Here is a 71,591-nt window from a genome sequence, read left to right as displayed (position 1 = left end):
CGTGATTCCCTTTCCTCCTCTGGGACTCTCTTTCTGTCCATGTCATGTGTCTTCCTCATTAAAAACTTTTAAAATCCTGCTGTCATGAATAAAGTTATCTTTCCCCAACTGTCCGGAGTTCCTTCACCGTGAGAGAGTTTCCATGGCAACAAACAAACCCGGAAGTTTAAAAGGCAAAGGCCGGTGTTATGCCGAGAAAAGCAGCCCTGAGTTTGCAGGACGATGAAAGTATGCTACAATTTTGTATTGTTTTTTATGATTTTTTTATTTGTGTAAGAGCCACAAGATGAGAATTTAAGTTAATTAAAAATATGATGCATAATTTATAATTTCATGTTATTTCATGTGCATACCAGGGAAACAATGTTAAAAGATTTAAAACTCATGTTGGTTAATATCATTTATGCTCCCTCCCTGATTAAACTTGCATATTGGACCTTTAATTTGGTGAGTCATGTGCGCAGTTGATTGATGTTTTGAGCTGCGGCAGGCACGGGAGCATATCGTTTTTCTACCGTGTGACGGACTGTAATTTGAAGTTTATTTTTCTTTATTAAACGTTTTGAACCGGATTACATCTCCTGTCATTCGCGTCAGACTGAAGTTACTGTGCCTACAGCTCAGGAAGTGGCCTTTTTGACATCCAGAAGGAACGCCACTACAATTTGTGAGGGTTAAATTTTCAGGAGAGGTTAATTATGTGACCTTTAACCTTTGGCAGTGATATACCAAAACGTGTGAAATGTGCCTGAATGAATGAGGAATTCTAATCTGCTGTGAAAAACAAACACACTGTCCTGAGATTTGAACTTAATGTTTTGAGATTCGAGCAAAAGTCAAAAAGGAAAACGATGAGTTGGATTTCAAAGAATCTTTCTTTTTGGGCCGTTTTGCCTTTTATTAGACAGGAAAGCTGAAGAGAGAGAGAGACAGGAAATGTTGGGATGACATGCAGCAAAGGGCCGAGGTCAGATTCAAACCCACGGCCGCTGCGATGAGAACTCTGTACGTGGGGGGACGCGATATAACAGCTAAGCCATCGGCACCCTGTGAGTCTGATTTTAAATGCAGGACTTGAATTTATCTTATCCGTTATCTATACTGCTGTTTTCCATTCGGGGTCACGGGGGGGGGGGCTTGAGGCGACAGCGCTAACCACCGCACCGCCGTCTTCAACACTCACACAACAAAAATAAAGACATCTGAGATCATGAACACGCTGAAACCATCAAACTTCTTTTATTTCATACTGCATGTCCCCGCGTTAGAGCATAATATACATCAATCATCAACATCAGAATATATATGGCTCTGATTTCAAAGTATACACAAGTCACTCAACAAAAATACCCTGTTTGGACAAACGACGAATACAAAGTGCACAAAGAAAGTCGGTTTCCGGTTCGACTGCATCGCGGGAAATCAGAGTTCAAGCGTACATTCATAAAAAAAAACCCTCAAGGGAGAGTCTGTAACTCGAGGACAGCGTTTCACCTCCTCTGTGCTGTAGTGACAAATGCTTTGTCTTCAAATGACCACGCACACATTCACGCAGCACAAACGACAATTTTTTAAAACCCCATTTGGCACCATTTTGTTAGCATAGAACACAAACAACATCTCGCGGTACGACATAGTTAGCATCATAACAAAGGAGGTAATATTTGATTTGGCACGATACAAGAACACTCAAAGGTTTTTTTTTTTTAAAGTTCTACAACTACACGCTCGCTCTTCATTGAAAATGTGTTTAAGTAAAGGATAGAAACCCGCCGTCTGGATCGAGCTTTGATTTAGCGGGTTAGCTTCATGGTTAGCTTGTTTTTTGACTGATGTTAGCAGTGGAAAGTCCCGCGCGCTTAAAGACGAGGAAAGCACCGTCGTTTTTTATTCCTTGTGAAGTTAGAGATCGGTTGCAGTTCTTCAGAGCCGCGATGAGTAATGTAAACAAGTCGAGTAATGACCTCTAGTGACCCCTTAAAGCCGAGATGTCATCAAAATGGAAACAGACATAATCGTGTATTGCACTATCGAAGGGATCAGTAGTCCGTACTGCACAGAAGGGGGGGGGGGGGGGGGGGGGGGGGGGGCGTCCTGGCCTGTTGGAACCATCTTGACAAAGAAAAAAGCTGGTATATAGATATAGAATTAATAAGGTATTCAGTAATACTATGTTTATTATAACATCTCCTGTATATTAACATTGATATATAGATTATTTCAACATTATGATATGAACGATACATATTTATAAATTGCTATGAATATAGGCGACCACTTCTGTTGGAACAGACGCAGCGCCGGGTATAACATAATAACTATCCTATGGTTATTCATCCAAACAAAATACAAAATAAAACGCCTTTTCCGCACGCCGCCCCACGGTAGGAGGTCGACCGGCGTGGAGCTCCTAAGTGAATATGAATTGAAGCCTCCCATGCACAGAGAGGGTTCAATACAGGTCGAGACAGGCCAGCGTGAAGCTTTTTTTTTTAAAAAGAAGAAAAAAAAACCTCAGCATGCATGCTAAGTAAGTGCAACAGCAGCCTCTGGTGGACGTGTGGAGGATTACACGCCCCCCTGCTCATAATGAGGGTGACATTAGTGGTAGTGCCTCAAGGGGGGGGGGGGGGAGAGAAGAAGAGGTGAGAGCCCACTGAAAAGAGTTGCTGCAGTGAACATCAATGTCAAAAATGGCCGCCAACAAAGCATTTCAGCCACTCAGCCTCCACAAACATTTACCTCACCAACATATATATATATTTATATATTTTAGATTCACATTATTATTCTATGTTAGAGCAGCAGAAACACATATGCACTGTATATACTGAATGGACAGAAAACAAGGAACAATTCCTTCATTTTGTGGAATCTGTGTTGACCTCAATCTGTGGTGGTGCGCGGCACTATGTGTTGAGATGTGAGCGAGTGAGCACTTCCTGTGTGGGGGGGGGGGGGAAACTCCACCGCTATGTATGTGTTTTGTCGGAGAGTTTTTTAATGCCTCAGGCTCGTCCCGACTCCTTGGTAAACTCCAACTGTTATCTTCCACAGATGTACCAAAACCACCAATCAGAAGAACCCCTAATAGGAACAAAACACGCAACACACTTGACTTTTACATTGTAAGATAGCCTGGCTCCAAAAGACATGCAGGCAATGTCCACCATCACGGATGGCTAATTCACTAACGACAAACAAAGGAAACTCTCGTGAAGCTCAGTCGAAAATAAAGGACCGATTCTTTTTATACTTAAAAAACGCCAGCGGCATGCACTATGCGTCAAATCAAAAAAAAAAAAAAGGCAAAGAAATGCCTGTAATCTTATTCATAACATAACTCCACGTTTGTCTATGCAAATTCACTCGACACTGGAATTGAGAAGCTCACAATATCCACAATCTGCAAGAAAAAAAGCAAAAAGCCATGCTCTAAGTCTAAGTTTAAGTCTACCACTCAGGAATGATCACACCGACTATCTGTAAAACTACCATCACTCCAGGAAACAGGACGCGCTTCCTGTTTCAAAACCAAGTCGTCAAACGTAGGAGATTTTCAAAATAAAAGACTCTTTTTCAACTCCTGTTCAACTCTCGGCATTTCTCGCCTCTGCTCATTCCCCTGCGCTGACCACGCTGCACCGGTGCGTCCCCTTTTTCTTTCAACTGAAAACTCATGTGAGGTGACCTTTGATCACCGTGATGTCAAAAGAAAAAAGAAAAGGTTTTTGCACCTGAAATGTACAGCAGTGGACGGTGGTTCTCGCGTAGAAAACCCACCGGGTATGACAATGCCGGGCGCCGTCTGGACTGCAGCCACACGCAGTCCACAAGCATGTCTGCCTCCCTACAGCAGTGGGGGGAGGGTGAGGGGGGGGGGGGGGCATTAAGACAGAACCCCTAAAGGGACCACGATCGAGCCTTAAATGAAGCCGTAAATGGTCAAAGAGCTGCCCATGTTGCGCAAACTAGACCGACTCAGTGGAGCCCCCTAGAGGCCGGTGAGGTCCACGATGGCCTTGATGAAGATGGTGTCGTCGCGGATGTAAGAGTTCTTGGCGTCGAGCTTGGAGAGCGGGCAGAAGAGCGGGCAGCCGCTGGCGATGTTCATCTCGCTCACGGGTCGCTGGAAGGACGAGGAGGTGACGTCGGGTCTGAAGGCGTCGATGATGTGCTCCCGGTTGCTCTGGTCGAGCAGCATCAGGGTCACCTGGGGGGGGGAGGAGAATGTGTGATGATGTTTACCACCTCAGAACAACGCAAAATTACGATTTTTGCGTCACTGGAAGCTGTTGCGGTTAGCGGGGTGAAACTACAACGCTAGTTCCTCATATTTTCGACCACTGAAGCTACAGACCAATCACAGATCAGTGGGTGGGAACTCACTCCCAGAATCGAAACTTAACGTTCGCCATATTGCTTGGAAGCTATGCTAACAGGCTCTAAGGAGAAAGCTGATAATGGCGAAAAATTATAAATATAGCGGCGAGACGGCTGCTGCCGACAGGCCGGTCAGGCTGGTCACGTTAGCCGCCGCTACCCCTGCAGCCGCTAGCCACCGCTAGCCCGGTCGCCAGGGCCGCCGCGACACCCATTGGCCTGTTAAAGTTGCTAACCCCCCCAGATTAATAAAATATTTCTGATTCTGTTTGTAGACTGATCAGAGCTAGTTTGAGACAGCATTTCCAAGATGGTGACAGCCAGCCAATCGTGTTTCAAAACGACTCTCCTGAAACCGATAGGTGAGGTCACTGACACTACGTCCATATATATATATATATATATATATATATATAATAATCTGGACCAAGTTTCTTTTACATGATAGATTCTTGACTTTTATGCTGTCTTTTAGTAAGCGAGGACAAACAGTAACCTCGACTTTACAGCTCATAAAAGGCCTCACACTCCGCCTGTAGGTGTTTTACCTTCTGGTTAAAAGGCCATTTGAGCAGCGCGTCACTCAGTCCCCTCATCACCACAAAGAATAAGGACAGGTGGCTGCCACGCCCCGTCCCATCTCCGTTCAGGTAGATCCGCAGACACATCTTATAGCCGTACTTACTGGTGTAGAAGGCTGGAAGGAAACAGAAGTTATGAGTCATTAAGCGATGTGAAGGATTCTCTAAAAGGGTTGTAAACTTTTTATTGTTTCTATTCATCACGACCTGAGTCATCATCATTCAGGAATGACTTAATGAGGACTGTGTTGGATTGACTCTAGACATCTGAAGCCCTCTAATCAGTCAGAATGAGTCATCGTTGTTACCTGGTGAAAACATGGCCGGAGCTCGACCCGCGACGGCGTCCTGCCTCTTCTTGGCGAAATCAGAGATCCTCCAGACGAAGACGCCATCGAAGGTTGTGGCGGACATCTCCCTCAGCCGGCCCTCCATCTCAGCCACCGTGAGGTCCTTCAGCCCCACCGTCCTCTCCAGCTGTCGCACCTACAACACAAAAAACAACAACAACAACAGACTGTTAGAGGGTTTTATTTTCAATTTAAGGCGACTGGACTAAGAGTCTTGACGAGTCTCTTTTTTTTCTTCTTTTTTTTGTCTGTTTGTTTTCTATTTTTTTTAAATTATATATTATATTAATATATATATATATATATATTTTTTTTTTCCTCTCTTATTTCATTGTTTTGATGTGTATGTATGTCTGTGTATTCATTTCTAAAGATGTTGCTGCTTCTTTTCTTGGGGGTAGTTTATTTTTTTGATTCATTCAACATATTGAAAAAAAAAAAAAGTATACATTTTTTTTATTTTTTTTTAACAGGGGGGTAATTACACTCACAATTTTGGAACTACAATTCCCATAATGCTTTGGAAGATGTAAACAGGAAGTGATATGTCACTAGAGCTCTGTCCCATTTCAGGGGCTGCTTCCTTGGTAGGGAGCATTTGAAGACATAGATGTAAACATGTAGAAGCTGCAGCGAGTCCTACCTTGTTGGTCAGAGCCTCGATCTTGTCCTGGTCCAGTTTGTGCTGACGGTTGCTGGCCTCCATGGTGGTGGCGAACCTCTCCACCTCTCTGTTCAGGACACACACCACATTCTCAAACGTGCCTGATTTCACTTCGAGCTCCGTGCACCTCCGGCCCAGCTCCACCACTTTGGTCTTCTCGCTGTGGAGCTGGAGCTCCAGGGCCGCGCCCACCGAGCTGGGCAGGGGCGTGAAGGAGGTGGACACGGAGAGGGTGGGAGCCAGGGTGGGAGGTGGAGGAAGGGGAGCTGAAGCGGGAGGACCGGGGGGGCCGGAGCTGCTGGAGGATGAAGAGGAGGCGGCGGCGGCGGCTCCCTGCACGGGAGGCCCAGAGGAGGTGGTGCTGAGCTGGGAGACTCTGGCCTCCAGCTCCCTGAGGGACTGTTGGAGCTCCACCAGTTTGTGTCCGGCGACCTCCAGTCCCTGGGGCTGCAGGCCCTCCATGCTCACCTTCATGCCCATGATGTAGTGCAGCAGCAGGTTGAGGTGCTCGTAGGCGAAGGCGCGCTCGTGGTCATGAATCTTTTCTTTTTCCACCTACACAAAGTGAGAAGGGAAAGAAATGTAAAAAAAGATAATAACACGCGCTCTGATAATCTGTTTAGGGGTAGCGTGGGAACGTTTTTTTGGACGGGGATTAGGTAACATTAAGAAGACTTGGAGCGCTGGTGGTGCAGTGGTTAGTGTGCGCGCCCAATGTATGGAGGCTGTGGTCCTTCAAGCGGGCGGCCCAGGTTCAAATCCGGCCTGTGGCTCCTTTCCCGCATGTCTTTCCCAACTCTCTTTCTCCCTGATTTCCAGCTCTATCCACTGTCCTATCTCTCCAAAAAAGCCCCCAAAAAAATCTTTAAAAAATTAAGAAGACTCCCGAGTGTCACAAAGCTGGCATCGCATTGAGCTGTCTTCACATACAAACAGGAAGCAGCTACACCTGTAAGATTTTCAAATTAAAATCTTTTAAACTGAAGTGTAAAAGTTGTTTACTTTTTGATCATACAGACGGAGCTGTTCCATCTCGTCTGAACGTCGTCATGGAGACGATTTATGGACACTTCTCACAGTTCAGTCTGAACGTCTTTCTTGATCGCTGTCCCGATATTTAAATTAGTCAAAATCGGACCCGATGCTGATATAATTACTACATTTTTGTCAAAACTGCAGCTCTCAGCTGATCTATTTTTGTAAATCTATATCGTGGTGTCTATATATTTTTTTGTGCATTTTTTATTTTTCTTTCTTTTTTTTTACTGTGTTCACTGTTTGTTTGCAATCTTTGCTCTTTGCTGCTGTAACATTGTAAATGTCCCCGTTATGGAAAAAATAAAGGATTATCTTAAAAGATCGGATCTGTTGAATCTCTGCTTTATACTTCAAAATCGTATCTACAGGAAACATAAGCGATTTTTTCAGCCACACTTTAAAAAAAATTTTTTTCAGAAGTGGCAAAATGTAGAAAAAAAGTTATCCGGCTGCTTATGTTATTGAATTCATCTAATGCAAAGTTCTCCGTTTCCTCCTGGACGATCCCGAGGCCAGACGGGCGAGCTCTGGGTCTACCCTGGGGTCTTCTCCCAGGTGGGCGTGTCCGGGAAAACCTCCAAATCGAGGCGTCAGACGCCCGAACATCCCTTCAGCAAAAGATAAACTGAAAATCTCTCCCTCCTCCTCTTCCTCTTCCTCTCTCGATAACGTTCAAACAGACTGTGATAGAAATGTCTGTGTGACATCATCACAGTGTTTATTATAAAGGCCGTCGGGATACTTACAGACATGTCACATCCCACGACGTGAAATCGACACGGCGTCCTGAACTTGCTGCAGAACTTGATGTGGTCCACGTACTGGAACAAAAAACAATGAAACAACAATCGAGTCAGCAGAAGAGGCGTGGCCTGTTTGAACCAGCTCGCTGAACCCTCACGTTCAAATGAGTCAGTGTTTGTGACTTGTCTGGTTACCATGGAGACGTAGGGCTCATCTTTACCAGTAGAGCTTAACGTCCAAACTAACCAAGATGTTGTCAGAAAAATTAGATTTTCAGGCTGAGTGGTTTAGGGTGTGCGCCCCGTGTACAGAGGCTGCAGTCCTCGAAGCGGGCGGCCCAGGTTCAAATCCGATACGTTCAAACGAGTTAGTTTGTGATTGAAGTTGTGTCATTGTCTGGTTTCACCAGGTAGAAGTGAGGTTCATCTTAAATAGTAGAGGGTAACGTCAAAACTAACCAAAGTATTGACTTAGATATGATGATCTCACTTCCTGCAGCCAATCAGTGAGCAGCATTTCTCCCTGCAGAGTTTGTTCCAGTGCTTCCTCTCGTGTCTGAACGGCTCAACATCACTTCTGTCCACTGACGTTTATCCACAAACACAAACTCTAATGTTTGTACAATATGACAAAGCGTTATGATGAGGGGAGAACTGAAGCCTTCAGCCTTCATCCACAGCTGCTGTAGAGAAGCAACAGTGACACCTAGTGGTGAAACCTTCAACTACAACACTGACAGACCTCTATATGAGAGAAATGATGTGAGCTCAGGGAAAACTAACACAGATGACTATCTAACTAACTATTCAAAGATTTGTACAAAGAACAAAGTTGAGACCACAGACTCAGTGAAGTCACCCGTCTGTTCCTGCAGGGGGCGCTGGAGTCCCATCGATGGGTCTAACTCAGTCTAACTTTCAGTCAACCTAACGACAGGCTGGATAACATGTATCGTTTTCAAAATCAAACACAGTGATTAAAGGGGACATGTTATGAAAAATCCTCTTCTACAGTGTTTCTGAACATATATCTGGGTAACCTGAGAGTCTACTGACCCACAACATGTGAAATAAACCCATCCAGTCCTTTGTTTGTGGTCTGCATAAGTCTTACAACACAGAGAAAAATGCTCTGTTTCAAATCTGCTCTCCTTGTGATGTCACAGTGGGATTCTGGTATCTCCACCCATGGACTCCACCCCCAGCCTAGAACAAAACTTTTACACAGGTCGGCCATTTTTATTCTCTCTACAGAGGAGTGATGTCTACAGGGAAAACTCGGGGGGGGCGTCATTGCATTTAAAGAGACACACACACCAAAACGGAGCGTTCTGAGAGAGCTGGTTTATACAGGGTCACAAACCTCCTATGGTGCTTGATTCATGTTATATTTTGACCAAAGCACAGCACAGATGTTTCATTTAGACCACAGGGGGACTGTTTGAAAAGGTGGAGGAGGGGGATGATATGTCCCCTTTAATAAAAATTTCAGCCCCTGTACAGTGTGCATGCTGTTTACCTTTTCTCTGGGTATTTTCTTCTTGGCGCAGCCCTCACAGATCATCGGGTACTTGGGACAGATCTCATCATGTGCCTGCAAAAAACACACCAACGATGTTGTCTCATCCACTCAGAGCTGCGGTGATGTCATGCACATCTAAATAAATCATCTGGTACCTTGATGTTCTTGAAGTGAAACGGCTCCTTGCAATACTTGCAGTTGAGCGTTCTCTCCGGGCACTCTCGCTCGTTGTGGCGCTCCTGTTCATTGAAGCGGATCCGTTCTTTGCAGGACGGGCAGGGGATGATCATGAACTCACACTTTCCCTCGTGATTCATCTGGAAAACAGTGCAGCTTTAGTCAAAGTGATCGTTCTTTACTGCTTCTAACAAGCGGACACATCCAAGTCTGAAACAATGGTGTCAACGCTGAAGTGGGTTAAGGGTCCCTAAAACTGCAGTACCTCAAGTGTCCACTAAAGTATATCCTCCTCATCTTCACCTATCATGTTGTCAGTTTGTGAAACCTAAAGAGCAGCTTTGCTTGTTCTGATTTCTCTGATACTGACGTCAGTAAAATCCCTCATCTCAGCCTCTGCCTGAAACCCTTAATTTCAGCTGCTCTCTTCTGATTGGCCATCTCTCTGGAAGCCTTCTGGGGTGGGCAGAATGCTGCAGGGCTGCCAGGGGAGGGCTGCTCTCCAGAGCTGGGAGAAGAGAGTCTCTGTAAGAGGTTTTAACCGGCTTACGTCGAGGCTTGAAGCCGTCTCTTGGTTTCATATCGGGGAACTGTCATGTGATTGGCAGAATAGGCCGTTCAGCGCCCTCTGCAGACTCATCCTGGGATTACACCAACATACGTTTACCTCATGATCTGAAACTTTGCCCACGCTTAGTTTGGACATCCAGCATTGAAACACTATATGAGAGACACAGTGTTTAACTCTCTTATGGCTTATGAAAAAAGAAAAGGTGAAATCCAAAATGTGAGACAAAAGGCTTCAAACTAATGGGACAAATCAGCACGTACAGTATATGGAATTGTTTCTATGAATTATACTTGTTTATCTACATACAAATAAAGTCAGGCTAATCTAGAAAACATATTTAAATTCTGTGACTCACATCATGAAAAACAGTTTTTTTTTGTTTTTTTTGACAATTTCAAAACAACAGAAGCAAAAATATTGACCGGCTGTGAAGCTAAATGTGAGAGTATAAGAGCAAACATGAAAGTAGGTCGAGTCTCTCCGCTCACCTCGTAGTCCTTAATGCTGCCTTTCCAAGTGCAAGTCTCGTTGATACAAACGGCTGAAAGGTGTTCCACTTCCCTCCGCACGGCATTGTCAGGAAAAGCCTGAAAAACAGAAGAAGAAAAAAAAAATGTTTGCAGAAACACTCTGACGTGTTTGTTTGTTTTCTACATTATTTATGTCAAAGACAGCGCTGCATCTCCTCTTTATATACACGTTCACTTTGTTTCCTCTTGTTCTGTTTAATGACCACAAACTGAAACCTTTCCGTCTTCGTCCTCTGAGTGAATCCCGAGCAGCAGCGTTCGTCCTGCATGTCTGCTCACAAATAAAGTATGAGGCGGCTTTTTTCACATTCTGGTTTGAACAAGGCCTCGAAGACGAACGCGACGAGAGCGGGTCGCTGAGCCATGAATGTAAAAAAGTAGGACAGGCGAGATCATGCTCATCTATTATTACGAGGAGAGGAAGACGACTTGTGTCCAGTTTGAAGAGAAGAGGAGAGTGATGAACACACTGATGTTTCAAAACCGCCATGTTTATGTTCCTGTGATGTTTCTCCTTCAATCTGAATGTTGTGGAGGTGTAATGTGTCTGCGAGGAGCTCCTGGAATCTAAATGAAGGTTTGAGACACTAATATGTAAAAATATTGGAGATAAATCCCAAAACAAAGCAGCCAGTATGTCCTCCTTCTAACTTTAGATTCTGGTCCTGAATGCTCTGGATTTGTTTGGACCAGAGAAGGTAGGCGGTTTTAAAACACCCCCACCACACGCCCCTCGGCTTGCCAGATATGAGAGCAGTTATCAGGTCAACAGGTGTTGCAGCGATGGAAGTGGGCAAGAGAAGTGGTTCAGATAGAAGTGATTGTACCCGACCTAAAAAGCCTCTGCATGTTTCTAATAAGCTCCACGAGCAGAAACGTGCTCAAACTAGGATCAATATTGGAGATGCTTTTGAAAAATGGAGAGAGGTTAGAACACAGAAAGGTTTACAGACCCATGCAGAGCTGGATAAACACTGAAGCTTCAGAGTCCACCACATGGTGACCTGAGTGAGCATGGACTCTAGAGAGGGGGGGGGGGGGGGGGGGAGACAGCGCTCTGCAATGTTTCGAATTTATACTGCAGTACCTCATTTTAAACACTAGGGGTCAGAGTTACATACTGCTCCTTTAACTTTAGCAAGCGAGCTAACTTTTGCTTTTTTTCCATCCAGAGCTCTTAAATGTGTTTATGTCGTCACTACGTCTGCACAACTGGGAATTACGATGTTACTGAGGAGCATGTGAAGGCAGCATATGTTCCAGATATTTTATGTCGCTGGAGCTTTTTGACCTCTTCAAGCCTTTCACTCGTCATGCCAGAAATCTCGACTCTGCTTCTCCAGTATTTTCTTCATCGTCAGACATTCCCCTCGTTGTTCCTGAATTCATCGGTTGGTTTTCCTCATGGCTCCTGTTTGATGGAAATTTCCGTTTGGGTCTTTTTTGTTACTTTTGGACTTCAGTTCCCTGGACATGGAAAGTTTGTGTTTTTCTTTTTGCTTGACTTGTTTGTTGGACTCTCACTGCATGGACTTAGATTCTGTTTATTTCATCAGTAAGCCTTTAGTTTATTTTTCCTTTATTGCATTAAATAAATCTTTGCCTGCATCAACTTCTGACACGTCTGATTCCTGACAGCTGAATAAATCATGTGCTTGTTTTCTTAAGTGGATAAAAAACGTGTTCATACTCACACATCCTTGTTTCAAAATCGACGTCGGGTCCTCGAAAATATCCTCTTTAATGCAGGCGCTGCATTTCTGGGGTCCATTACTGCAGAAACCAGAACGTGCAAACATCAGACCCCCCCGACAGTGAAACATAAACATCTGTATTTAACACATTTAAATGACTTGACTAACTCCACTACAGTTCATCTTATGAGCTCATATGTCCTCTTTCATCCAACAACTAGAGTTCATTTTAAACTCATATTATCCATGAAGCTAACCAGCAGTGAAAATTAGCTCAACATTTTCCAGCTGCAGCATTGAACCTGAAATAATGACGATGAAATGATTCCTTCTGCAGAATGTGGACTAACACATGCATGGCTTTAACTTGCAGTTCATTATTTCCACACTATATTAAAGGTCCCATATTCTTATTTTTCTGGTTTTATATGCTCTTTAGTGTGTTTTCCAAGTGTCCTGTGCTTGTTTAGACACATCTATGTGCAAAAATTCAAAGTCTGCGGAAACGCGGCTTCTCCTACGTCCTCCTGTTAGCTGTAGCATTAGCTGCATGTAACGCTCGGTTCTAGCCCCCCTCGATAAAAATTTGCCAGTGTGACGTCTTGTCAGTGTGAGATCACTGATCTAAGCCCATTGGCTCGTTGTGGCCCTGCAGCTCATGTTGCACGCCCGTTAACTTCTGTAGCACGCCCACGATATGCCGTAGCCTGCGGTAGCACAGTAGTGCTAAGGTGCTAATGTTTTTGCTCCCCTCGGAGCCAAAGTGGCTGCATTCCCAATATGGTAAAAGGGGCGGGACATTTCCAAGAACCGTGCTGAGCGACTGGCCAATTACGGCAGAGCCGACAGGCCGACCAATCAGATCAGACTTGGCACACGTGGGGACTCTGAACGTGGGCACTTCAGAGCCTTAGAGAGAGAGTCAGAAGAGAGCCGGTGCATGGAGCGACAGTTCATGAAAACAGACACTTTTTTTATAACTTTATCTATTGTGAACATACTTTAGTAGATACATAGATTAAATATATGAACCCCAAAAAGGGCAGAATATGACCTCTTTAAAGGTTGCTTTACTTAGGATGGCTAAACATGAGATGATTTGAGGGCTCAAGTTCGGGCCTGATTTGTCCCATCGAGCGATCGAGGGGGCGTGGCCAGATTTGAGTCTTGTCACAGCTGATTATTTGTCCAAATAATCCTCAGTGTGTCGAGTCAGTGCGATTATTTTTCTGCTCCTGATCGAGTCTGAGCCTCCCAGATCTGGAATCAAAAATGTCAAACATGTTTGATATTTTTGATTCCAGATCGGGCTAGCCTCCGACAATAGCCAATGAGAGCGAGCGGACCGGGAAGCTTCACCAACCGGATGTTTACAGCTCACAAACACGGCAGCGAGCATAAACACACGACTGAGCGGCGAGCCAAGAGGAATACTCTTTTTCTTTTATGATTTTTGTCTTTTGCTGCACGCCAGGACAGTCAGCTGACGACGATGATCGTCCTCCATATATTTGATTTTCTTCTTAAGTCGCATGTTTCTGTGAGATCTCGAGTCTGTGTTACTACAACCAGCATGTGTGTGTTCTCGCGGTCCGGCTGAACAGTCTCGTGTGTGTGCGATCAGACGATTATAATCTGTTGAAACTGTCCTCATGTCTGTGGTCTCCTACCTTTTAAAACTTCAAAATCATCTAGTGTGTAGCCAGCATTAAATCTAAAACTTGAGTAGCTGCAGCTCGTGTTCAAACCTTCCCGTGGTCGAGTTTTAGGGTCTGACCTGACAGTCCTGTTGAAGCAGTAGGAGCAGAAGCGATGTCCACACTGGGCTTGAAACGGTCGCCTCAGGATGTTGTGGCAGCAGTTGCACAGGTGTTTGTCCTCCAGCTTGTTGCCCAGGATCTTCTTGGGGAAGCCGGGCTTGTTGCTCTCCATGGAGGACGGCGGGGACGGCTCCTGCGTGGCCATGGTGTCTGTTCACACACGTCACACCTTCAGGAGGAGAAGAGGGAGAAACACGCTCGAATCATTCTGATGCAACAGTTAGCACGCTAAAGCTAAAGCAGCCTGGTGGTGGTGACTAATTCTGTGTTATTCATGTGTGTTAAAATCTTAAAGCAGCAGCAGTGATGTGTCCCTCTCTCTCTCTCTCTCTCTCTCTGTGAGGCTGAGCATCACAGGCCAGCTGAAGGCCCACACCCTTTGTTTACATTTCCACTCTGCATCCACGGCTGCTTGTGGCTCACACTGATCTCCTTCCACTCCTACAATCCACGCTCTGCTCATCCTACCCAGTAACACAGCTGACAGATCGCACATCCATTGTCTCCCTCCATCCTTTTTTCCCCCTCCTTCCTTCCCTTGTCGCTGTTGCTAAGCTATCAGCATCCCTTTCAGTCAGAAGTGGTACCCAGCCACGCCCCTTTGAAATCCGAAGCCCCGCAAAGAAAACCGTTTACAGGCTTTCTTGCAAAAATGCTGTGTGCAATCAGCAGAGTTGACACTTACCTGCGTTTTGAAGTCTAAACTGTCATGGCGTGCACAGGGCTGTCAGATCCTCCTCCCCTGGTCGCAGGTCGAAAATGTAAATGTTACACGTGTTTCTGCAGCCGACTGGAGGTGTTTTCTTCAGCGTTAGCCACATAATACAGATGTGGTGCCCAAAAGCTGTGGCTGTTATTGTCCAATATCGCCATTGCACTTTCAGACTGGGTGTTACGTCATGCAAGGGGGGGGGGGGGGGGCGGGGGGGGGGCTGGGGGGGGCTGGACACGGGTTGATGGGCAGACGGGATGTGGAGGGGCGCTTGTGATTGGTTCAGAGTGAGAGGAGTGGGCGGGGCTTGAAGCGTGCAGAGTGAGAGCACAATAAACATCCAGAGAGCTGGTGTGTGTGTGGTTTCTGTTTTATGCATGTGTGTTTCTCCTCTCTTTCTCTCTTTCTCTCTCTCTCTCTCTTTCTCCTCTCTCTCTCTCTCTGTCTCTCTTTCTCCCCTCTCTCTCTCTCTTTCTCTCTCTCTTTCTCCTCTCTTTCTCTCTCTCCTCTCTTTCTCTCTATCTATCTCTCTCTCTTTCTCCTCTCTCTCACTCTCTCTCTTTCTCCCTCTCCCTCTTTCTCCTCTCTCTCTCTCTCTCTTTTGCTCTCTCTTTCTCTCTCTTTCTCTTTCTCCCTCTTTCTCTTCTCGCTCGCTCTCTCTCTCTTTCTCTCTCAATTTCTCCCTCTCTCTATTTCTCCTCTCTCTCTCTCCCTCTCTCGCTTTCTCCCTCTCTCTATTTCTCCTCTCTCTTTCTCCCTCTCTTTCTCCTCTCTCTCTCTGTCTCTCTCTCTCTCCCTCACTCTTTCTCCCTCTCTCTCTCTATATCTATCTATCTGTCTCTCTCTCTCTCTTTCTCCTCTCTCTCTGTCTCCTCCCTCTCTCCTCTCTTTCTCCTCTCTCTCTCTTTCTCCCTCTCTCTTTCTCTCTCTCTCTCTCTTTCGCTCTCTCTCTTTCTCCCTCTCTCTCTTTCTCCTCTCTTTTGCTCTCTCTTTCTCTCTATCTATCTCTCTCTTTATCCTCTCTCTCTCGCTCTCTCTCTTTCGCTCTCTCTTTCTCTCTCTATTTCTCCTCTCTCTCTCTTTCTCCCTCTCTCTTTCTCCTCTCTTTCTGTCTCTCTCTCGCTTTCTCCCTCTCTTTCTCTCTCTCTCTCTTTCTCCCTCTCTCTCTCTCTTTCTCCCTCTATTTCTCTCTCTCTCTCTTTCTCTCTCTCTTTCTCCCTCTCTTTCTCTCTCTTTCTCTCTCTCTCCCTCTCTTTCTCTCTCTCTCTCTTTCTCCCTCTCTCTCTCTCTTTCTCTCTCTCTCCCTCTTTCTCTCTCTCTCTCTTTCTCTTTCTCCCTCTCCCGCTCTCTCTCTCTCTTTCTCTCTCTCTCTCTCTCTCTCTGTTTTAATGTGACATACATGCTTTATTAAGTATTTATGCTGGAAGAATAAATTGCCAAAAGTCTCGCATTAAAATTAAAAACGCCACATAAGTGTATGAGCATCAACAATACCAATGCGCAATATCTCACAGATGAATGGGAGTGTAGATCTTGGATCATTAGCTTGATGCTAACATATAATGCAGTTGCCATTGACGGGCTAACAGAATTAGCTTATTGAGTGTTTTCATTTAAACACTGTGGTTTAAAGTTTGTCGGCCCTTGGGGGCCCCCTACTGGCCTGGAGCTCCATGCAGTTGTTCTGCTTTGTCTATTAACAATCAGCGTCCCTGCCAAAAATCCAAATCTATGATTGGCTCTTTGCTCAATCAGAGGCGGGGCTTAAGTACAATTTGACTGTTCTGGATGTTTTCGACGGTTTGCTCAAAGTTTTTTTTTTACGTGTAAATGGAAAAACTTTTTTGTTCGATCTTTTAGTTGTAAATAAAATATTTTAATACTTTGCTCTTTCCTTAAAAACTTCCACGCTAAATCTTGTGCACAGTCAAACTTGAAATGGATGTAATTGCTAAAAAAAATATTTTTTCAAGTTAGACAGAGTACAAGAGTTTGCAAGCAATTTTCTAAAAATCTAAATGGTGACTTTGCACATCTTTTCTTTTGAAAAGAAGATTTATATGCTTCCAAATTGTGTTACTTAAAAGAACACATCATTTGTGGGGATAGAAGGGGTGAAAAACTAAAATTAATTTGCTTGCTTGTGCCCAGAAACTTCAGGCCACCCCTCCATGAGTCGGTGCCCCAGTTGGGACACCCCAGTCCAAAAGGTCTGGACACGCCCCTGCCCTCCACAACAAGCCATTTGAACTCTCATGACTTTTTAAGGTTGTGATCTGCTCATATAAATCTGATTTGCATGAATTTGTTTGTGCTTTGTGTGTAAGGCGACGACCTCGCTGCTCCCACAAAGAAACATAAAAAACACTCAGAGCACAGATGAGCAGACACCGTGTGCAACAGAGACTTTTATTTCAGGCCTGTGAGGTGAACAACAGTTAAAGGCACCGTCTCTGATTAAGGGCTCACCATAGCAACGCAGCTGCAAACACACACTCACAGAAACGCTCCAGAAATGATTGACAGGCTTTTTTTTTTTTAAGGCACAAAAGTGAGTTAAAAAAACAAAGAAAACATCACAAGGTTTTAAAATATAGTCAGTAAGAAACTCCTCAGTTATAAAAGTGATCAAGTCTACACCGTGCATTGTTAATTAAATACAGATTACTCTACATTTACCATAAAAAAACTCTAATGTCACCCAAGCCTCGACTCTCACAGCTCTATTTTACAAACAGCACACAAATCGGAGGAAATGTTTCCCGTAACTGTAGTTAAAAATCTTCTCAAACATCCCTCACCGCCTGATTTATAAATATAACTCATTGGCAATGTCACGCTAACAACACAACACGTTCAACAGCATAAGTTGACCTTTTAAGAAATGTCTGGAAACATTGAAATAAAGCCCTTTGGACCGTTTTAAAATCCCACTATTGTGAAATGCAAAATAAATGTTCTTGGATACATATTACACAACTTCTCTTCACTAACACTGACACACTAACCTGTTGGCTGCTACACACACACACAAGTCCTGAGAGGAATAAAGGGGGGGGGGGGGGGGGGGGGGGAGAAGCTGTTATTGCACAATTTAAGTCAAAGTTCACACAATTAAAAAAAAAAGCTTTTTCTGATAAGACGTCCGCGCTTTGGCTACAAATCCATCACCAAAACGATTCTTCAGTGAAAGACAGTTCGAGGAAATGTTCGAGCTTCTTCTTCTAAGTCTCTTCAAGTAGCTTCTGGAGGTTTCTTTGAATCTGAAATACAAAGAAACATATTAAACACAAATAAACTACTGTAGACGAAACTTTAAACATTTGACTTTAAATGAAGAATGTGTGACTTTTTGATCCAGTCGATGTCGCCCTTGAGCACCAGCATGAAACCAAAACAAACTTCCTGTTTGGCCACGCCTCCTCCATACTGAAGCCTCCGCTCTCCTCCAGAGACACACCTCCAGCCCCCCTCCACTTGTGTTCACACAAAGAAGTTATCAGAACGCACCACTTGTCCTCGGCTTAAGCTGCATTCGCCTGCGGCCTGCATTGCTGTGTTAGCGGGCTAATGTTAGCGCTTGTAGCTTCACTTTGCATTATAAATTGACATGTTTTGATTTAAAATCTGAAGTCCGCCCGGACGGAAACCAAGACAAGACCGAGTAAAAATGTTTGTGATCTCGAAAAATTGTCTCAAGATCGTTCTCCTCGGGTCTCCTCTGTCGCCCCCCGGTGGTGGAATGAACTTCCAAACTCCATGTGATCTGCAGAGTCCCTCTGCACCTTTAAGAAAAAGCTAAAGACCCAGCTCTTTCATGAATACCTACTAACTTAATGATGATGGTCTCCATATTATTGATGATGATGATGGTAATGACGATGGTTTTTGTTTGATAACGACGACTTATAAGATGGTTTCTATACTGATTAGAGCTCTCAAGAACTGCCCTCAATGTTGTGCTTTGCCTCTGGTCACTTCCTGTCAGCACCTGTGTGTCCAATCAGACTCAAAGCTGATCGTTTGCTCTTACTGACATTGTTCCCTTTTTTCTAGATCCTTGCTTGTGTTGTTCTTACTCTCTGATGTACGTCGCTTTGGATAAAAGAGTCTGATCAGTGAATTGTAGGATTGTAACCCTTCATTTGTGCTGATAAAACCATCAGTGGAGAAGAACACTAAACGGGAAACACTGAAGTGATTGTGCTCCTCTACAAACCTTTTCTAGCTTGAACAAGTTGTTTGACAGCTCGCCGTAGATCTCAGCGTTCATCTCGCTCTGCGACCTCTGGCTCACCGAGTTTCTGCAACAAAAGGTTTTCACAGAGTCATGAAACCGAACAAAGTGTGAAGATGTAAAAGCATTCTGAGGAACATCGATGTATGAGAGAGAATCTGTGTCTTACTCGTTGTGAACGTGTTCCCCCATGGACACCAGCGAGTTCAAACGTTGCTCCAGAGCCACGATCTTGAAAGCCATGTAACACGAGGACAGGACGAGGACGCCGACTCTGTGAGGAAAACGCAAACACGGAGAACAATCGCTAACACGCCCGGATCATGTGAGATGTCAAACTGTTGAGAGCTGCGTCTTCTCGTGTTGCACAGAATGAAAGGTTACTCACAGAAACAGATAGATGAGCAGGATTGTGTGTAACGACATGTGCTGGGAGGGTCTCTCTTTGAGCGGTGCTTTAGGCGACGCTACAGGAAGAAAACGTGACAAAAAGGTTTTTTTAGTAGATAAAAGTTTAAGTAACTGAGCTGGAACATTAAAGGGGACATATTTTGAAAAATCCACTTTGTGTTTCTGAACATATATCTGGGTAACCTGAGAGTCTACTGACCCACAACATGTGAAATAAACCCATCCAGTCCTTTGTTTGTGGTCTGTATAAGTCTTACAACACAGAGAACAATGCTCTGTTTCTAATGTGCTCTCCTTGTGATGTCACAGTGGGATTCTGGTAAAAAAAAATCCCCTCCCCTCCCCTGGTATCTCCACCCATGGACTCCACCCCCAGACTAGAGCTAAACTTTTGAGCAGGTCGGCCATTTTTAAGGTCCCGATAACTGCTGGACCCCTGGACCCTAACCCTGTCCAGTCAGACATACCGGCTCACGCCACAGCACCGTTCTTCTGTAAAACGCCGCCCTTGTATCTACCGTTATTCAGGGCCGCTCCGTGGATTTGGCTGGGGGCCTGGAGGTGGATGTCTGCGTGGACCGAAACCTCTCCGCTCTTCACTGCGCTCAGAAATGTGTCGGGAAAGTCTGCTCAGATAAACACAGAGAGAGAGAACGTGTGACTTCATCATCTGCCTCCTGCAAAGCAAATATTATCCCGACACAAGAAGCACGAGAAGTTAGCTCGGGACAGTCAAAAGAAAAACTGTCTCAAATAAACAATAAGTCATCGGGCCGCTGCTTTCTCTGCTTTAACAGCATCTGAACGGCTCAAATTTCACTTTGCCTTCTCTCCCAATATTTGCTAACCAAAGACTGTCTGAGCCGCAGTGACACCCGACACCCTACGCAAAATGTGGAAAGAAGAAGAAGAGGAACACAGGGTGGTAAAGTGTTGAGGATGGAGCACACACACACCTGTGATCTTGTCGTAGTCTGGAGTCTGCGAGCCGGAGCTGCTGCTCTCCATCATCTCCTGCCGTCTCTGCTGAACGACCCCGTCCAGGTCAGAGAAGTCCTGCGGCGCGCACACACGGAGAAGATTCACACAAAACATATGATACGTGCAGAGGTGTTGCTATGGGAACAAAAGCTGTTCTATACGTCTTTCATCTCAGAGGAAAAATATTTAGAAAACCTCCTCGTGGTAGGGTGGTTACATCGCTTTACAAAAACACAGAGAAAGAGAACAAACTGACCAGAGGAAGCGTCGACGGACAATCCACCCTGAAGCTGTTCTCGCACGAGGAATTAGTGGGGCTGCTGCACGTCTTCTCCACCTGGAATCAAACACAACAAACATTTATACTATGGATGGGTACGAGTACTTGAGTACTCGCCGTTGACCCCATTGAGTAACATTTCGTTACTCGCGCACCTGTGCAAGCGCTGAACTCATACAGCGTTACATGTGTGACCCAGCTTTTTGTTTTCGCCTAACTGAATATACGAGGTAGGAAAATAATTAACAGGATACAAAGGTATGACTTCTGCGGCCACGGCTTCAGCTTTAGTACACACCGAGCCAGATTTCAGCAAAAACAGCTGTTTTACGGCAGCTACGGCAACTCTCTAGGAACATATTATCACAACAAACACAGAACCGTCTGCTACAGCTGCGACATGTCAGTGAAGAAAAGTGATGTCTGGAAGTACTTCGACAAAAACGATGAAGTTAACGTGCAGTGCAAGATATGTGGTGTTAAACTTGCATACCACAGGAATACTAGTTTGATGCTTAACCACGAGCTTAAAGCACAAGGAGAAAACAGCGGAGACAGAAAACAGGCGGTCTCGCATCACGTCATTTGCTAGCCCTGTTAGCACATGTCGTTGTTAGCGACGTCGTTGAAATTGAAATGGCTTTCTGCTGTTGGTTATTTATTTATATTTATGTTTAAATATCGGATGTTTATGTCATTTTACAGGCACAAAGTCTACCATACCGGTCCGGGAGGTCGGTGTCCGACGGACCCTTTTTTTTTGTTTACGGTTAAAAAACATTTAATAATAATCTGCATGTACTCGAGTACTCGTTCAATAGGTCATTTGAGTAATCGAGTACAGGGATTACTGTACATTCCCATCCCTAATTTATATATATAAGAAATGTATCAAATCAACAGTTAATCAACTTTAATTAAAAACCCCTCATGGTGACGGGGGGGGGGGGGGGGCGTGTCTTACCTCCAGGTGGATGCAGATGGTCCTCAGAAGTTTGTAGGTGGTGTTTCGAGACAGGAAAGACACAAACACGTGCTGGAAGACAGCCAATCAGAGTGAGTTTTCAATGCTTTATATGCAGAGAGATAACCGACCGTGTCAGCGCTCCTCTCACCTGATAACTCGTCGTTTCGATCACGAGGGCGTTCGGCACCAACAGAGCCGTTTTAGTCTTTTTGATGAACGTCACCGACACCACAGGGATGGAAATCTGGAGGTGAGAGAAAACAAAACGTGAAAACCTGAAGAAGGTGAGGACACAGAAACTGTTATTAGTGTTGTAGTACTCAAGACCGGACTCGAGACCCCTCTTTAAAGGTCTAGGTCTCGTCTTGTAATCAAAAGCACTGTACTCGGTCTTGTCTTGGTCTCAGACTGGGTGGACTCCGGATTTTAAATCAAGACCAGTCAAGACCACCACTGACTGGCTATGTTGGTCTTGTCTTGGTCTCACCCTGCCTTGGTCTTGGTCTTGACTCTGTCTCAGTCCCTAAATGTCTTGGTCTTGTCTTGGTCTCTGAGCACTCTGGTCTCAGGTATGTCTTGGTCTCGCCCTCTAAATGTCTTGGTCTTGTCTTGGTCTCACCCTGCCTTAGACTTGGTCTTGACTCGGTCTCGATCCCTGACTGTCTTGGTCTTGTCTTGGTCCTGCCCTGTCTTGGTCTTGGTCTTGTCTCGGTCTCGGAGCACTCAGGTCTCGGGTACGTCTTGGTCTTGGATCTCAGTCAGTCTGGTCTTGACTTGGTCTAGATCCCTAAATGTCTCGTTCTTGTCTCGATCCCTGACTGTCTTGGTCTTGTCTCGGTCTCGCCCTACCTTGGTCTTGGTCTTGTCACAGTGTAGACCAGAGCACTCTGGTCTCGGGTATGTCTTGGTCTCGCCCCCATAATGTCTTGGTCTTGTCTCGGTCTCGCCCTGCCTTGGTCTTGGTCTTGGTCCTGTCTCGGTGCACTCTGGTCTCGGTCATTCTGGTCTCAGTCATTCTGGTCTTGACTACAACACCACCAGTTCTTAAAGGGACAGGACGAGGAGCTACCTTGGTGTCTCTGCCGAAGACTTTGGAGTGGAAACAGATCCAGTTATCAGAGAGGAACATTTTGCCCTGATATAAAATGTCTCTCTGCAGGGCGCACGTGTAGCCTGCAGACAAAAACAAAAAGCTCCACCTTCAGAGAAACATTCTCTCTCCTTACATCCACATGAAAAGACGACCCGAGGACACTTACTCTGTTTGAGGGTCTCGTCTTTGCTGACCTCCTTAAATAACTTGTGATAGTGTGTGTTTGTCTTAGATATCTGTGAAGAAGCAGAGTGGACGTTTAGCTTTGATAAGGAAACTGCAATATTGTGACATTGTGTGTGATTGTGTGTTTTCTCCCTACGTGGCTGGACTGGCCTTTCTTCCTGTCAGACTTGGTCTCATAGTCGCTGGGACTCTGCACCGGTGAAAGCTGCTCCACAGGTTTTAATCTGGCAAAATCAAAAGGTCCGTGTTATTGTTTGAGCAGCAACTTAACACCTGAGGGAGGAGGACAGATGACACTTATCAGCTAATGTAGGTCACTGAAGAGGTGTGAGCTCACGTCTCCTGAGTAAATCATAACAAGTGTGTGTGCGTCCTTTAATTTGGCTTTGCACGCCGTCAGCTGTGGTCACTTCAGGACTGCTTACACAGCAACAGTGAGATCAGTAATAACAGCACTTTGGTCATGCAACTCCATGTGATCTGCAGAGTCCCTCTGCACCTTTAAGAAAAAGCTAAAGACCCAGCTCTTTCATGAATACCTACTAACTTAATGATGATGGTCTCCATATTATTGATGATGATGATGGTAATGACGATGGTTTTTGTTTGATAACGACGACTTATAAGATGGTTTCTATACTGATTAGAGCTCTCAAGAACTGCCCTCAATGTTGTGCTTTGCCTCTGGTCACTTCCTGTCAGCACCTGTGTGTCCAATCAGACTCAAAGCTGATCGTTTGCTCTTACTGACATTGTTCCCTTTTTTCTAGATCCTTGCTTGTGTTGTTCTTACTCTCTGATGTACGTTGCTTCTTAAAGAGGGGGGATCACTCGAGAGGGGGGATCACTCGGTCCCTCCAGTACACCTCTATAACGTTCATAAGCCCCGTTCAGACGCCGTTTCAAGGCGCCATATGGACGTCCCTGAGGTGTAATGGTCGGACTTAGTGATCCCACCTCTGTACCGTCTTCCCAGGTAGTAATAGAGGCGTTACTACCACTACTAAAGGGGCGAGACAGGATCATAACATGTGTCTCTAGTCTGTCTACAAACCCCTCAGTGATGAGAAAAGTCCATCCTCTCGGTCTTCTGCCTGCTCCACTTTTCAGAAAATGTGTGCTCAAACGAAGTTCAGATTAACAATCTTAAAGAATCTAAAATGAAACCACTCATTAAAGTACTTCAAACTATTTCAATGTAGTTCTTTTAAAGAGTAAAACTAAACTTCTAGCCTCATTATGTGCAACAAATGTGAAGCTGGTGTGACTCTGCAGTGAAACAGTGTGTGTGTTTATTCTTGTTCACATGCTCACAATGTGACCTCCTGTTACATAATAAGATTAAACAAATATCAACCACAAAACTGAATTACGTTCTTGATTATCTGACAGAAAGAGGGGAAAAGGTTCGACTCAGTGCGTCTGAATCCAACACGATCAGTTCAAAAGTCTTTTTCCTGTCCGTCTGAAAGTCCCAAACTTTAAAATACTGAATGAACGTTGATTTTAAAGAGAGGAAACTAGCACATCCTGCACTGGAGGAGCCAGACGACAGATATAGATGGATGTGTTTTAGCTTTAAAGAGGACATAAAAGACATCATGAGAAGAGATCCTCTCTGCTGCTGGTGTTAACTACAGCCTCTCTACAGACAGTTTAAGCTCCTTCACCTCATGCCTGCTGGTTTCCTCCTGCTCTCTGGAGGCTCTGACTCTGGGTCCAGACACAGCTGGAGGCCTGCAGGTGACCCTCCTCTCCTCCCCTGTCTCTTCTCCCCTCCATTCTCAGACCCCTCAGACCTGCACACATCACACCAGAAGTCACGGTTATTGAAACATCCTGCAGCAACAATAAAGTTACACAACACAGTCTTACGTGTCGTTATAACACCGTAACTGTGCGGGAGTGACATGAACACATAATACCTGCATGAATCATTCACTACGGCGGATCATTTATGAGCAGATCGTGAACGTTTTTTGCAGATTCTGAAGGCAAATTAACGCAAACTGTGCCACGTATACGCGCTCAAAAACTCAGCACGGCCCTTTAACTTAAAAAAAAAAGAAAACAGGTTCTGGATGGAAATGATCACAATGCCCTGGGCCTGAACCGCCTTTCCCAAATGTGGAAAGCAGACCGGGGCCCTTTCCCCTCCATCTCATCCAAACTTACGCGGGCCTCGTCCCTCGGGAGTCCCTGTTCACGAGTTGCTCCTGCGGGGACAGTAACGGAGTGAGGAGGGGTCCGTCCGCCTGCTCGGTCACCACTACCATGTTTTTATTTGTACATATTTCACACGTCCTCCATTTGGTTTCTGCTGTCGCCCCCTTGAGCTACACACAGAAGAATACAGAAGCTTCAGGAAGCCCTGCTGGCACGGAAAGTTTTGGGAAGAGATCTCTCGATTGGAGCGAGAAGCCCGGCAGAGGAAAGGAGGAGCCGGGGAAAGGGGGAGGGAAGAAGACGGGGCCTGCCACCGGAGCTCACACACAGGTTTGAATTACGCACATACACTAAAATAAAACAGCGAAAGTTTTCAAACAAACACATCAGAATGAAGCAGCAACAAGTTTGAACTCTGCGTAAAACTTGCGCGTAATTATCTCCACTGTGTCCAAAGTCGGACAACTTCTTGTATCGCCAGTCATGCAAGAGTTAAACTGTCTAGACTTATAAAACTTATATTAAACAGAGTGTAAAGAAAGAGGCGTCCAGCAGAGGGCAGCAGAGTCCAGCAGGAGAATGTAGGCTGCTCTCAGGTGTGTTTTTATCCTCAGGTGACCCCCCCCCCCCCCCCACCATCATAAGAACCATCATAAGAACCATCACAAGAACCATCACAAGAACCATCATAAGAACCATCACAAGAACCATCATAAGAACCATCATAAGAACCATCATAAGAACCATCACAAGAACCATCACAAGAACCATCATAAGAACCATCACAAGAACCATCATAAGAACCATCACAAGAACCATCATAAGAACCATCACAAGAACCATCATAAGAACCATCACAAGAACCATCACAAGAACCATCATAAGAACCATCATAAGAACCATCACAAGAACCATCACAAGAACCATCATAAGAACCATCACAAGAACCATCATAAGAACCATCATAAGAACCATCATAAGAACCATCACAAGAACCATCACAAGAACCATCATAAGAACCATCACAAGAACCATCACAAGAACCATCATAAGAACCATCACAAGAACCATCATAAAAACCATCATAAGAACCATCACAAGAACCATCACAAGAACCATTATAACATCCATCATAACATCATAAGAACCATCATAACAACCATTATAAGAACCATCATAAGAACCATCACAAGAACCATCACAAGAACCATCACAAGAACCATCATAAGAACCATCATAACATCATGAGAACCATCATAACAACCATTATAAGAACCATCATAAGAACCATCACAAGAACCATCACAAGAACCATCATAAGAACCATCATAACATCATAAGAACCATCATAACAACCATTACAAGAACCATCACAAGAACCATCACAAGAACCATCATAACAACCATTATAAGAACCATCACAAGAACCATCACAAGAACCATCATAACAACCATTATAAGAACCATCACAAGAACCATCATAACAACCATCATAAGAACCATCACAAGAACCATCATAACAACCATTATAAGAACCATCATAAGAACCATCATAACAACCATTATAAGAACCATCATAAGAACCATCACAAGAACCATCATAAGAACCATCACAAGAACCATCATAAGAACCATCATAACATCATAAGAACCATCATAACAACCATTATAAGAACCATCATAAGAACCATCACAAGAACCATCACAAGAACCATCACAAGAACCATCATAAGAACCATCATAACATCATAAGAACCATCATAACAACCATTATAAGAACCATCACAAGAACCATCACAAGAACCATCATAACAACCATTATAAGAACCATCACAAGAACCATCACAAGAACCATCATAACAACCATTATAAGAACCATCACAAGAACCATCATAACAACCATTATAAGAACCATCATAAGAACCATCATAAGAACCATCATAACATCATAAGAACCATCATAACAACCATTATAAGAACCATCATAAGAACCATCATAAGAACCATCATAACATCATAAGAACCATCACAAGAACCATCATAAGAACCATCACAAGAACCATCACAAGAACCATCACAAGAACCATCATAAGAACCATCATAACAACCATCATAACAACCATTATAAGAACCATCACAAGAACCATCACAAGAACCCAGGCAACACGAGCTGAGACCAAGAGGACCAAAGATTTAAAAAGATTTAAGAAACTAAAAGAGCTCAAAGCAAATCAAAAGAGAACAACAATAAGAAGGTAAGAGCAGGAAAAGAAATAGAAACAAGTGAATAAAGGATCAAAGACGGACACATCTGGCTGTAGATGTTCTCCCTGATGTGTTTGTGGGCGATGTTGTCTAACATTTGCTCTAATCTGTGTCTATTAATGTCTAATAATGTATTTCTTAGTATGTGTGGCTGCTAGTTGTTTCTGTGACATTCTTGAAAAAGAGATAGTTCCTGATTAATAAAGGTTAAATTAGTTCTTGATGTTGTCTCCACTTTCTCTCATCATCCACCAGGGGGCGCTGCTGCAGCATTTATTAGACCCATCAGTGCAGGAGAGAGGAAAGAGTTGTCAGGCCTCATTGAAGCTTCCAGGAGACGATCCTCCTGCTGCAGCCGGGGATGCCAGCTAACAGCTAGTTAGCATAGCATGTCATTAATCACAGCTGACAAGAAAACCAGGAGTCAAAGGTTCAGGAGGGAAACAGACTCTGTTTTTATTCTGCCTCTTGTTTCTTGTTAACTGACAGAAGAGCCTGCAGATATGGAGACTGTTTGTTCAGAAGTAGCTGCTCTGCAAAATAAAACAACTTTGTGACAGTAAAACTTCACTTTGAGTCGCTCTGCAGTTAAAGATGTCACTCTCGTAGTTCCTTTTGTTTTAATTCATTCTGAATCTAGAGACTCAATACTCGATCTGTCTGCAGGCAGGAAAGCAACGTTCAACATGTATTTATGTCGTAACACATGAATCGATCATACAACGTTATATTTAATTGATCAGGCTACTTGGAGCGTTTCTTTCAAGGTCAAAACAACTTTCCTATAACTTGTAACCAGAGGTGCAACGGGTCACAGATCTCACAGTTCCACCGGCTGAAACCTTCAACGATAAAAACAGACACGCTGAAAAGACAAAGTAACCAAACACAATGAAAAAATCAACGCTTTAGGAGTCGTTTCTGTGTGAAAGTCTGCAAAGAACCTCCAAAAAAAAAAACATTTAAAAAGACTGAATTAGCTTCCTGTATGTACAGTGGACACATGCTGCTTTCTTGTCGCCTAGACGTACGCCGACTTAACGCCATCCTGATCAATTCTCGACCAATTCTGAGATCCCATGCAGCCCGATCTGATCAGAACACATCCGTTTCCCCACGACTAGTTACACATGACAAAGTTCTTCTTGGGAACATGCATTAAAAATAAAGAGCTGACAACCTAAAAAGCTGTTTCCCAGTTTCCACTCGTTATGCTAAGCTAAGCTAAGCTAAGCTAGCAGAGTAAACACATTAAGAGAGGTGTCAGGAGCGGGCGTGTTTCTGTTTCTTTAAAGCCATGTGAAAGGGGCTTGATTATTAGATTATATGTGTGTTTGAAAGATTCCCTTTTTCCCGTCAGAGAAACATCTCTCTCGGGTCGGCAGAAGTTCTTTTCAGTGCCTGTCAGATATTTCCAGCGACAGCAAAAGACGGAGAACAAGGCAAGGCACAGAGAAAGGAGGGCTGCTGCTGTGTGTGCGAGAGTGCAAAAAAAAAAAATGGTAGTCGTGACGAGGGGGAAGATTGAAGTCCTGTTAAGTGCTCTGCTTGAAAGCATGTCTGGCCTCATTAGCTGTCAGTTGTAACAATACTGAGCTGGCAGTGAAGACAGGTTGGAGTCTAGCGGTCATAAATCACTCCTCGACAGCTGCCTGACAAGCTGGGAACCCGGTACACAGGCACGGGCACCGCTCAGCCTCGACGCTGCACAGGCACAGCGGTAATCTTAGAAAATCATTGCTCCCCACCCTGGAATCACACACGGCCTGGAAAAGTGGTGTTTTGTAAAAGAGGGAAATTGCTTTATTTCACATGTACGTGCCCTCGACTGTAACCCCCCCACCCCCGCGGCCTGTCTTTCTTCCGACTGTGTCCATTGGCTAAATGAGCAGTGGCTGCAGTGACTTCTGTGGGGCGGTGGAGGGGGGGTAAAGCGCAAGGCCTGCAGGTCATTAATCACGGCCCCCTGACATGCAGAGCAGGAGGCCAAGGCTCCCCTATGCATACAGCTGCCGGGCCACACTCAATGCACAGGCGATGTGTTGACCCTCAAACCCCCCCCCCCCCCCCCCCCCCCCCCCCGACCCCCCCCCCCCCCCCAGCGCCTGTGGCTCTCATCTGTCCGACTCCCTCACTGTTTGTGTCAGTCATGTGTGCTGTCAGACACCTCCTCCTCCTCTCAGGTTCTGGAACTGTGTTTTCACAGGTTTTTTTTCTCTTCATGAGCCTGATTAGATTATTAGTGAATACAAACACTGATGATTTATTGCATTTTAAGCCCTCCGCTATAGCTCAAGGCTAGCTGGCTGCAGGACTGACAGCTGGCCCTGCACTCTGGTCCGGATCAAGTCTAATGTGGTACATAATTTTATGTTACCGAGGTTTTAATAACCTTCTTAATCCGAAATCCTTTTCATCTCAGCGCAGCATGAGATTAACGTTTGTTGTTGTTTTATTGTGAAATGTCCAGACGACTTTTGGATAGACTGAAATCAAATGTGTTGCAAACGTTCATGTTCTCCAGAGGACTTATTGTAACAGCTCAGGGATCTTTGACTTCACATGTAAATGCACCACGAGGTTTACTCTGGTCAGGGGTACAATCTTGCCGATAGATTTTCATCAACATTGGTGCAAAGATTTATCGTCCCCAGGAGATGAATCATGGTGACTTTGGTGATCTCTCTGGCCTGAAAACTCTAGTGCAACTATTAGGTGGATTTTGGTGGCTTTGAGTAAAACACATATTTACTTGTGTAAATCAGTGTACTTCTTGTGATAAAAGATACAACAGAAAACTCAAAGTACTTGGTCTTTTTCGATTCTCTGATTTTTTTTAATTTTCAAAAATCCAAAACAAAAAACGCCAACCAGAATTTTCATTTTTAGACACTTCAAATCCACTATTACCCCCTTTACCTTTTCTGAAGATTATTTCCTTTTTTAATATAGATGGAAATTGAAATAACAGGAGCAAAATGTACTGTTTCATACTGAAACATTATCTCCTTAACCAAACAAACTCTGGTGCGGACCAAAGAACCAAACTCTAGTCCACTTAAAACCGAGGGGTCTCAGTTCGCTTCCAAGTGCACCAGAGTCCGGCTCGTTGTGGGTGAGAACGCGATCCAGACCAAACAAGGGAAGTGAACCAAAAAGCAGTGCATTGTGGATTGAATTTAGCTGTTTGTAAACGATGTCAAATTCCTCAAAAGAAACAACTTTTCATCGAATACCAAAGCAGGTCAAACATTTGAATATCTCAAAAACGTCTGAACGGGTTGAAACAAACGTTGGTACAAACATTCATGTAACACAGAAGATTAACCAGAGACTCATTTTATCTTTTGACTTTTTCATCTGCTGGCAACTCAAGGAGGACTTAAAGGCTTTACATGTGATTTTTTGATCCAGCAGATGTCGCCCTTGAGCACCAGCATGAAACCAAAACAACTTGCGCTGCATTGTTGTGTTAGCATGCTAATGCTAGTGATCTTTATTATGCTCGTATCTTCACACTGCATGTAAATTTACATGAAATGAGCGTGATCTAGAAACACAGTTAAGCAGTGAGTACAGTATGTTATTCTTCTTTTCTCTAGTCCCTCAATTAAACAACTTTTATACACGAGGGGAGGAGTCAGCCGGCCGTCCGGGCGATGTAAACAAAGTGAAGATATGACTCTGAAAACTCTGAAAACATCACAGACAGTGGGACTCGGGTGTTACACCCATTGTAGACAGTCATGACTCACAGAGTTATTTTCAGAGGAGATACTTGATTTATATTATATTTAAGTGTTAAAAATCACATATAAAGACTTTAAGTTGTTATGAGGGAAAATGTCTCCAGAACTTTTTGATGGATTTCCATGAAATTTGGCACAAACCTTCTTCATTTGTGCTTAAACTCCACATCACATGTTTTAAGACTATGCTTAAAAAACATGTCCAACTATATCAAACATCAGAAGAAGAAAAAAGTTTGAACGCTAATGTACCGTGTCATCGTGGTCCCATCCGCTGACATGACATCACCCAAATCTGCAGCTGCTTTGGTAATGATTAAAGCCAGTCGGGCCTTGTGACACCGCAACACTGTTTCGTCATTTACAGCTACTAAATCACCGAGTCGAGGCATAATACATCTGCTGAAAAAGCTGAGTCCTTATTGGCCTTCCAGCACTTTTTGGGGGAACATCTGGAATTTCTGAGGACTTTGGCACAGCGCTTTGAAAAACCTTGAAAACCCACAAAGAGGTCTAACATCCTTGAATGTGTTGACACTCACACTGTAGGACATGTGATCGACTGCAGCATCAAATTAGTTTTTTTGACTGTTTGTGGTCCAAATGAAAGAAACCAGAATAAGATTACCTCGGAGTGCTTCTCATCAGCGACTGACATGTTGAATATTACAGAAACTGGTTTTCATTTTCAGATTTAATTGAGCATATGAATTAAAATGAGTTGTGGTTTTGACCGTTCGCTGAGCCCTGTAGATCCTGTCAGGCTTTTCATTGTCATGTAGCACATGTGACATCTACAAGATTGTGCTGATAGGTTCACGACTTTCAGGGATAGAAGAAACAATGGGGCCTTGTTTTATAAGAAGGAGCTCCAAAGATTGGGTTATTGCATCCAAAATGGCCACTGCCACGAGGAGATATAATCTGGCATTTCTCTGTTTACATGGTCGTAGATGAACTAACATTCTTAGAGAATGGGAAGGGCTATCTTGGCTATCTTGGATATATTTCCAGCTCGACAGAAAATTGCTTTAAGACCAAGTATACATGGACGTAGTCTCAGTGATGTCACTTATTGGGTTCTATTGGGATCGACGGCGGTTGCCGTATTGGAAATGCTGTCTCAAATTAACTTTCAGTGAACCAAGTAACTGTCAAAGAGTTGGAGCTGAGGCGGGCCGTAAAGGCTTTATACCGAATATTGAATATCTCAAAAACGTCTGAACGGGTTGAAACAAACGTTGGTACAAACATTCATGTAACACAGAAGATTAACCAGAGACTCATTTTATCTTTTGACTTTTTCATCTGCTGGCAACTCAAGGAGGACTTAAAAGCTTTACATGCAATTTTTTTGATCCAATTTTTAGATGTCGCCCTTGAGCACCAGCATGAAACCAAAACAACTCGCGGTGCATTGTTGTGTTAGCATGCTAATGCTAGCGATCTTTATTATGCTCGTATCTTCACACTGCATGTAAATTTACCTGAAATGAGCGTGATCTAGAAACACAGTTAAGCAGTGAGTACAGTATGTTATTCTTCTTTTCTCTAGTCCCTCAATTAAACTACTTTTATACACGAGGGGAGGAGTCAGCCGGCCGTCCCGGCGATGTAAACAAAGTGAAGATATGACTCTGAAAACTCTGAAAACATCACAGACAGTGGGACTCGGGTGTTACACCCATTGTAGACAGTCATGACTCACAGAGTTATTTTCAGAGGAGATACTTGATTTCTACATTTAAGTGTGAAAAATCACAAATAAAGACTTTAAAGCCGCCTGATGAACATCTACAACACGCCTGCATATCAGTCAGATAAGCCACGCCCCTTATTATGACATACTTGGATTATTTAGGAATTAATTCACCCCCCTGTTCTGTGTGTGCCGATAAAGACATGCGCTATCCAGACCAAACTAGTTTTTGTACCCGGCTGTAAACATGTTCATTCCTGCTGTTAAAATAGACATTTTATAAAGGGGTGTGTATGTGACTTCCTGGTCTTTTCGGGAACCAGCCTCAAGTGGACATTTGAGGAACTGCAGTCATTTTTCAACACCGGACATTACCGCTTGTTTTTAGCTCCTGAAAAGCTCCAGTTAGCTTTATTAGCTAGCTAACACCAGTGTGTGTTTAGCTCTGTTTGACTGGTTACAACATCTCTCTTTGGCTTCACCTTTCATCTCCACTTTTCCTCTACAGCCTTATTTTTTCTTTAAGTTTTCAACATGTTTTAACACATACACACACACACACACTGAACAAGCACCAAACACACATCCTGTCTGTTCTAACTTAGTGGCAGAGATCAGGTCCTCTGGTTAGACTAAACAACAGTGTTTGAGGGGATTTGCCGCCCCTCATTAATCATCCTGACAGCCTGAAAAACAACATTTCCTCCTTAATGACTGTATTTGAGTAATCATGTCTGCTTATTTCCATGCAAGCATCTCTTTCTCATTCCTTTCTTTGTACTTTTTCTCTTTTTCTTTTTTATGATTCCCGTTGCCATACATGCGTGTGTACTTTGGAAATCTTTCTCTTTGACCTCCCAAGTCTGTGGCGTGGCGTGGCGTCTGCTCCCGGGGCAGCACGTTGGCCAATTACAGCGGTTACATTCATGGAGAGGGTGAAAAACCATGAGGAATGAGAAAATGTGACCGTGAGGATCCAGATGGGGGGAAAGGCGGGGAGGATGGTGTCACCCTGCTGCAACCCCCCCCCCCCCCCCCCCCCCCCCCCCGCATGCCGTTAAACCCCACCATCAACCCGCTGGCCTCCAGGCCTGCTGGCTGGTCGCTGCCAAAGCACGTTTTTCCCGTGAAGCACCGGGTCTGTGATGCATGAGATCTGACAACTGAGCTGGGAGCCAATCGGAGAACAGCCAGATCAAAACCAGCTGGGGCCACGAACATTAGCGAGGAAACCATAATTGCGTTTGCCCTCTTGTACTCCCCCTGTCCAAGTTTCTTTTTTTTTTTTTTTTCTTTTTCTTACATTTTCTCTAACAGACAAGGGGCGAACGAGACGAGGAAAGAGAGGTGGAAATGTTCTGTTTTCAGAACTCAAAAATTACCTGCTCAAGTGCAGACTCACTTAACGTTGGATTTGGTTAATTTAACTTGTAAGCTCTGCTGTGTTTTCGACATATTCTCTCCATTTGGAGTGTTTTTTTCTGGAAGCGAGAAAAGTCTACTTCCATCATTTTCCCCCCCGTCTGTGGGTGGATGTAAGTTATGGGTTTTATGGCGGTTTAGAAAACATCAGTATAGGCATGGCTGACATCTGTGTTCTTTTTATTTTTGGACCACTTGAAAAGCCCACATAGTCGGATGATGGATGAAGTGATAAAGTTGGAAAGAAGGCAAAATGAAAGCAGAGGAGTCTATTTCTGGGAAGCAAGTCTTCTATCTTCAAATTTCACAGAGGAAGTATGCGCGCAGATGTCTTTCATTTGTGACTTTTTGCTTAATGATTTAATGCAGAAGACGATTTCCACTGTCTCTGAGGGGGAAGAGAAAGAGATTTCTGCTTCTTTCTTTCTTTCTCCCTTTTTTTTTTTAGCTCTGATTGAGCTTGATAGAGAGGTTAAAGGCTTGTCATGTGATGAAAGAGCAGCTACCACAGTCTGTCATCATTAATCACTGAGGCTGTCAAGCTGCACCCAGGACGCACTCAGACCAACCGGGTTAGGGTTAGAACAATACCCCCCCCCCCCAGCCCCCCAAAGACTTTTTAGATATCGCTGCAAAATACGTCTCCAACACGAGATAAAATAAAGCCGCAGTTACCGAGAGATTAGGGAAGCAGAGTTGCTTTCTGTGAAGGATGACTGGCGGGGGGGAAAGTGGGAGTGAATGGTGACTGAGTAACCTCCGCCCCTCTCCCTTAAGTCGCCTTTGAGCAGGAGATTTTGGCCCCTTGGTTTCTTTATAAGAGGCCGTGCTGTGGGCCTCTCTGAGGTGTGAAACTAATCTCACTGAAGGGAAAACAGCGTGACTGATGAGTCAGCGAAAGCTTTATATAAATAATGGTTTTATTGTTGGAACACCGGGAACAAATTAAGAGAATAACTGAGGCCTGAAAAGGAGGAAATCGTAAATATTGGCTGCGCTGCTGAGTAATGACTGAGGGAGGGGTGTGAAAATGATTGCTGTCAGGAGAGAGGCTTTTCATTTCACCTTCAAATGAGACAGGAAGTTGAAAGTCATGCTATCGGCTCTCCTAGGCTTTGCTTCTACTTTAAAGCTGAACGCTAACAGGGACAGTTTTAATGCTCAGTACGTATAGAGATGACCATCTTATGTTGGATGTTTGAATGGCGTCACAAAGCGCAGCCAAGGCTAACGGGAACATTGTTGGTTTTCTAGGTTTTAAAGGTGATACTTCACCCGTTGAAACATGAATCTGTGTTGACATTGGGTCATATATGTAGAAATGTGAAATACATTTTGAAGTTGGTGCCTTCTTGGCCGAGAAAAGGCAGAAAGTGTGTTTTTGGCTCATGTGGATGAAAGACACCAAATCCCAGAATGCACAGCACCGCAGGCCACTCCCACTAAGATCCTCTATTTCAGAATCAGAATCAGAAATTCTTTATTAATCCCAGAGGGAAATTCGATCGTTACAGTTTCTCCAAAATATACAATATATACATACATATGCTCTTTTATTGATATTATTTTCTGTAGTAGCTTTATCTCATTTCTCGTTGTTTATCATTTATGTATGTTTTCTCGGCATCATTGTGAATGAGGGTCGCCCTCAATGATCTCTCCGAGAGCTTAAATAAAGGTCGATGATGATGATGTTGATGTGGCTATGCAGCCTTCTTCGACCGGTCGGACCTTTGACTTCCAGCCTCGTTGTTGTACGTCAGCTGCCATGTCAGCGTACCTCGGTTTATCTAGCTTGTAAGCCTTAAGGGAACTGTAAGCTCGATGATGTAGACTATATTTAAAGCCGCAGCATTGCAAGTTGTTGTATTCATCCAGAACAAGAGAGAAAATATTTTTCCTTTACAACATATTCTATGTAATATCCATGTCTGTCATTCATGTTCCTGGGCAGATTCATGTTCATGCATGAAAAGAAACAACGAGACATCACCAGATCAGGATTCCTCTAAATTGTCCTCCCACCATAAATCCGTAATATCGACTCTCTCTCCATTATCAAATCTCATCTCAAAACACATCTTTTTAAACTGGCATATTCAGTCTGATCATTCTCCATCCGGTCTCATAACTCCTTTACATCCTGTACATTTGTGTTTTTAATGTTAATTTTATCGTTGTGTTGTTACTTTGTTGTTTTTATCTCTGCTCTGTAAGGTGACCTTGAGAGTTTTGAAAGGCGCCTTTAAATAAAATGTATTATTATTAATTGTGATTCCAAACTGGTTTTGTTGGTCACCAATAGGTGGCATCCCAATCCAACACTGTACCTGTCACTGTGCATTTTCGTCCACAAAACACAGCTGCACCCAAACTCTTCAAAAAAGCAAAGAAAATCCAAAATAAACACAAACCCACAGAGACTATAACCCCAACACACTGGCATGGACCGGTGACAACTCTTACACTGCATGTACCGGCAGCCAGCTCATTTGTTATGCTTAATAAACTAAGTGTGTCAGCTTTCTGGGCCGCATTGGGAAACGTGAAACCAGAATCCAGAGTGGGCCTGCAGGATCTCATGCCCTCCTGCTGAACTCAGACACCACCATCAGAGCGTCTCAGACCTTTTGAAACAGGAGCGCTCTCTCCTGTTTCAGAGCCAGGGGGACGGGTTGCTTTGACCTCCTGTGGCTCCCTTGTCAGAGTTGTGATTGACCAGCGTGGGTCATCTATACTTCGCCGAGGGTGTCACAGTGTCATGTTGCTAGGAAATGGCATATTACCGCTGCCAATCACGCTGCTGTGGACGGCGGTAACTTGAGCGTCTGTCAGGTCTTCATCTTGAGGACGTGCGGCTGCTATCGGCTGCTATCCTACAGTATGTATGCATTACACCCTGATAGGATTGGCTCTTCCTTTTACGAGAAAGCAAACACACTCACTGCTCGGGCTGCGGCTTTAAGGTGACACTGTGTTTACTGCAGGACAGAAGGAATGCGAGCAGCTGCATCCCTGTGGTTCTGCTTATGAGCGGCTGTCAACACGCGGAAGTAAAGCACACCAAAACTCATCCGTCATCTTCTTCTTTCACTGTAAAAATAGCCGATGTTTAAAATACTCTTAAGCGCCAAAGACAGGCTGACAGGTTAGTGGCAAAAGTTTACGTCTTCCCCTTCACCACTTTCCCTGGAGCGCTGGAGTAACTTTCTTATAAAATGATATCCCAATTTTGTTTTTTTGATGGTTGCAACCTCGAATGCATCGGTCAAAAATGTCCCAAAAGAGTTCATGCGGCTGAGATCTGAAGATGGTGACGGCCATATTGTATTTGTTACATAATTTTCATACTTATCGATCCATTCAGTGGTCTTTGTGCCCTCTGGAGGTGGGCAGTGTCACCCTGGAGACTTATAGAAAGTCATTATGGGATAAAAACTTTGCATTGATTTGCAGTGAACGGTGACCCTCAAAGTCGACAAGTGGACCCAAACGAGGCCAGCAAAAGGCCGCCAAAAAGAGCGACCAGGAGTTTTGTAGAAGTTGCAGAGCATTTAAGCTACTTTCTGGAATTTGTCGACCACCTGTTTACGCCGCGTGGGTCGGTTATTTCTCACAAACAAAAGCTTTTATGATTTGACCCAACAGCCACTCTCAAAAGTGGAGAGAGAAGCATTCCAACATGGAGATATGGATGATTTAGATAATTGCATAAATGTGAGGATAACTCTGCACATCTTTAGAGAGTCTCACATGGAAGTCGTTCCTCGTCTTGTAAACGGTTGTTTGTTTTAAAAGAGGCAGATCTACTTATTTTAAGAGTGGCAAACTTTCAAGCCGATACATTCTTTACAGAACTACTCAAGAACGACAGATAACTACTGTACAAAATTGACGTATTGATTGTACCAATTTTTAGCAGAAGAATGTGCGACGTCGCCCTTGAGCTCCAGCATGAAACCAAAACAAACTGCTGTTTGGCCACACCCCCTCCATCCTGAAGCCTCCGCTCTCCTCCAGAGACACACCTCCAACACCCCTCTCCACTCGCGTTCACACAAAGTAGTTTAGCGCAAGCAGCGGATAAAATTGTCCTTTGGCTCGAGCTGCGATCCCGTGTCCTGCATTGTTGTGTTAGCATGCTAATGTTAGCGCTCTTTAGTTAGCTCGTAGCTTCACATTGTTGTGTTAGCATGCTAATATTAGCGCTCTTTAGTTAGCTCGTAGCTTCACATTTCATGTAAACTGACACAGAATGATCGTGATCTAAAAACTCTTACTAACATCCAAATAATCAGTGAGTATGTTCTTCTTCTTCTCTCTAGTTCTTGACTAAAACAGCCAAAACTAATGATTCAATTGAGTGTTCTTAAAGCAGTAATAACATGAAAGCCTAAACTCAGCTTTCATATCAAATCAGACCCAAAGAAATGAAGACAACAGAAAATACATCCTCAATGAGATTTATTTAGCAAAATATGCCCCCCCCCTCAAACTGGATACCAGCACATGGTGTTCCAGTTTCACATATAAAATATCACATCTCATTTGAATTAATTTGTAGAAATCAAAAAAGCCCAGCAGGCGTCCGTAGAGAGAGAGAGATGTGATTGAACATTCATTCTCAGAGAAGTGTTAAGACACGACGTATTCAGCATCTGTCACCCAGCTCGACTCTCTCCATTTATGTGGTGAACATGAAAGAAAGTCAGATTTCCCATGAAAATAAATACAACTTCTCAGTAGGAATAAACAAAAACAGAAGGAAACTGAAACAAATCATCACAAACCATGGGTGCTGAGTAAACAGGTGTGTCAAGCTTACATGCATCTCCTGCAGGACGGGATTACATCGGTCCACGGCTGCGGCTCCTCGCAGTCCCCCGCCACTCTACATTTTTCTGCACTAAATCATCATCATTTGCAGCGAGAACCCTGAACATTCAAGTGCTGTTACGCAGCGTCCAACCGTCAATTTGCAGAGCCCACGGGGCGGCACGAGTCTTCCCGCGGGGGCCGTCATGTCTGCTGCAAAAAGTATCCCAACAATGTGCCACAAGGAGAGTCCTCTGATCTTTAGGAGTGGAGCCTGATTAGAAACACCAAAATCTCATTTATTGTGTGTAAAGAAAGGGTGAAGATGCACTCAAGTCAAAATCCAGGACTTGCACTTTGATCCGTGTTCCTCTTGAATCCAGCCTTAAATCAAGTGGAAGCAGTAACGCGCCGCAACTAAGTTCAAACGTGAAGGAAAGGTTAAGACATTTAAGAAAAGCTTATTCCCTTTCTGTGGGAAGTCAAATAAAGAATTATACCCTGGTTAGTTTAGCTTAGCTTAGCACAAAGCATGGAAACAGGGGCAGCCTGGCTTTGTTCAAAAGTGCCAACATCTAGTCTAATTGTTTGTATGTATGTGTTTATCTTGTTCTTGTTGGGAAAAAAATACACATTCAACATCGTACTATATCTAAATAGTTGTGTTAGCCCCTTGGGTTAAAAATGAAGCCAGTGATAAAAGTGATTTTGATATTGTTGCTATGATAGCTGCAATTGTAAAGTAGTTATTGCTGTTACTGTTGCGGTTAAAAATCATAACAGTGTCTTTATATGTATTTGATTTACTGCTGTCTATATTCCTCGTTATCTGTGCTGTGTTGAGTTGAGAAGTACCTAAAACCTCCAGGCCAGCAGAGGGCGATATTAGCGTTAGCCCAGAGAAGTAGGATTGTATTGAAGCACAGGAGAAAATGAGCCTGCTTCCCACTTGATTTGTTGAAAGTCTCTATCTCTTGTTTCAAATGTCCTCTATGACATAACATGATGTTTACGGTCTCATTCAATTACCCACAAGAAAGCAGGGTAAGCTATCGGTCATGGCTACCTACAGTATGATTGACATGGTGCTACATAATCAATCTGTGTAACAGGATAGAGACATAGCGGTGTGCATTCACCTTCTTTTCAAATATGGGGACTTCTTGATAAAAAAAACAAACAAGATGTCCGAATTTAGAGCTTAAAAATGTAATGTTCTTATCAGATAATTGTATGGATAATTTTTTGGCTAGGAGCAATAGCCTACCGCAGTCGTGTTTGCCAAGTAAAAAACTTTAAAATGATCCCTTTAAGACTATTTTCACAGATGAAAAAAGAAGTTCATGAGTGTGTAATAAAGAACTGAAGTATTGCTATTTTTTTATTTTACTGCCGTTTTTTTCATCCAAGCTAACCGTTTCCCCTGTTTCCAGTGTTTGTGCTAAGCTACGCTAACCAGATGCTGGCTGTAATTTCGTATTTGGAAGAAAGATATGAGTGTGTGGTATCAATCTTCTCGTCTGACTCTCCAGAGGACAGAAAATAAGCTTATTTTCCAAAATGTCAAACCAATTCTTAAAACTAGTAAGCAGATGGTGAATCATTGGTATCCCAAGGCAGATGCAGATCCAAGTCTTTGACTGTAGAGGGCATAATGAGGGTAGTACGGGCCTGTGGTGGGCAGAGAGTGCAGGGAGATGGAGGAGGGTCCAGGGGGCAGGTGAACCTTACTGTAAGGGTGATAGCGAGCTAATCCCAGGCTGTGGGGAGACCTGAGGGAGAGGGAGCCGGGCATTGAGCCGGGACTGCTCTGGTGAGGGAGGTGGAGGTGGCAGGAGGCGGGTCCAGAAGAGGAAACAGAGAGCAGCTTACTGTCCATTCCCACGGGCAGGGCCGTGTGCGTGCGGAGGTGAGCCAGGAGCTCGTCCGACGTGACAAAACGTTTGTCGCACGGCCCCGCAGCCGAGACCCAGTTACAGGCGTGGGGAAGGGGGTCATTCGGGAGCATGAAGCCATACGTGTAGAGAGGGTGCGAGAGGGAGGAGGACACGCTGGAGCTTTGGTGGAGGGAGTGGAGAGGGTGGGAGGGGTACACCAGGGGGAAGTTTGATTTGAGGGAGGAGGAAGGGTCGTGGCTGCAGGAGTTGCAGTTGCTTCCGCCGAGGTGGGACACGCTCGGGTAGCTTAGGCAGTAGGGGTCCCTGCACAAACCCTGCATGAAGGAGGGAGGGGAGGCCCCCGTGAGAGGGCTGGAGCTCGGGTGCTTTCCCAGGACGCCGAGGCTTCCCATGCCGAGGTTCGGCTTTGTCGGATCCATACCGTGAACGAACTGAGACGGGTAGCCTGCGTACGCCCCGACTACAGATCCATGGTAGCCCAAATTGGAGGCGGGCAGCGGGAAAAGAGGCTGGGTTGTTTTGTAAGGAGAAATGGGTGTAATGCGACCGGGACCCAGGTTAGGATGGGAGGAGTCTGCTTTACCCCCCTCGTGGTTTGAGCCTCCATCGGAGCTGCTGTTGCTGCAGTTGGCGCTGGCTCGAGCGTGGCTGGAATTTGCATCGTGCGGACTGTCCGAGATCCTCTTGCTTACATCCGCATCTTTTTTCTGGTGATTATTATTATTGCCGCTCGTGCTGGTTGGACTGCCCTGCTCGTGTGCAGAGTCTCCGTTTGTAGTCTGGGAGTGGGAGACCGGAGACTGGCTCTGTTTTTGGGGCTGAGCGTGTCCAGGTGGGGTGGTGCTGCCCGCTCTGGAGTTTGGTGAGGCAGCGTGCGGCGGGTAGGACGACTGCTGCTGTCCCGTGGTTGAACTTCCATTAGTGCTAGAGTTATTAACATTACTGCTCGGCACCCTGAACCCGACTTTATCGCTGCTGTTGTTGGTGCTGCTGCTGACTCCGTCTCTGCGACAGTCTCCGCTGCCTTTGTTGTAAGGCTTGAAGCTACATTTATCATCCACAGAGGGGCGGCGCTCGCCGTGCTTCAGGCTGGATGAGCGACTGCCGGACTCCTTGTCCCCCGGGCTGCAGGAGGAGGAGCCGTGCTTGGAGGAGGACGGAGGGTCTGGTTTGCCGATCTGAGAGCAGGTCTGAGCCAGCAGGGCCAGGGGACTCTTCTTGGCATCCAGCTACAAGAAAAACACAGATTCTGATCAGCGTTGTCATTTTTATTTTTAATGTATTCTGCCCGGAGACAGAATAAGTCAGAATAAGACATGCTATCATCTGTTAGCCTGAAAACTCCTGATAGTAACTTTATTTAAACTACAGCTGCCAATAACTTTTATTAAGTTAAGTTAAGTGGTGATTATTATTCTCAGTTAATCACTTTGTGCTTGTAAACAACGGAAATAGGACACAGCGATTCGTCGAGACTCCATAATCTAAGGGAGCGTCTTCAAATTGCCTTTCTTGACGCTAGTTTGATTTAATCTATAAAAAAAAATAGGCTGGTCCTGCCATTTTTTTAATAAACAAAAATCTTTATTTGGTAGCTTTATCTGCTGCTTTTATTTGTTATTAATGACGAAAAACAGATTTTTTTTTGTTTTCTTTTGGTGGAATTATGCAACATTTGACAACATCCCCTAAACTCGGAGGCGTATTTATTTTATTTTTTTCACATTTTATACAGAAAATGATGAATAAGTGAGTTAGGAGATAATTAACGGACATGTGACAAATATACTCACTTTTTAACATTTAAAAGAAGTAAAACAACGAACAGATTGTCTAAATACTTTGTTTTTTCTGCGTTTTTTAGTTTATTTACGCTCAAGATTTAATTTAATTAAGTTGTCATGACTATCAGAACTAATCCACTGAAGACTATATTTGCATCATGGGAACACAGCGAGGATTGCATGTGCCCTGTAAACCCTTCTTAAGTCAAAGTAAATTCAAATATTGGTCTCCTGCTCCGGAACTCTTTAAGATTTATGTTCGCTGTCACAGCCAATGACATTGCAATAAATTCAGAGTTATATTTACATTTTTCGCGTCCTGCTGTGACACCAGGAACACCGCGCTGCAAATTAATAAAAGTGCAGTATATTCTCAAAAAGTCAATAAATACCTCGATGCTGACTGGGGCGGACGTCAAGGGCTGTAAATATTCCGGGTGCAGCAAGTGTCCGGTGTGCGCAGTCAACATCTTGAGGACTCGGATGGGAAGCCGCTTTGCCTGCCGAAGTGGGTCCAGTGGGGTCAGCAAGTGGACCACAGCGCCGGGACGAGACTTGGCACCGTGGCTGGTCTCACTGAGCTCGATCCGCGTACTTTGTCGATCCGCAGCGGGGAGATATTTCATTGGTGGGAGGGCGCTGCGCTCTGGAGACTGCGTGCGTTATACTGTCAGTCCGAGGTGTTCAGGCACAGGTGATGTTTAAAATGTAATCCATGCAGACGTGAGTCATCATCCCCAACTCAAAATGAAAGACAAACACAGCTGGACGTCCTGAAATGTCCCGAGAGGACGGAGAAGCCTCTCAGTCCGTTTGAGGCATCGCGCTCTCCAAAACGGCTCAAAATTATTCCAGTTTAAAAAAACAAAAACCTCAAAGCAGACGTCCGGGGAGAGAAGCAGCACAGAGTGAACACAGTGTCTCCTTTAAAACCATCAAACACCAAGGTTGTACTTTATAGATTCCCAATACGAGAGGAGGAAACGTCCCCAGTTGCGTGTGTTCAGTCCGGACTCCAGCAGCTCACTGATCATACAGGCAAGACTTCAAAGTGTCCGCTGGGTGGCCCCGCTTCAGTGATGAGGTGGGCGGGGCTGATGCGCAGGGGGGGCGGGGCTTCCTCAAAGAGACCATGCCTCCTCTCCTTTTGACTTTTTTTCCCCCCTTCAGTGTTGGAAAATATATTTAGATCTTTTATGTAATAAGGCTGAAGAAGAAAAGCCTCGATGTAGGAATCACACAGCCGCAAGAATCAGAGTACACATTTTATTTTGAAGTTTTCTTTGTTTTCTTTTCAACCAAAAACACAAAGAAGTTAATTTTTGTTCCTCTGAGGCAGTATGTCGAGAAAGATGTATTAACACTGAGGTTTTATGTAGCGCACAAGAAACAGTTAAAGCAGCACAGGTGTTCATGCATTCAATGATTTTCTCTCATTTCTCATACTGTATGACAGTTTTGTCACAAGCTTCTACAATCAGAAACCTCTCATCACTATACAACCAGGCCCTGAAAATAATGGACAAAAAACCTGTCTGGTAGCATCACTGTCACATACTGAAAAAACACAATCTACTCAGTTTTGAGAGCTTTGTGCATTTATGTTTCCTCAAACTTGTTTTTAAATGTATCAACAATCTGGCCCCTGAACCTCTCTCCAGATGCGTTCAAAGACAGGACGGAAACCAGGTAACAAGAAGCACTGTGAATGGAAACTGTAGCATACAACATCGTAGATCTATGTTTGGTCAATCAGCCTTCTCCATCAAAGGCTGTAAACTCTGGAACACATTACCACCTGAAATAAAATTAATCTCCGACTTAAAATCTTTTACAAAACAGGTGAAATGCTCAAAGCAAGGCAGAGCTGTACCCACTTTTAAATAGTATCTTAAAACTTTATTTTAAACTGGTTTATAACATTTGTATTGTTGTACATGTATTTTAATGTATCCTCATATCGTGTTACGGGGTTTTATGTAACTGAATGTTGTACATTTTAATCTGTTTGTTTACACAAAGGCCCAACTGGGGACACAAGTTGTAAATTAGCAACAGCTATATACTCTTTATGCAGCACATCAGTTTCATGCTTTGTATTGAAATTATGTTAAATTGCATTGTCCCTATTCAATAAATAAATTAAAAATTCAAAGATGCATTAAAGTGGTGACCATCTGTTTCCCTCTGAAAGGTCAGCGAAAAGTGTGTAAAAGTTTTTCTTCAACTGAAAGGAGAATCTGCACTTTGTGTCAGAGCACAGATCTACTGATACTAGAACGAGCTGAAAAGGATGAATCAGTTCTATCTTTTGCATTTCTGTGCTGGGAGCAGGATCAGTCTCAGGCTGCCCTGGCTTCTCTGTGGCCCTTACATGTCAACTGATCGCAGACACAGCCTCCGATTGGTCGAGAGACAAAAACAAGATGGCAGCCACCACTTTAGCAGAAAGCTAACAACACTATAATGCTAAATATTTCACATAAATAATCACGGATTACCTTTGTTTTTTGATGGAAGCGAGTGGAATTTACAGTAAGTTACCGGTGGCCACTATTTCCGCTGAACCGAGGCAGCGAGCCGAGCGCAAAGGATGATGGTCTCTGTAGTTCCCAATTCAAGTAAACAAAACTACTCTTTTTTGTCTTGAGTTTGACTCGGTCTCGATCCCTAAGGTCTTGTCTCAGAACTCGGTTAGTGTGGTCTTGACTAAAACACTAATCCCATGTTTAAGATGAGGCTGCGACCTCTAGTGGCCAAAGTGATTATTGCAGGGGAAAAAGTGGAAAACTGGTGACGCAGTTTAAAAAAACAGTCGAGTTTGACTTTCCCTTGAACTAAAAGTCGGGGATAGACTGGTAAAAGTTCCATCTGGGATATAACCTGTGGTCGATCAAATGCGCCTTAATATTGATATATTGCTTAAAGGGTGGAGAGAAATTGATGCTTGCTGGTAAAAGTCGCTCATAAAGATCTTTCATCTTTAATTTGATAATTTAATTTGACTCAGAGTCCGAAACAATCCAAAGAAACATTCATCAGTCCTCCTTTGTGTTTGATGTATTCATCTGCAGGCCATGATGTTTCTCTTGTGCTGTCTTGACGTTTTGTTGATAAGGAGACGAATAAAAGAAAGAGCATAAAATCGGTGGGTTTTTGCCCAAACTCTTGTCATCCATGTCTAACAGGAGAGATCGCATCACACTCGCAGATTTTGCCCTCAGGATCCAAAAAGTCACCAGAAAAATCATGAGCGTCGGATCATGAGGTTCAATCTCAAAAGTGAGGTTTTTATGAGGGCGGACATAAAATAGTTTGACATATGACCGAGCAGCTTCTCAACTCAAAACGTTGGTCGGAGATGAAACCACACCATCGGGACAAATGTGGAAAACTCAACCGTACTCAGGATGACGGATGGAGTCGTATAATTTCCAGCTCATGAAACAGAGATCTGAGAAATGAGGAGGAACTTTCCCTCAAAAGAGAGGAGTCCTCTTGACATCTTCACAGGGAGGGATACTGTGAGTGTGCCGGGTCTGCGGTGTGCAAACCCCTCATTAAAACCAAAAGTGCACTTTAGTGAGCGTAATGGTGCAGAGAACAAAGTCGACGAGCAGTGGAAACATGGTCACGAGTCATCCGTCTCTCTGTTGTCAGGCAGATGAGTCGACGCAGGGCAAACGGCAAAGGCAGTTTTTTACGAGTCCACATGTTCGTCTTTATAGAGAACAGGGAGAAATGCCCCGAGAGCAACACATAACTCCGATATTACCCATCTTTGACATTTAACCAGATCAAATCTGAACATTTATTTGAGATCCAGTGTGACTACCCCCCCCCCCCCCCTGAAAATATCGTGATGGGAAATACCAAACTTTTTTCAAAACAGATACCAATCATTTCTTAAAGGTGACATATCCTCCTCCTCTTCTTCAGTGTAAATAAGTCTCAGAGCTCCTTAAAACATGTGTGTGAAGTTTCTTGTTCTAAATCCACTCTGATCCTGTATTTGATCATGTCTATAAACCCCTCTATTTCAGCCCTGCTCAGAACAGGCTGTTTCTGTACCTTTAAATATGTAAATGAGCTGTGTCTGACCACGCCCCCTCTCTGGAAGGTCTTGGGTGTCTCGGTCTTCCTCTCTCCATGTCCTATTGTTTACGTTGAGAAGGCAGACTCAGAGGGCAGAACAAACACCTAGCTGTGGGAGTGTCACCCACCTGGGGGAGGGGCTATTGCCCTTTGTGATGTCATGAAGGGAAAATCTCCAAAACAGCCTGTTTGAGCACACATTTTCCGAAAAGTGGAGCAGGTAAAAGACGGAGAGGATGGACTTTTCTCATAATTGGGGGGTTTGTAGACGGACTAGAGACACATGTTAGAGTTAGAGGAACATGGTGACCTTTAAAATGTTCTTAAAGCAAAATACAATATGTAGAATTTTAATAGAATTTTTACACTAAAATATCTAAATTAATTAAACATGGACTAAACCTTTGTTATATGTTTGAGTGAGAGAAATCTGTAATTTTAAAGTTGTAATGGGACGCGTCTTGTCGTGGCAGCCACCATGACAGACAAGACATGTTTATCGTTGCCATGGAAACACCGGATGTTACATCAAAGAGAACTACATAAGGTGCAAACAGACAACCAAATAAAATAAGTTGAGGAAAAATGTATTTACTTTTTGATGGATGTGTTGGGTATTAAATATATCCATTTAATAGCGATAACATTTCAGACTGACAAATGATATGTAATACGACCTCCTTACTAAGGGAAGTCTATGACCGCTTTGACGTGTTCAGCGTGTTCTCGTTATGTAGGTGACAGAGCAGAGAGGGAAAGGATGAACACGTAGTTGACATGTGCACAAACAGGACGGGTCACATATTTCCACATGATTCCCTGATTGTAAACCCTTTAAGGTTCACTCACCGGGTTAGAAAGGTGTGAAGTAACAACATCGTGACAATCTGGCAACTTGTCAAACAAAGATTTTTACACAGCAGTTTTTATAAAAAGTATACTTCCAAACTCCATGTGATCTGCAGAGTCCCTCTGCACCTTTAAGAAAAAGCTAAAGACCCAGCTCTTTCATGAATACCTACTAACTTAATGATGATGGTCTCCATATTATTGATGATGATGATGGTAATGACGATGGTTTTTGTTTGATAACGACGACTTATAAGATGGTTTCTATACTGATTAGAGCTCTCAAGAACTGCCCTCAATGTTGTGCTTTGCCTCTGGTCACTTCCTGTCAGCACCTGTGTGTCCAATCAGACTCAAAGCTGATCGTTTGCTCTTACTGACATTGTTCCCTTTTTTCTAGATCCTTGCTTGTGTTGTTCTTACTCTCTGATGTACGTCGCTTTGGATAAAGCGTCTGATAAGAGAACTGTAGAATTGTAGATAAATGATTTTAAAGTCTGCTAATCTGCTGATCCATATTTAAAAACATACATTAAACGTCAAGATGCTGGACGGCTGTACGAAACCTCCACAACGTTTTTTTTTTTTAAATACAAGATACACAGAAGTTAGCGTGATTCCCGCAAAGTTGTAGGACACACCCACCCCAGCAGCTCGTTCGAGGACAAGCCCACCTGGAATTTAACTCAAGTTTCCCTGCGACTGCAAACAGAGCGGGCCAATCAGAGACCAACAGAAATCTTAAAGTCCAAACAGGACTTTAAGATTTACAATGAAAATGTGTGTAAATTTAGTATGGAACACATTTTTGCTAACCTTCCCACCCCTGCCCCCATGTGGCCCCAAAAAGCCCCTCCCTCCCTCCCTCTATGGGCGCCCTTGCTAACACATGAACCGGACAAAAACAAAATCTACATAAACCAAACGTCCCTCACACAACTGATACTCTTCAGTTATGATGTGCTTTTATTTTGACATGTTTGATATTCACTCTCAGCTCTCTTTCTGAAAACACAAAATACAAAAAAAAATCAATAGAGTCCTCTGAACATACCACGAGAGTCCATTTATCTTTCATGAATTTCTACCTTTTTTCACAGAGGAAGAACACAGTGATAAAGACGGATCACCTCTGTATTAATGGCTCTATGAATGTGGAATGTTAATAACTTTATTGCATTCCCGCCTGCTGACTGACTCTGCAATGAGCTAATTTTGTTAACCTAATTATACAATGAATTGGTTAAAGTACTTAAAAATTACGCCTGACAAGAACTATTAGCAGCAGCCCAAAAATAGTCACTGTCTGAGGGGCTTTGATTCTCTGAATCCTCTGCGGCCTCAATTGAGTGCGAAATCATTCCTATAATCCCTCGTAACCTGCGGGCATATGGCTGCATAATGTGAACGAGCTGGCGGATATTTGTACATGTCTTGCAGGGTCGTTCCTAATCTTCAAAAGCACAGAAAAATTTAAAGAAATTTTCATAAATTGATACTTATGTAAAAGCAGTTTTTTCTCAAAAACATGCACTTTATTGTGAAAATCCTCCTCTTTACAGGACTGGTTAACTATCTACAATCAGCACTGGGTGACTGTTAACAAAAATAACATTGGGCTAAAGTAACTGTCGCCTTGACCTCGTGCCCCAAACAGCAGAACAGCTCCTCCAACCCATCCATCAATGTCCCGTTTGTGATAAGAAGCAGAGCGAGGGAGCACCGGCTCATCGGGAAACAAGGTCACAGTCTGCTCGGCTACGGAGAGGAGAGAGGAGGGCGAGAGTTTGTGAGGCTTCAGGGGGAAAACAGAAACAGCAGGAGCAGCTGTTTGCCTTATCGAGTGTTTGAACAGTACGGTCATTGTTGGTAAACCAGCAAATATCTGCAAAGTGTGGGAATGATCCAAATAATACATGAAATTAATCTAAAGACATCCCATCGCTCATCTCTGCACATAAAACTACAAATCTGGATCCAAAATTAGAACAATTGTGGAATAATTTAATGGTCAATAAAAGTCAGGATTGAATAGCAAAGAGCTAAAAAAGAGCTTTATAGACAGGTGAAACTCCTTTATCGACAGGTGAAACTCCTTTATCGACAGGTGAAACTCTCCTTTATCAACAGGTGAAACTCTCCTTTATAGACAGGTGAAACTCTCCTTTATCGACAGGTGAAACTCCTTTATCTACAGGTGAAACTCTCCTTTATCGACAGGTGAAACTCTCCTTTATCAACAGGTGAAACTCTCCTTTATAGACAGGTGAAACTCTCCTTTATCGACAGGTGAAACTCCTTTATAGACAGGTGAAACTCTCCTTTATCGACAGGTGAAACTCCTTTATCTACAGGTGCAACTCTCCTTTATCAACAGGTGAAACTCTCCTTTATCGACAGGTGAAACTCCTTTATCTACAGGTGCAACTCTCCTTTATCAACAGGTGAAACTCACCTTTATCGACAGGTGAAACTCTCCTTTATGACATGTGAAACTCTCCTTTATTAACAGGTGAAACTCTCCTTTATCGACAGGTGAAACTCTCTTTTATAGACAGGTGAAACTCTCCCTTATCGACAGGGGAAACTCCTTTATTAACAGGTGAAACTCTCCCTTATCGACAGGGGAAACTCCTTTATTAACAGGTGAAACTCTCCTTTATTGATAGGTGAAACTCTCTTTTATAGACAGGTGAAACTCTCCCTTATCGACAGGGGAAACTCCTTTATGACAGGTGAAACTCTCCTTTATCGACAGGTGAAACTCTCCCTTATGACAGATGAAACTCTCCTTTTTCGACAGGTGAAACTCTCCCTTATGACAGGTGAAACTCTTCTTCATGACACGTGAAACTCCCTTTTAGACAGGTGAAACTCTCCTTTTTCAACAGGAGAAACTCTCCTTTATCGACAGGTGAAACTCTCCCTTATAGACAGGTGAAACTCTCCTTTATAGACAGGTGAAACTCTCCTTTATTAACAGGTACACCTCTACTTCATCAACAGGTAAAACTCTCCTTTATGGACAGCTGAAACTCTCCTTTATCGACAGGTGAAACTCCTTCATAGACAGGTGAAACTCTCCTTTATCGACAGGTGAAACTCCTTCATAGACAGGTGCAACTCTCCTTTATCGACAGGTGCAACTCTCCTTTATTGACAGGTGAAACTCACCTTTATCGACAGGTGAAACTCTCCTTCATGGACAGCTGAAACTCTCCTTTATCAACAGGTGAAACTCTCCTTCATCAACAGGTGAAACTCCTTTATCTACAGGTGCAACTCTCCTTCATCAACAGGTGAAACTCCTTTATCTACAGGTGCAACTCTCCTTTATCGACAGGTGAAACTCACCTTTATCGACAGGTGAAACTCCTTTATCGACAGGTGAAACTCCTTTATCGACAGGTGAAACTCTCCCTTATAGACGGGTGAAACTCCTTTATCGACAGGTGAAACTCTCCTTTATTGACAGGTGAAACTCTCCTTTATCGACAGGTGAAACTCTCCTTTATCGACAGGTGAAACTCCTTTATTGACAGGTGAAACTCTCCTTTATCGACAGGTGAAACTCTCCTTTATCAACAGGTGAAACTCTCCTTTATCAACAGGTGAAACTCACCTTTATGGACAGCTGAAACTCCTTTTTCGACAGGTGAAACTCTCCTTTATCGACAGGTGAAACTCTCCCTTATCGACAGGTGAAACTCTCCTTTATAGACAGGTGAAACTCTCCTTTATAGACAGGTGAAACTCTCCTTTATTAACAGGTACAACTCTACTTCAACAGGTAAAACTCTCCTTTATGGACAGGTGAAACTCCTTTTTCGACAGGTGAAACTCTCCTTTATCGACAGGTGAAACTCTCCTTTATCGACAGGTGAAACTCCTTTATCGACAGGTGAAACTCTCTTTTATCGACAGGTGAAACTCCTTTATTGACAGGTGAAACTCTCCTTTATCGACAGCTGAAACTCTCCTTTATCGACAGGTGAAACTCCTTTATCGACAGGTGAAACTCTCTTTTATCGACAGGTGAAACTCTCCTTTATCGACAGGTGAAACTCCTTTATCGACAGGTGAAACTCTCCTTTATCGACAGGTGAAACTCTCTTTTATCGACAGGTGAAACTCCTTTATTGACAGGTGAAACTCCTTTATTGACAGGTGAAACTCTCCTTTATCGACAGGTGAAACTCTCCTTTATCGACAGGTGAAACTCCTTTATCGACAGGTGAAACTCTCCTTTATCGACAGGTGAAACTCTCTTTTATCGACAGGTGAAACTCCTTTATCGACAGGTGAAACTCTCTTTTATCGACAGGTGAAACTCTCCTTTATCGACTGCAAACTCATGCAAAGCTGCTCTTTCGGTTTCACACACTAACGACATGAAAGGAGAACATCAGGAAGATAAGAGATCTTTAAATGCAAACACAGAACTTTTCTGGATTCTTGGTTTGCAAACTCAAATCAAAAAGGGAGCCGGCATGCAGACTGTGATTCTCTCTTTAGAGTGAGGAGTGTTAGCAGGACAGACGATCTGTGGGAAAAGAGAGGACAGACTCAGACAAAGGGAGACAGAGAAGCAGAGGAGCCATGAGGATCAAACAGTGAGAAACAATCGGGCTCTTCTCTTCAAACTTCTCGTGACTTGCCTTGAAGTCGGTCATTACCAGGCGGTGGCACAGTGGGAGAGTGATTACAGTTTCCTGTTGTTGCTTAATTTTGGACAAGTTTCCTTTTGTTCTCTTATCTTAAAAACACAATCAACACATGGACAAACAATAAAGCCAACATGAAGACATGGACTTAGTCTGCTCTCATTGAGGCAGCGAATCAGAAATGTGCACAACCTGCTGAAGGCAGCAATTAGTTACCGGGTAGATTTTACTCTGAAAGGAAGCTTTTTATATTTTAATTGCAAGACAACAAACAAAACAAATCAAATCAAATCAATCAATTCATAACAAGTGTTATCTCGAGAGGCTTTGGGATAAGATGCAGGAAGTCCACACTGGTTGTGGGGACGATACAGCCCGATGGTGGTGGCTTGGCGTCAGGGACGTCGGGTGGTAGAGCCTGATCACCCGTCTGATTCGCTGCTCTAAGCATCCTGGGATATCTAGCCACAAGAACAGAACTGGCAGCGCCACTTTGTAACCCTCGATATGTCAAAATCATCCGTACAAAGAAAACAGTGATACATTGTTTGTAAAAGAAACTTTGTGGAGTGTTGGTTTGTTTAAATAGAAATCTAAATTCAACAAAGCGATTGATGAGCTTCTTGTGGATTTGTGTTCTATATAGTTATAAAAACCCTAGAATCACAGATTCTTGTGTGCTCTGTTTGGCATTTACATTCAGTCGATGCTCAAGAGATATTCAAAGATTCCAGTTTTCTTATAAATGTTCCCTCAAATACTGAAATCATCCGGACTCACACACCTCCTGTGGGCGGAACCATCCAGAGATCACGCTGCCAGAGGAGGCCAGCAGCCTGCAATCAGATTGTGCCGTGCTGGTCGGTGAAATTTCATCTGACATCAAAGACGTTTCCTTTTCACACCCCTGCAGATTTGGCTTTTTGTCGAGGATCTTCTTCCAAAAGCTCCGAGCAGCCTGCTGGCTGCCGTGTTCTCGAAAATAAAAAGGTTAGAGCACCGAAAAAGGAGAGCGCGGTTTGACTGCTTTGAAGCGAAATATGATTCAAATACATCCCGTTTTTTTATTTAAATAAGATCATCATTCTTCCCTTGTTAAACTGTGTGTTAGGTATGATGTAATCTAAGGTTCATTTAAGAGGAAGTGAAGGATAAAGTTATAAGTATCTGTCGGACATGAAGGTAAATTAACAATTTGACTTGCTGATTTTCTGCAGAGTTCAGTAGAAAGTAAAGCTGCCTCTTTAAACGTCTTTGTGACAGAACGAATCCCAACACTTCTGGGCTTTTATTTGAAGTTCCTCAGTTACAGGTTTGACATCCACTCCTGCATGAACCACTTATTACCTTTGACTTTTTTGGTTCCAGGGTGTTTCAGAGATCTATCGGAGCGTTTCTTGGCTGCTGGAGGGAAATTGATTGTGACTGCACAGCCCTGGAGGCGCTAAACAAACCTCTCCATCGCTCCCTGTAGCCTTCACTCCACACAGTAGCTAAGCAATCATTTACCATCGATTCCCCGTCTGTTTGAAACACTTGAACTGATGCAAAGAGAAGGCCCAGGCCTTATCATATTTGTCCGGGCTCATGCCTCACATTTATCTAAAAGCTGGTGGCAGGTGTTTAACTCACGTGGTGTCAGTTAAAGAGTTTAGGAAAAGTGAGCCAATAATGAGAAAAAAATTGTGAGGAAACACAATGCCCTGCCATATTTCTGTCTATTTGAAAAACTGAGGCCCTGTTCACACGGCAACAGTTTCAGCATTTAAGGGCGAGTCGTCCCGTACCGTTTTTAAGCTCGGTAGTCCCCCCCTCCTCATTCCCCCTCTGGTCTGCACTCACACTGCTCCAGGACTAACCAGGCCTTAGCATGGTTACCTCTTGTTCATAACGACTTCATAAAACACATGCATGACTTTACATGATCATGAAGCGTGCTCAGTTTACAAGACAGACGGACTCAAAAAAAAAAAAAAAAAAGGAACGCTCGGTCAAGTCAACGTCCAATCTTCGGTGAACAACACGGAGGACATGGCGGCTACTTTACTGACTTTGTGTCTTAGTTTGAGTCATGTTATTCAGATACACCTCACACCTCTTCCAAACCGTGCCAGGGCCGAGGAAGTGTACCGAGCATGAGCACTAACACCGGTCAAACAAACTGGACTTTAGGGGTGAAGCGTGCGTGGGCACAGTACAGATTGCCTCGTGATGAGGTCGCCCCCAGACTAAATCAGACTTTTTAAGACAGGGATGGTCACATTAAGGGCCAGATTAGGGCCAGATATACCAGTGAGCAAATATTATTATGGACATATTTCTTGTTTTCATGATTTCATGGCAGATTTTGTCATGTTTTCTTCATGTTTACAATTAACTGATGTGTAAAAATTAACCTGAGGGCCACGTTGAGGGTTGATGGGGGGCTGCATGTGGCCCCCGGACCGCCAGTTGCCCACCCCTGTTTTAAGAGGACGCTGTAAGTTAACGTAACCTTCCTAACAACACACAGGCTGAACTAGGAGTCGGCGGTGTGTTCAATGTGTCCGTTTAGAGACATTTGGTGTTTACTCCCTGAGCGGCTAATGAGAAAAAGGGTGACTCAGAAGTCAATTGATCTCGCTGTGGATCCCCCATTAATCCTGAACTTGTCTATAAAATCAAAGAAGACGCAGTTAGCTGTGACAGAGCGCCGGAGCACGACCTATGTCACGCATCGATTCCCCCCCCCCCGTTCGATAAGCTGATAGAAAACCCCGCAAGTTATTTACACCGAGCGACTGAAGGGAAGGAGAAAATGGCCGCTCCTCGCACGCTCCCCCCACTTTGATGACTTTATTTACTTAACCTTCAGCGCTACCCTCATTCATAAACGTCAGGAATGAATCCACGCACCATTTACCAACCCTAGAAGTGAGCTGCACCAAACATAGGCCGTGTGTCTGCGTGCACACAGCCGCATAATCACCGGGTCAGCAGCAACCCCCGAAACACACCATTTCAGAGAAGTCGATGCGTTTCAGCGTTCGTCCCACATCTGTCATCGCTCAGCACACACACCGCACGCCGCCTCTGCTCCCCCTTAAGACATGCCAGCAGAGCAGACAAAGTCTGTCATAACACTTGACTTGTGCTGTAACACACTGTGGCAACACTGGAAGGTGGTAAATGAGATTGCTTTCTTTATTTTGTATTTCTGTCTTTGCAAATAAATCAAACCAAAGAGCATGCATGTTGCAGTTTCCCCCCGATTCAAAGCTGAGAAAAATCAAGCCGCCTTCCAGGATCTCTACTTTCTTTTATATTCTCATTTTTAATTACGTTGGTGTTGGAATCAGGCCGAAAGCAGACTGCAGGAAGATAAGACGGCGATTTTTACCAGATTCATCCCCCGTCTATAATCGTGGAGGGAAATGGTTTCATCATTCAGTCAGCAACCTCCGGTGTTGAAAAATGAAGCAGATGCTGAAGTGGAAAAAAATCCTGCAGTTTCTCGAGTGTCCACTAGAGGCTGTGATGCAGAAGCACAGGAAGTCACATACACACCCATTCTAAAAAGCCTGTTTTTACAGCAGAGATTAACATGTTTACAGCCTGGTTCAAAAAACCAAATAGGTGTGATTAGCTCATGTCTCGATGGACACACACTGTACGGGGGGTGAATGTTTTGATGACTCATCAGTTTTGATTTGATGAAGGATAAGAGTTATACAAGTTAGAACTCAAACACAAAAATTTAGCCAAATATCCTGTAGTGAAAAATATTGTAGTGCAGGTTTGAGATAAAAGTGAGGAATATCTGGTGGTGCAGTGGTTAGTGCGCACGCCCCGTGTATGGAGGCCTTGGTCCTCCAAGCGGGCGGCCCTCTCTCTCCCTGATTTCCGACTCTATCCACTGTCCTATCTCTCCATTAAAGGCATTTATATGGATTTAAGGCTTTTATTTTTTGATCCAGCAGATGTCGCCCTTGAGCTCCAGCATGAAACCAATAAAAACTTGCGCTGCATTGTTGTGTTAGCATGCTAATGCTAGCGATCTTTATTCTGCTCGTATCTTCACACTGCATGTAAATTTACCTGAAATGAGCGTGATCTAGAAACACAGTTAATCAGTGAGTACAGTATGTTATTCTTCTTTTCTCTAGTCCCTCAATTAAACAACTTTTATACACGAGGGGAGGAGTCAGCCGGCCGTCCGGGCGATGTAAACAAAGTGAAGATAGGACTCTGAAAACATCACAGACAGTGGGACTCGGGTGTTACACCCATTGTAGACAGTCATGACTCACAGAGTTATTTTCAGAGGAGATACTTGATTTATACATTTAAGTGTGAAAAATCACATTAAGTCTTTAAATGCACAAAAAGCCCAAAAATAAAAAGAGAGAGGAATATCTGAAATTCCTCCTCAGCCAGGTCTTCAATCTAACATTTTTCCTGTACTCCTTTAAGTCTGAGCGCGGCCTGAGGGTAAGGTGTCTGGTTTCAATCCGGTAGTGAAGTCGTGACAGTTTAAAGGAAACCTGGAGGCCATTTTGTTCCCCGTCAGTCATTAGAGGAAGGGAGAAAAAGGGGGCGATGTCAAACCACTCGTCAGGCTTTTGATGTAACAAAGGACGGAAGAGCTCAATTAAAAGGTCATTATTGTGTTGAGTAAATCAACGAGTATCTATCATGTCACATCAGACAAACAAGCCTCACCCGCACGCGCACTCATTCGTTTCACACATGATTTTTTTTTTGACGGCAGAGATCAAGATAAAGGACGCCGTTAGAGCCCCGACGGGACGGGACTGCAGTACATCATAAAGTTGGACAGAATGAGGAATTATCGTAATTTAAGACGGTGTTTAGTCGTCTTGTTGCGTTGCGGTGATTATTTACGGCTAATTCGGGGAGGGGAGGGGGGGGGAGATCACACACACACGTCAGCCGGTTCACGGCGGCGCTCAGAAATGTAAGCAGGTCATGAATTATTCCGTTGATCACCCTTCTCCGTTAGCTTGTGATGACAAAGTGCTCTATTTAGGAAGTTAGATTGAAATGTCTGGGGTCTAATTTATCGCTCCAGGATGAATACATGAATGTGAAGTAGTGCCATATTTCACACACACACACACACACACACACACACACACACACACACACACACACACTCACACACTCAGCCTAACCATGGATGGAATATTATTACCGCTGCCCCAGAAAGTTGCGGAGGGAACCGTTTTTCACCTGAACAAGCACTGCGGTGTCATGTCGAACATTATTCACCGTGTGCAGAGCGGGCCTGACACGTCGTGAAATATTTCCTGCGCTGACCTCAGATTTCTGCTGAAGTAGGACAGTTTCCCTCCTCCAGCTCCACGTGTACCACCAACTTTTTTTTCCGGCGGGGAGATAATGCCGTGATTTTCCACACAGAGATCCCACCGTCCACTTCCTGCTGCTTCACTCCCACTCGCCCCTTTTATCAGTCGAGCGGTGAGTCAGTGAGTGTCTTTTGTTTTGTTGGCAGAGGGATCGAGGAGTTGTACTCAAAAGACACATCTGGTAAAGATATTACATGCTAATGTGTTTTAAGGAGGTAAATAACATCTGGAGGTTACGCCCTGAATCAAATCTGACATTGAAGCTAACGACTGATTCAGCTTACTTTAGAAGGAGAATGTTTATGTGTTTTATGGTTTCTTTGTTTAATCCTTCTCAAATGAAAGAAAAACGGAAATTAGTGATTTTAAACAACTTTAGAAACAGGAGCAGCTTTGAAGTAAAAACACACACATGCTAAAGGAAGACTTCCCTGTTTATGGGAATGTTAAAGATCCCATTCTCTCCTCATGTTCATCATTCATTGGTTTTTATATATCTTTAAGGCTCTTATTGGAAAACTTCCACCTTACATAACAGACGTGTTGGAGTGGAATACGGGCGCCTACATGACCCGTTCTTCTGATTGGCTCATTCTTAAAGTCCCATCGAGCTTTTACTTAACTCGATAAATCTGCATTTTCTTTTGATGCCCCAAACTGGTGGAACGCCCTCCAACAAACTCTAAGGATCGGAGAAATTAGGGTTTTTACCGACGTCAGTATCAGATAATTTAGATAATTTAAAGCTACTCTTTCGGTTTCACACACTGACGACATGAAAGGTGAACATGAGGAGGAGACGGGAGCTAAAACTTGTTTTGTTTGACGATGGTACAAGATGGAAAACACCCTCCAAGGAGCACGTTATCAGGAATTAATGAACACCCAGTCCGGCATTATCTCTCGTTTCTCCTCTCTTGCCAAAAGGCCGCCTGCTTCATCCTGAGTCTTGTTTTTATCAACCTACTAAAGATCGATGCTGAAGCTACAGCTGAGAGGAAATCTGAACATCTAAGCAGAGTTGTCGCCCCCCGGTGGTGGAATGAACTTCCAAACTCCATGTGATCTGCAGAGTCCCTCTGCACCTTTAAGAAAAAGCTAAAGACCCAGCTCTTTCATGAATACCTACTAACTTAATGATGATGGTCTCCATATTATTGATGATGATGATGGTAATGACGATGGTTTTTGTTTGATAACGACGACTTATAAGATGGTTTCTATACTGATTAGAGCTCTCAAGAACTGCCCTCAATGTTGTGCTTTGCCTCTGGTCACTTCCTGTCAGCACCTGTGTGTCCAATCAGACTCAAAGCTGATCGTTTGCTCTTACTGACATTGTTCCCTTTTTTCTAGATCCTTGCTTGTGTTGTTCTTACTCTCTGATGTACGTCGCTTTGGATAAAAGCGTCTGCTCAGTGAATTGTAGAATTGTAGAAGAAACTGAAGTTGTTGACTTCAGAGGAGTCACCTGATACATAAAACAGTTGTACTTTTTGTTGGTAAAAGTGAAAAGTTTCATCCTCACTTCATGCCAATTTGGAGCCTTGAATTCCTCCCAGCTCGGCCACATCCAGCCTTTTGTGGTTATTCCAGTTCCATCGTGTGTACATGTGGGTGGCGTTGGCGCAGAGATGGGAGTGGGGGATTGTCACGAGGATAACAGAACTAAAAAGCACTTTCTCCTCCTGTCATCTGTGATAAATGGGGCCTCAGAACAAGACTGAGCATATATTATATCACCTGCGAGGTGTACACACTGCTGAGACCTCCACTCTGCTTTTTCTTACCTGAATAAAATGGGAGTATGGCGTTGTATATTTCCCCCACTCGACACCTTTACAAGCCCTCCCTGTTGAATAAACCCGGTGATTGGTATTTCAAAGCACCTTGTCAGGACGAACACTGAGCGCTGCCAGCTGCCTCGGCTACCTCTGCAGAAAGTGAGACGGAGAGAGAGTTATTGCCTCTGCAAAAGCTGAGTTCCTATTAAAAAAAAAAAACTCTCTCCTGCGACTGTAAATTTATAGTGTTTGTGCTCGCTGCTGTTAAAATCAAAACCGTGTCCTGGCCCGGGCCCGCGTTCATTCCTCTGAACCAGTTTTGGGGGGAAAAGATCTGTCTTAATGCAGGAAAGCCCCAAAAAGTTTTGAAAACACAGTGGCCCAGCAGGAACAAAGCGTAATGTTCTGGAAGATGAAGGGGCTTTTCTGTATTAAAACAGACATATGAGATTAATCATCCAGTCAGCATGTCATGACTGAAACTCTTAGAGTGTTTTTTTGGCCTTGTATCTTTGGCCCGGCAGCGTTTCTTCTTCTTCTTCTTCTTCTTCTTCTTCTTCTTCTTCTTCTTCTTCTTCTGTTTGTCATTTCTGCCTGTAAGCTTGTCACGCCGCGTTAACAGTCGACCCGGACGCTCACACGTGTTTTATTGAAGCTCTGAGCCGCAGAGATTTGTTGTTGTCGTGTAAATCTCAGCAATGCGACTTAAGTTTACTTACAGTTCTTGAGATAAAACATCAATAACATGGACAACAAGTTGTATGGAAGCCCAGCGAGTCATACCCAATCACATTGCTCGTATGTTGCGGTAACTCTGTCTTGTGAAGGTTGTATTGCATGGCTGTAAAGCTAGAGAAAGGGGACGGGCCTTCACCTGCATGCCTCAGCTCCTGAGGTAGGTAACAGGTAAGGTAGCTTCCCATCGCTGGAAAGCCCTTATTTACTCTCCTAAGGGGCTTCCCGGACACCCTTTTATTAATCTTTAATATTCAGTTTATTGCCTCTTTCCTAGCAATCTTCAACTACCCAGTAATTGGTATCACAATATTGTGGGTCTGAACTTCACAAAAATATCAACGTTACCGTACACTGAGAGCTAAACTAGCGTACTGTTAGCTAGCAGGATCCACATGGTGAAAACAGATACACAGAAAGTGACCGTCCTTGACTTTGTTGAACACTGAACAGTCAAAATCTTGCTCACCCAGCGAGACCCCCAAGATTTTATGGGATTTATAACCTATGTGTATTATTGAGTGTACATTTTTGCTCATCTTTGTATGTTTTTATGCCTTTATTAGACAGAGAGGACAGCGGATAGAGGATTTGAACCCCAGGCTGCTCGCTTTGAGGACTACAGCCTCTGTACATGGCGGTCGCGTGAACTAACCATTAGCCCATCTGCGCCCCCTTTAGTTTGGCGTAACATCAGGTGTTTCCATGGCAACGATAAACATGCAAATTTTCATGAAAAAATATTTTGGGTTCAAAAATTTTGAAAATTTTCTCGAAAAAATTTGGTCTTCAATAATTTTGCAAATTTTCATGAAATCAATTTCTGTTTCAAAAATTTGGAAATTTTTCAAAAAATTTCTGCTTGAAAAATATAGAAAAACATATATAACACAGGTTAAGTTTTATTAATTTAATTATTTAATTAATTTAATTAAAAATTTAACATATTATAACTTCAAACTTTGTAGAACATCTCCGTTTGCTTTTGGAATAATTTTAAATTTAATTTATTTAGTTTCACTCTCGATGGGAACAGGAGCGGATCGAGGCGTTTCAATCAGCAGAGACCAAAATGTGAAGGAGCACAGTAATCAGATGTAGTTGTATAAATAAAGCTGCCACCCAGGGCACACAGAGGAACATCATCCTGACACTCCGTCACCCTCCGGGGGGAAACGGACCTTTTTGATGTGTGATCCGTCGCGGCTTTGCATCGGCTGGCAGATTTTATCAGCAAACACGACAGGCAGAGCGGCGTGCAGACTGAATAAAAGCGGGCTGAATGATAAAAACGTCAGGGATTATCTTCACTTATGCCGGGCGCTGTGATGTCGTATCAAAGTGGATTTGGTGGAAATGATTTGGCAGGAAGAGAAGCGATGATGGAGGAGGGGCGGGGGGTTGTGTGTGTTTGTCTCTGAACTATTCTAATTGTTCCTTTCTTGATATATTTCCCCCTGATCCGGACAATAACGTCTTTATGAGTCGTAATTCACAAAAGCAGAACATGAAGCAGCCTTCACTTTAATTTCTCCGCATTAATGAGTGAAAACAGACAACAGGCCTTCTGTAATCACCACATATCTCATTTTTTGATCTTTGAGTTTGTGAGTGTGAATTCAAGTTTTGGGCAAATCAAACCAGTTTCTGAGTTTGTCACAGTTTTTTTCACTCAGCTCCTTCAGGGATGAAATCCTCTTTTCATATCCCCATCAGCTGCAGCACGGCGGCCATCTTTCTGACAGAGTGACAGATGACGGTGTGTCGCCTCTGGCACACATCGGTCCATGTGGAGAGTTCATACAGTGTGTTAGGGAGCTGCGACTCCCAGCACTGGTGCTTCACTGGAATCGATGAAGGTTTAATCACGCCCGGTTGGCCGCTGGTTTCAGGAAATGACTCGCAGTCGAGTGAGGACAAACTGTGATCCACTGAGAAGCTTATTTTTTTAAATTCTGAGGTGAGTATGGGAGCCGATTTCTGCACACAACAAAAACAAAACCTAAGGACACAAAGCATATCAAACGACAGTCTGAATACAGCTAGAGAAAACTTCCTGCTGTGAGCAACAAGTGTGCACAAGTAAACCAGGAGAATTTCAGGGTCAGAGCTCCTGACATTTTCTAGAAATGTTAAAGAGTGAACGTGTGAAAACAGATTTGGAGGAGGATGTCTCGGCTTGTAGTCCTTTGTTGTCTGACCTCCAACGATGGGTTTTGAGATCGTTAGCTACTTACCCAGATTTTGATTTACGAGGTTTGAAAGTCAAATATCATCTCACTATTTTGAAAATTTTGAAGAAAAAATTTCGGGTTCAAAAATTTTGAAAATTTTGATGAAAAAATTTCGGGTTCAAAAATTTTCATGAAAAAATGTCGGGTTCTATAATTTTGAAAATTTTCATGAAAAAATTTTGGTTTCAAAAATTTTGAAAATGTTCTCGAAAAAATTTCGGCTTCAAAAATTTGGAAACTTTTCATGAAAACATTTCGGCTTCAGAAATGTACAAATCTGAAATTGCAGATTTTTTCACTCGGTCAAAATGATGAGTCCAAATTATTCCTCCCAAACAAAGATCCTGTATTCCTTTATCAATCTTTAACCTCTGAGGGAAAATGAATTTCAGGTACGCTGAGATGTGTGGGGTTATTTTTGCACGAGTCACTTGGTGAGATTCTTCAAGTAAAGGGTGTGAAGAGAGTGTGTTATTATTGTCTTCCACTCCCCTCTGTGTGTGTGTGTGTGTGTGTGTGTGTGTGTGTGTGTGTGTGTGTGTGTGTGTGTGTGTGTGTGTTGCCTAAGGACTGTCATTTCTCCTGTCACCCTGCCACTTAACATTGAACGCTGCTTCCCGCCCTCCCTCTATCTGTCCATCACGCTGTCACGGAGACTGACAGCGAGGATTAGAGCGGCAGACGCTCAGATTTGTGCACTTAAGTGTGTGCGGCGAGAAAGCCTTTGTAGTCCTCACCCATGACCCACACTTTTTTTTTCCTCTCTCTCTCTCCACGCGGGGCCCCGAGGCGACTCAGGAGGGTTTCAGGTAATGTGTGGCAGTGTGTCACTCCGAGCTCGTCATCTGTGCTCGGCTGAATCCAAGACCGCCGGCGTCACCTGAGAGGAATGCGACTCGTTCTGCAGAGATGTTTTTGATCTTTGAAGTGCGACAGGGAGGACACATGCACAGTCAATTCTTCAGAGCAGGACGACTGGTTTGAAGTAGATCTCTTAAAGGAAACAGGAAGTTGTAATCTTAAGCATTCCCAGATGAACGAAGGTCTTTCTCTCCTGCTGAGGATTCAAAAAGCTTCACAGACACAGGTGGTTACTGACTCTATAAATCACCCCCACGCCCCTTCAATGCTTTCACATTGAAGGGGCGGAGTTAGCAGAATTCATCCAATCACAGATGTGAATGAGGCTCAGCAGATCGTCAGATATTTAAAATCTCAGAGCAAACTTTGATGCTAAAGTGCGTTATTGTGCACGTTATTCCTGGCTCAGAAAGGGCCTTTGGATGATGCACCATAGTAAGCATAATCGGTACATATACTGCAGTAAAGGATAAGAGTCAGTGTATCTTTACTCTACAGCACAGTTTGGAATAACAGCTTTGATGTAGAGAGGAAGATGTGGAAGTCACTGCTTCTCTTTCAAGAGGGTCAAGATTTATAATTCAGTGTTTACACGGACCAGAGAGACATCTGGAAAACACTTCTCCATCTCTCCCCCTTCACATTCTGGAGATCATCGGTTGGCTGACGGCAAATATTTACCTCAGAGTCTCTTCGGGTCTTCCAGCTGCTCGAGGTTGCAAACGACGCGGCGAGAAGAGGTGACGACGGAAAAGACTCACAAGTTGTCGGCGTGTTTGTTAAACAGACGAGGCATCAGAGGGCGGGGGAATGGATCCGGATGACTTGTGTACAAATGTGTAAAGATAAACTGTCGATTTGTTTTGGGCTCTTGAAGGGACTGAGAAGAAGATGTAAACAGGACGGTAACATGTCATCAGTTAAATCGACTCGGCAGTGTTTCCTGGTTTCATTGGGTGTTGCCTGCAAAGCCTCTGCTGCCTAACTCAACCGGGTAACAGTTTGCTTTCCACCCTCGTCTCCGGCTATCAGATATTTAAACTTTAAAGCTTTTGATTTAAAGTCTTTATATGTGATTTTTCACAGTTAAATGTAGAAATCAAGTATCTCCTCTGAAAATAACTCTGTGAGTCATGACTGTCTACAATGGGTGTAACACCCGAGTCCCACTGTCTGTGATGCTTTCAGAGTTTTCAGAGTCCTATCTTCACTTTGTTTACATCGTCAGGACGGCCGGCTGACTCCTCCCCTCGTGTATAAAAGTTGTTTAATTGAGGGACTAGAGAAAAGAAGAATAACATACTGTACTCACTGCTTAACTGTGTTTCTAGATCACGCTCATTTCAGGTAAATTTACATGCAGTGTGAAGATACGAGCATAATAAAGATCACTAGCATTAGCATGCTAACACAACAATGCAGCGCAAGTTGTTTTGGCTTCATCCTGGTGCTCAAGGGCGACATCTGCTGGATCAAAAAAATCACATATAAAGCCTTTAATCCACCAAGCAGTTAAAGATGAGTGCGTTTGTGTCCGTATGATTGATTATCGGTGAGTTTACTCTCCCTTTAGGCTCCGTTTTTGGTCTCCACCAATTCTTGAAGGAAATAGTAGCCCTTTGCACTGTAGGCAGACAAAACTGGAAACTACATTACAGATCTTACATTTATTTGGAAATCCCTTTATAAGGATCTCTTTGTCGGCTTGAAATCCTTTTTTAAAACCGTTTTTCTCTCCTTCATGTCGCGCCTCTTGCCTCCTTCATTCCTTCACTCTTTGCTTATTGAGCCTCGACCCTCCTCCTTCCCCCTCCTCGCTGCCCTGCTGTCCCGGCTGCACATCGATAAACAAAGCCCAGGGAGCGGAGTGCTTTTGAGCGGGTGCGTCCTGCTGGCAGGATCTGAGCGGGCTGTTTGTGGACGGGCTTGTCAGCTGTTAGCACTGGGATGTTGCAGCATGTGGAAACAGTGGAGAGAATCGGCCTTTGATGCTCCCCCCTCGTGGTTCTCCTCTGTTCTCTCTTTGATGGAGCTCTGTGAAGTGCTCTTCAGCGACGGGAGGGCCGACTTATCGACACCCACACGGGAGGGGTGAGGGACGAACACACACGCTGAACAGTCCAGAGCTAGCCACACGCATTTCAGTCCAACACCTGCGTAACCATTCTTCTACTATTTGTCTTCTTGCTGAAGTGTACAGATGGTGAATCACCTCGTCCCCACATTACCCCCAATTTCCCCAAACTCAGTGAGCGCCGCAGTCCAACAGCACGGCGTGCTATGCCGCCGTTCGCTCCCACTCTAGCCGATGATTGTGTTTCCACAGCAGGCAGTTCTCCTGTGATCTTGTAGTTCTCCTGTGATCTTGTAGTTCTCCTGTGATCTTGTAGTTCTCCTGTGATCTTGTAGTTCTGGTGAGAGCTTGTAGTTCTCATGTGATCTTGTAGTTCTCATGTGATCTTGTAGTTCTCCTGAGATCTTGTAGTTCTCCTGAGATTTTGTAGTTCTTCTGTGATCTTGTAGTTCTCATGTGATCTTGTAGTTCTCATGTGATCTTGTAGTTCTCATGTGATCTTGTAGTTCTCCTGAGATCTTGTAGTTCTCCTGAGATCTTGTAGTTCTCTCCTGTGATCTTGTAGTTCTCGTGAGAGCTTGTAGTTCTCATGTGATCTTGTAGTTCTCATGTGATCTTGTAGTTCTCCTGTGATCTTGTAGTTCTCCTGAGATCTTGTAGTTCTCATGTGATCTTGTAGTTCTCATGTGATCTTGTAGTTCTCATGTGATCTTGTAGTTCTCCTGTGATCTTGTAGTTCTCTTGTGATCTTGTAGTTCTCCTGTGATCTTGTAGTTCTCATGTGATCTTGTAGTTCTCCTGTGATCTTGTAGTTCTCCTGTGATCTTGTAGTTCTCTTGTGATCTTGTAGTTCTCCTGTGATCTTGTAGTTCTCATGTGATCTTGTAGTTCTCCTGTGATCTTGTAGTTCTCCTGTGATCTTGTAGTTCTCATGTGATCTTGTAGTTCTCCTGTGATCTTGTAGTTCTCCTGTGATCTTGTAGTTCTCCTGTGATCTTGTAGTTCTGGTGAGAGCTTGTAGTTCTCATGTGATCTTGTAGTTCTCATGTGATCTTGTAGTTCTCATGTGATCTTGTAGTTCTCCTGAGATCTTGTAGTTCTCCTGAGATTTTGTAGTTCTTCTGTGATCTTGTAGTTCTCATGTGATCTTGTAGTTCTCCCGTGATCTTGTAGTTCTCCTGTGATCTTGTAGTTCTCGTGAGAGCTTGTAGTTCTCATGTGATCTTGTAGTTCTCATGTGATCTTGTAGTTCTCATGTGATCTTGTAGTTCTCCTGAGATCTTGTAGTTCTCCTGAGATCTTGTAGTTCTCTCCTGTGATCTTGTAGTTCTCGTGAGAGCTTGTAGTTCTCATGTGATCTTGTAGTTCTCATGTGATCTTGTAGTTCTCTTGTGATCTTGTAGTTCTCTTGTGATCTTGTAGTTCTCATGTGATCTTGTAGTTCTCATGTGATCTTGTAGTTCTCCTGTGATCTTGTAGTTCTCATGTGATCTTGTAGTTCTCCTGAGATCTTGTAGTTCTCCTGAGATCTTGTAGTTCTCTCCTGTGATCTTGTAGTTCTCGTGAGAGCTTGTAGTTCTCCTGTGATCTTGTAGTTCTCATGTGATCTTGTAGTTCTCTTGTGATCTTGTAGTTCTCATGTGATCTTGTAGTTCTCATGTGATCTTGTAGTTCTCCTGTGATCTTGTAGTTCTCATGTGATCTTGTAGTTCTCCTGTGATCTTGTAGTTCTCCTGTGATCTTGTAGTTCTCCTGTGATGTGTGCACAGCTGTTCATGGCTGCCCTCCAGTCGTGCTGTCCAGGGTTAGGGGTAATGAAAACGGTCCTCGGTGTCAGACTGTTGATGACATTAAGTGCTACGGACGTCTGCGCTGACTGTGTTCACCTCATGAACCCCCCCCCCCCCCCCCCCCCCCCCCCCCGGCATCATCTGGTCACAAGACGTTCAAATTGCATAATTATATTTTGAGCACCGGGTATAAAGAAACTTGCCTTGAAGGAAAATGATGTCACAAGATGTCATAAAGCTCAGCAGAACACGGGCCGCTTGTTTGCCGCCTCTGAGACGAGGGCGGATGTAAGAGAGGAGTACTTGTTCTGACAGAGGTCACCACTGTTCTGTCAACAGCACTGTTGTTTTTAATTTGACATATTAATTCAAGCCGCTGATGCCGATAGCCGGGGTCAAACTCGAAGCAGCGCCACTTCGCACCATGTGTTCTCAGTTTGTGTTTGGAGTCCATAACTTCTGCTCCTCCTCGTAAAAACAACGTTTCATTGGGCTTTTTGAAGCAGGAACACAGAGAGTGTTTATGAAAGCGGGCGGCGTCCAGAGTTCAAATGCTTCCTCGTGTGCAGTTTTTAAAATACTTTAAAGACGGGAAAATACTGAGAGCCAGGGAATAAACATGTTAACAGACATGTCAAAGACTGATCAGATATAAGACGTCGTTTTTAATAAACAGCTGAGAGGATGTTTTTATTTTTTTGTGTATTTTTGCGCCCCCTGTGGACAAAGTTATTCTCCAGCTCCCTTTAACTGTCTGATGTGTTACTAAATATTAAATATTAAAGGAGAACTCGTTGCAGTTTGTAAACACAACATTCAAACTGGGCCCCTCCTCCTGGGCTCATCACCCCCAGAAGCTCCGCCCCCTGCAGGACGTTTACTGCTTGTAGCAAAACTGCAAGCTAACCGCCGGTTAGTTGGTGTTTCTCCTCACTCTGATTATATTTTCTCTTCTTTTGCTGCTACGTCCACGTCCGTCAGATTCACCGGTTTGAATCTCGTCCAATCTCTGAACTGTATCCACTCCCAAACTCACCTGCTGCGCTCTCATTGGCTGGAGGAAACACACTATTTATCTATTTATTAATTTCCCTATTTTCTATTTTTTCTAACTTTCCATAATCTCACCTGAACTCCCCGTAAATATATCAACCAATCAGAGCTCAACCCCACTAATTAAACACATCCGGTTCACAAGGTCACTTCCTATTCCTCCTCCAACTCATGCTGGCACGGCGCGGCAGATCGATGTTGGCGACGGCGTCCGTCCAAGACGAGAAACTTTCACTCGACTATTCAGCACTCAGCGGTGACTTCTTACAATGACGGCACAAAAAAGCCCCAAAAGAAATATTTAAAAAAAAACTGGGGTTGCTGGTGGCGCAGTGGTTTGGGGCTTTTGTCCTCCAGGCGGGCAGCCCGGGTTCGAGTCCCACCTGTGGCTCCTTTCCCCTCATGTCTTTCCCCTCTCTCTCTCTCCCTGATTTCCTCCTCTATCCACTGTCCTATCTCTACATTAAAGGCACAAAAAGCCCCCCCATAAAAAAAACTGTAAAAGCCAAAAATCCCAATTTTGAAAAAAATAAAAATAAATTAAATCTCCGACACGGACGATGAAATCGGTCATTTATTGACTGATGACTTTGTGCTGGATGCAGTTTAAGTAAGAACTAAATGTTCTCTGCTAACTGTCCGTACAAACGTTTTAACGACATTCATAAAAATAAAAACCTTAGAACTCATCGATTTAAAGTGCAGCTGTAACTGTCTGCAGGAATCACTCCTCACACGGCGTCTCGACAGATCTTCTTCTTTGTAAGGTTCCCTTGGTGATAAAACACCGAGGCTAATGAACGCTAACGCTAACGCTGCTCTCCCACGCGGTTTATCTGCTCTTTAAAATGAACTTTTCACCTGGGGGGGGGGAAGCGAGGAGAAGCTGAGCTGCAGCCTGAGCAGCTGTCCCATCTGGCAGATGAGTGACGCACGCTCATGGTTTTAGTTAATGAAACGTCTTCGTTCTGAACACGTTTGACTTTTGCCGCTCTCATCGGCTTCCGAGGACGCAAATCTGAACCAGCGGGAGAAAATCTGGAAGTTAAAAATTATCACTACTAACTGATGGGAACACGGTTTCTCCCTCCATGAGTGATATATATATATATGCTGTTTAAAACAAAACTCAAAACCTGTTCTCGAAAGCATATGAATAGTTTTTTTTTGTATGTGTGTGTGTGTGTGTGTGTGTGTGTGTGTGTGTGTGTGTGTGTGTATGATCACTTTTGTGGTAACTGATGTTTGCTTTGTCGTGTGTATGAATTATTAATGACCATGGAAACACTTTCTTTCTTTTGTATGTTGTGTTTTGATTTTGTTTTTAACCTCAATGTAAAGCACATTGAACTTCCAAACTCCATGTGATCTGCAGAGTCCCTCTGCACCTTTAAGAAAAAGCCAAAGACCCAGCTCTTTCATGAATACCTACTAACTTAATGATGATGGTCTCCATATTATTGATGATGATGATGGTAATGACGATGGTTTTTGTTTGATAACGACGACTTATAAGATGGTTTCTATACTGATTAGAGCTCTCAAGAACTGCCCTCAATGTTGTGCTTTGCCTCTGGTCACTTCCTGTCAGCACCTGTGTGTCCAATCAGACTCAAAGCTGATCGTTTGCTCTTACTGACATTGTTCCCTTTTTTCTAGATCCTTGCTTGTGTTGTTCTTACTCTCTGATGTACGTCGCTTTGGATAAAAGCGTCTGATGAGTGAATTGTAGAATTGAGCTTATCTGTAATGAAATGTGATATATAAATAAAATTGCTATTGCTATGAAGTTATGAATCAAGTTCAAATATAGAGGCTGAAAATGGACCGTCACTGTCAGCTGTAAGTGCTGCAAAGACACAGTCGTTTAGCGTCAGATCTGAAGGAGAAGAAGAAGAAGAGGAAGATGAGATGAAGGGAGAGTCCTGACTGAATCATCAGGACAGCGCTGCACCGGGCCAACCCTTGAAATCTTAACACCTGACAGAGAGAGAGGGAGATTGAAAGAGAGAGAGACGGGTGATTTTCCTCCAGATTAAAGAACAACAGGCGCATTGTTCTCTCATCTTTCTCCCTCTTTTCTCTCGCCCCTCAGTGAATCCTTGATGCCATTCATGCCCCTGAAACGCTACGCCGTTGTGATTTTCTCCTCCTTCTTCCTCTTTTGTTTTTTTTCTGCGCTCGCCTTTTTTTTACCCCCGCCCCAATCCCAAGCGCTCCCGGGGGCCACTGGAGGCTTCTCCCTCTTTAAGTATTTTTTTTCTTTCCGCTCAGATTAAGTGTGACAGATTGGCAAAGGGAGGCACATGACGGGAGTTCAGATGGCAAGACAAGAATAAGATCAGACATGTGATGCGATATTAAGAGGTCACAAGAGATGACGCGCGCACACACGCGCGCGCACACACACACACACACACACACACACACACACACACACACACACACACACACACACACACACACACACACACACACACACACACACACACACACACACAGAAAAACACTTCGGAGATAACACTGGAGGCGTTTCTTTTCTGCACAGATTTTAACCGTTTTGATCAAAGAGCACAACCTCCCCCGTACATGCTCTTATCGCTGCTGTGTCACAACAATAAAAAAAGTGCATGACCCGTCAGCGGCGAGCGGCCGAAATGCAAAGTGAAGGTTTGACATCTGCTTCATAATTTGATTAGACTTGGGTGCCATTCTTTCACACGACTCAGGAGGAGGGAGGACGGCATCTGCTACTGCCAAACGCATTAACTCCTGTGAACTCGGGAGACAGGAAAGAAGTGAAGTATTGTTTAGAATCCACTCTCTCTTTCCATTTGGTCAAACAACAGGCATCTTAATGCGTTCAAGACTTCAAAACTCATGACAGCTCTCGGCGCAAGATTTATAACGCTGGAGAAATTGTGAACACATGTAACCCGAGCGGGGTTAGATCATATCACCCAGAGGAGACGGATGGGTAACAGGAACCTTTAATAGTAAGAATGCAGACATGGTGGTTACTGTAAAACACTCTGCTCTGTGAGGATGATGAAATGAGAGGCTCTAATTTTCTGTTTTATGTCTTCAGGATCAGATTCAGCGTCTTGGCCAACTCGGTGAAAACACACACAAGGAATCTGACTCTGCATCGTTTTCCATCGCTGTTAATGTGTTAGACTGAGTTTAGAGACTTTCCTCTGAGAGATACTGAGAGAGAGTGGGGGGGGGGGAGAGAGAGAGAGAGAGAGAGAGAGGGAGGGAGTGGGTGAGAGAGGGTGAGAGAGAGGGGGAGGGAGGGAGACATGAGAGAGAGAGAGAGAGAGGGAGAGAGAGAGAGAGAGAGAG

General features: G+C 43.8%; 2 protein-coding genes and 1 long non-coding RNA gene across 4 annotated transcripts; 1 reads left to right on the top strand and 2 right to left on the bottom strand.

Moving 5' to 3' along the window:
- Window positions 1–1,223: 1,223 nt before the first annotated feature.
- Window positions 1,224–25,392, bottom strand: LOC132992599 (TNF receptor-associated factor 5-like). The gene is made up of 25 exons (XM_061062025.1): window positions 25,116–25,392; window positions 24,611–24,739; window positions 23,077–23,164; window positions 22,921–22,990; window positions 22,731–22,834; window positions 21,810–21,905; window positions 21,659–21,730; window positions 20,671–20,751; window positions 20,390–20,489; window positions 19,952–20,059; window positions 19,411–19,489; window positions 19,192–19,296; window positions 19,005–19,089; window positions 18,012–18,048; window positions 14,031–14,242; window positions 13,251–13,253; window positions 12,254–12,388; window positions 10,518–10,616; window positions 9,437–9,598; window positions 9,279–9,353; window positions 7,763–7,837; window positions 5,958–6,533; window positions 5,273–5,450; window positions 4,932–5,080; window positions 1,224–4,213 (listed from the first exon to the last, which is right to left on the bottom strand). The coding sequence occupies exons 1-25, from the start codon at window positions 25,214–25,216 to the stop codon at window positions 3,995–3,997; spliced, it is 3,138 nt and encodes a 1,045-aa protein (XP_060918008.1). The 5' UTR covers window positions 25,217–25,392; the 3' UTR covers window positions 1,224–3,994.
- Window positions 25,393–38,688: 13,296 nt separating this feature from the next.
- On the bottom strand, window positions 38,689–43,778 carry LOC132992075 (zinc finger protein 703-like). Its single transcript, XM_061061201.1, has 2 exons — window positions 43,131–43,778; window positions 38,689–42,183 (listed from the first exon to the last, which is right to left on the bottom strand). The coding sequence occupies exons 1-2, from the start codon at window positions 43,362–43,364 to the stop codon at window positions 40,657–40,659; spliced, it is 1,761 nt and encodes a 586-aa protein (XP_060917184.1). The 5' UTR covers window positions 43,365–43,778; the 3' UTR covers window positions 38,689–40,656.
- A 6,434-nt stretch (window positions 43,779–50,212) lies between these two features.
- On the top strand, window positions 50,213–51,221 carry LOC132992084 (uncharacterized). Of its 2 annotated transcripts, none has more exons than XR_009676293.1 (3): window positions 50,213–50,240; window positions 50,574–50,665; window positions 51,070–51,221. It is a non-coding gene; the product is annotated as an uncharacterized LOC132992084 (long non-coding RNA). The 2 variants fall into 2 exon arrangements; XR_009676292.1 differs by having other exon boundaries at window positions 50,574–50,642; window positions 51,070–51,216.
- The last annotated feature ends 20,370 nt before the right edge of the window (window positions 51,222–71,591 follow it).

This window comes from Labrus mixtus, chromosome 17, assembly GCF_963584025.1.
Source record: "Labrus mixtus chromosome 17, fLabMix1.1, whole genome shotgun sequence".
Lineage (NCBI taxonomy): Eukaryota > Metazoa > Chordata > Actinopteri > Labriformes > Labridae > Labrus > Labrus mixtus.
This window is presented reverse-complemented; position numbering and strand designations above follow the sequence as displayed.

Excerpts from the sequence above, each read along its gene's own strand:
- LOC132992075 (XM_061061201.1), bottom strand. The coding sequence starts at position 43,364 with ATGAAATATCTCCCCGCTGCGGATCGACAAAGTACGCGGATCGAGCTC. Across the intron at positions 42,184-43,130 it reads CCGCCCCAGTCAGCATCGAG|CTGGATGCCAAGAAGAGTCC; the intron begins GTATTTATTGAC and ends TTTTTCTTGTAG.
- LOC132992599 (XM_061062025.1), bottom strand. The coding sequence starts at position 25,216 with ATGGTAGTGGTGACCGAGCAGGCGGACGGACCCCTCCTCACTCCGTTA. Across the intron at positions 22,835-22,920 it reads AGACGAGACCCTCAAACAGA|GCTACACGTGCGCCCTGCAG; the intron begins GTAAGTGTCCTC and ends TTTTGTCTGCAG. Across the intron at positions 21,731-21,809 it reads TCGAAACGACGAGTTATCAG|CACGTGTTTGTGTCTTTCCT; the intron begins GTGAGAGGAGCG and ends GCTGTCTTCCAG.